General features: G+C 46.2%; 1 protein-coding gene across 7 annotated transcripts; it reads right to left on the minus strand.

Moving 5' to 3' along the window:
- Positions 1-21,167: 21,167 nt before the first annotated feature.
- On the minus strand, positions 21,168-54,465 carry WT1 (WT1 transcription factor). Of its 7 annotated transcripts, none has more exons than XM_050975218.1 (9): positions 54,075-54,465; positions 50,075-50,197; positions 49,797-49,899; positions 43,827-43,904; positions 35,035-35,137; positions 33,478-33,628; positions 26,621-26,710; positions 25,757-25,840; positions 21,168-21,193 (listed from the first exon to the last, which is right to left on the minus strand). In XM_050975218.1, the coding sequence occupies exons 1-9, from the start codon at positions 54,463-54,465 to the stop codon at positions 21,168-21,170; spliced, it is 1,149 nt and encodes a 382-aa protein (XP_050831175.1). The 7 variants fall into 7 exon arrangements, with proteins under 7 accessions (XP_050831175.1, XP_050831174.1, XP_009095301.1 ...); XM_050975217.1 differs by having other exon boundaries at positions 25,748-25,840; XM_009097053.4 differs by lacking the exon at positions 21,168-21,193 and adding an exon at positions 22,486-22,653.
- Positions 54,466-71,432: the final 16,967 nt, after the last annotated feature.

A 71,432-nucleotide genomic window follows, 5' to 3' on the forward strand; every position in this document is an offset into this window, starting at 1 on the left:
TTCTTACTTCTGTAGGTTACATGAAGATTTTCATCTGGAAGAAGAAGTTTAATTATTCAAATTCTCATTCTCCTCTTTGTTTTTGACTTACTGCATGCTGTTGTTAAGCAAAGGAAAGATTTAAGGGTTTTTAACCAAAGTATCTGCTGGAAGTTCCAAGTAAAGCCTTGACAGGGTCCAGCTTGCCAAGAGCTGTGCTTTTACCAGTAAGCAAGGAAATCCAGCCAGCTTTCTTTTTTCTTTTTTTCTTTTATTTTTTTGAGAAAAAAAAACGACATTTCCCTTGGAATTCATTTTCTCTCCTGAGGATTCTGCGTGCTCACTGCCCAAGGCAAACACACACCTTTCCCCAAGGACAGGGAGATCCCTGAGCCCCTGGGGGCTCCCGTGGCAGAGATGTCCCCACCCAGGGCAGGGGCTGGCAGCTGTGTCCCCACCCAGGACACAGCCCAGGCCAGCCAGTGTCACCCACTGCTGGAGCCCTGGGTGCTGAGAATTTCAAACATTCTCTGCTGGCAGGCACTGACCCCCAAGGGAACGCTGCATTTCACCTGGAGAAGGCTTCCAAAATGGAATGGCAGAACTGGGATTGAGGGTGTGCAGTTTGTAATGTAACAGGGGTGAAAACTAAGAGTTTGGGGTTTTAGAACACAGTAATAGATATAAAGCAAGATGGAGGTTTTAGGGTGGAGGCTGGTCCTTCTTCTTCACCTTCTTCTCCATGGGTTTGGGTGGGTTTGTGTAACTGGATAAAAAAAGTCCACATTGCATGGTTGGTTATTGGGTTAAAAGTTAAAATAATTTAGGTGTCATTTCTTAATTGGACAGTTTATCCTTAAAAGGCCTTGAGAGAGGGAGATACAGCTCCATTTTTACCTTGTTCAAGTGAAGTGCTGTAGAAAACTCAGGGTTTGTGAGACTGTAACACAGATAAGAACTAACAAACATCTGAGTCCCTACAAGAAATACATCTCACACATTAAATCCCGACCCTAACAAAAAGAAGTTCAGACTCCACAGCCCCCTGCTTGTTCCATGGCATTTTTTTGTGAGGAAGAGTCCAGGTTTGGCTCAGAAATACCACGGCCTCCCATGGGTATGGCCCCGGTGCTGGGGCGGGAGGGGAGCGCAGACCCCGCTGCCAGAGAGGGCTGAGAAATGGCTGGGGGTAGGGAAAAGGTCCTGACCTGTGTGTGTGTGTTTTGAGGAAAGGGGCAGTCTCTTCAGGCCTTGCATTTGACCTCCTTACCTCGGGAAAAGGCTGCACTCTGAAGGACTGCCCCAGTATTTTCAAGGATAATTTGTTCTCAAGATGAATATCATTAATACAATGGAGAAATAAAATGAGTGTGTTCCAAACCACCCATGATACAACTCTGAGCACTCAGTGAATCCTAATCTGGCATCCCTAACGTGCCCATGAAGGAAAAAGAGCCCTGTTTTATGCAGATTAGATGGCATGGAGGTGAATACCATGCTGTCACCTCACCCAAGAGTCCAGCCCAAGGCAGATCTGTGGTACATGGTCACCTGGGGTTTGCTTCTCCATGGACCCTCTTGTGTCACACTGAAGGGTTTGCACTACCTCATGAGAAAGGGGTGGGTGAACCAGAGCAAGACTGGCTCTCCTGGAAGTATTCTTAGTCCTGGGCAGGTTATGAAAAGGGCCTTTGGATTGCAGTCATAAAAAGAGGGCTGAATTTCAAAGGTAACTCAGCACAACAGAGCTGAGCAGGAACAACTTTGCATAACTGCCAAGCAGAATATGGCTGACACTCAACAATTCAAAAAAAAAAAAAAAAAGCAGAAACATGATAAGAATAGAAAGGATGTTCATTTTCAAGCAGAAGATAAGATATGGAATAAAGTTCATTCTCAGAATAGTGCAGAGAAAGATTTTATGGCTGCATTATCCTCAAGCCAGAAGATTCCTCACCGAGTTATTTAAGTAATAGGGTAAACTGAGTCCCAGTGCTTGCTGTACACAAGGTGTGCTGCTGTGGGGTGCCAGTCCTGGCACACTCACACCTCTGGCAGCCTTTATTCTGGAGCTCTGGTAGAATTTTTTATATTCATTTTTCATATTCTTTACACGTCCACCTGATTTTATGTACATGGACATCACACTTATTCATTCCTTTATGCTCTTTGCCTCAGACATTCTGGTTTCAGCTCTCCCTCAAGGAGAGGCAATAACCACAGAGAGGATGGCCACTCTATAACCTTTCATGTGCCAGGGATGTTGACTTTCCTTCCTTTTTTCCATCACCCATCTACACCTTGGCCTTGTTAACGCATTAATTAATGCCTGGGAGAAGGAGAGCTTGGGAAGGGAGAGGGGCTGGACAGCAGGGCTCAGCTCAGAGAAAGGATTCCTCACTGCCTCCTAAGCATGGCACACCCTGCAAAGTTAAAATTTACTGGAGAAGCAGAAAACAAATGGATTGCCAGGGCTTGTGAGACCTGCAAGACCAGGCAGGGAAAAGTTGCTTGGGAAGGTAAAGGCAAAACTGCACGTGGTTTTTAAGCCAAGGAAAAGAAAGTTAAAATAGAATAAAAGTCTACTAAGAAATTAGTAAAATTACATGCGTTTCCTGTAGACCTATCTGCAAGTGTACATTTAAACTTCCAAAGTGATGCAGGACACTCCTGATGTGTGGAGTGTGAGTGTAGGGAGTCTGTTACCAAACCAGGAGTGGCTGTGGATGATTTTTAGCTCTTAGGAAGCTGCAATTGAAACCTGATGGAAGCGCTGCAGGTTTGCATGCTGAGTCTCAGCTTCATCATCATTCCAGATTCCTTCATGTCCTTGGGCAAATCCCCTGATTCTGGCAGGTCTCTTCCTTCTTCTGCAATAGAAATCTGTTGGTAATATTTCCCTTTGTCCAAGCAGACAATAAACTCTTCCAAACAAGAACAGGCTCTTGCATAAAAGTGCTACAGTATTAAAACTACTGATTCCTGAGATTTTTTTATTTAGATTTCAGTAAATTCGTGGCTAATTAGGAGGATAATAAAAAGGAGGTATATCCAGGTTTGAAAGATTTGCTGATATTTGGAAATGTTACTAATTGTTGTCTAAGGGGATACACCAGAATTCACCAGAAGTTCCTTAGTCACCTTTCCAGGTCCTGAAGATGTATTTTGATTAGTTATATATGGAAAGGAACAGCAGTCTTTTCCAGTGCCCTTCTGTCCTGCTGTTCCTTTCATAATTTTCTCCCACTCCCAGCTTCACTTCTTTTTCCATGCTGCCTCTTATAGTTTGAATAACTTCCCATCTGCCACATGCCAAATCTCCTTTAGATCCTTCCTTAAAACCACTTCCTTCTCACAGCCTACTTAGGCTGATATTTTCACCAAGACATCTCCATTCATTCCCCATCTGAACTGTTGTGCCATAAATCATATTTGCCTTGCTCAGTTTGTCAGCACTAAACATAAAACATGTCCTGGACGTTCTAGCAGTCATTCCCAGTCTGCTGCCACATGAATGATAGCGGGGTCTTCTATCAATTTCTGTGCATTTCCCAGCAGGACAGAGGAGAAAAAAAATAATTCAAAGAACTTCCCCACAGCCCTCAAGGCTTGTCTGTATTACACAGCTGGGAACAAACATTTTTTTGCTCCTGTGAACTACAACTCACAGCATTATTAGTTAGCCAAAGGTTAAATGGAAGGAACAAATGTTTGCTCCTATTGCATCCGACAGTTCCTTACACATACACCAACATCTCAGATCAAATGTTCAAGGAAGGAATGTTCAAGTATCTGCTTGATACTTGAACATTTCTTCCTCCTTGGTTCTGGTAGCCAATTTCAAATGACATGGCAACTGGAACTGAACAGAAAAAAATATTAATAGAATAATAGAATTAAATAATGGAAATAATAATTGAAAAAAAATAAGTACTAGTCCTATTATTACTACTAATAATAGAAAAAATTACTAGAAATAGAATTAATGATAATAGAAAAAAAACTTATTAGTCCTTAAAAGTCAATAGCAAATAGGAACAATTTAAAATTTGATGAGAAAGATCTGTTAACAGCTTTCAAAATTAATTTTGTCAGGACATGTTTAGTCAACCAGCTCTCTATTTCAATGGTGAAGATTAATGCTTTTTCCATGAAACTAATGCCAAAACTTTGACTCACTGGAAATAAAACATTAGTTTAAAGAGCTACTCATTATCATTTGTTTTACAGTAAAAAACTAAATTTCTTGCAGTGAGATATAAACCATTTTGTCACATAACAGCATGCTGGAGAAGACCTGGAAGGTGACCTGTGCACAAACAGCTCAGCCACTGGTGCCAAGTTCCCAACTGCTGAAACACTTGCTCAGTTCAATGGAAAGTGAAGATTCATTTGCTCAAACTGTGGAATTAGGTTAACTTCCCTGTGTAAAACAGAAATTACAATGCTTAGCTGGCAGGAGCCTGGGGATTAATGTCATTTTCCTAATCCACAGGATGGGGGATGCTCCCTTAACATCAGCAAATAAAATCCTGGCATAGGGCAAAGAGTTTAAACAGATTGTGACTGCAAAGTGATGACTGGAAAAGGAAAATACCTTTACACCTTCAGTAAGTATTGCTGCTCTGTGAAAGACACCAACAATAGATCCTGAGATCACCTTCAGGCCTGCCAAGGCTTTATTCCCACAAGAAAGCAGCAAAATTTGGGAAAGGGTGAATGGAAATGGATGGAGTCCAGCACCTTTTGGGATAATTTCATGTTTGAAATCAAAATAAAGACCTTACTTGAGCACTGAAATCCTACAGCTAATATCTAAATGAGAGAAGAAAAAGGTAATATAGCAATGATTATTTGTTAATACATGATTATATTAACTGTCAGAGTTGGAGTGTGGTAAAATCATACCAGGGATTCCTGCAAATTGTGCAAAAATCTTTCAAATTCTGCCAAATTTCCCAGAAAGTACAGTGGGCAGCAGTTGTCATTCTGACATAAGTTCAGATGGGTGTATTTCATTTTATACTGTATTCAAAGTTTTGTCCTGTTGTTGTTGTTTAGTTGGTTTTTTTTTTTTCTTCAGGGCACATATTTTTATCAATTTTGCTCTCAAACCAAATTACTTTTTCAGACATTTTTCCTCTACAAAATATTTAGACTCATTCTTAACCTACCCTGATCTGAAACTGGTATTTTTGGCTTTAGGAATGCTCTAAAATGACCAAGTTGAGAAAGCACTGGCAGATAATGCCTTTGCAAGTGGGCACAGAGGTATTGCAAAGGCAGGGAAGCTGAGGAATCTGCAGAGTTCCTTCACCCAAATGGGTCCAACCCTCCTTGCTTTCTCTAAAATGTCAGTGATTTGATGTGTGTCACATTTCTTGGAATTGCCATCATTGTGAATCTGGGGATTTTGCAGGCTGTTTAAGCTTTTGCTTCTGAATGTGTGTACTAAATATTTGGAAACTCTGAATTATCTGAAGAAAGTCCTGGTGAGAGCCCTGTTAAAGTAAAGGCAACTCAGAGCACACATGAGCAGCATGGGCTGTCCTGATGCTGGTGCTGCCAAAGCTCCTGGTGCTGCTCATGATTTTGGTTCCACAGCATGAAATGAAGGTTGGGATTTTTCAGAGGACAGATGAGCAGTTGCTTTTGTGGAAAGATTACTTTCTTTTTGAACACAATATATCTTTGGTGTGTCTCCACTTGGCTGCTTCAAAATGGGAGCATTCCAGGCTTCTAGCTGCCACTAATGGGTTGTGCATGTCCAAACCCAGTGTGGATTCTTCTGCTAACAGCTGCTTCTTCCACATCCAGAAGGGCTCAGGCTGGAAATGAGAACCTGATCTTTTCCCACATTAAACTTTCCAAGTTCATTTGGATCTTCGTGTTTGAAGAGGAGACTTTTCCCCCTTTTCACATCAGTGCAGCCAGGGATTGTTCAGGTACATTTGAGAGAGCTCACCACCTTCATTCCCACCTCTCTGCTTCCAGTTCAGGAATGCACTTCAGCAAATCCATCACTCTGAACTCTGGGTGGACTACAGACTTATGCAGCAATTTTGTGAATGGGAATGTTTTCTTACAAACCATGCAGCTGGAACCTACTAAATACTCACTGCCACAGAGCACAAGAAAGAATCACATCCTGGAATTACAAGGGTTAACTGGTCTAGGAGGAGCACACACACACACACAAAACAAAAAAATATAAAAAACAAAACCCTGGAGGAAAGATATTGTTCAGCAATAAATAATAAATAATATGTTGCCAGGTGCAACTGAAGGAAAGGTCTCCTTGAAGGAGCAATTTTACATTGCCATTTTGAATTTTACATTGCCATTTTGAATTTTACATTGCCATTTGCAGGTCAGGTGGAACTCAGCTGAGTGAAAAACAGTAGCTGTCACTCATTCAGTTGCCTGCAAGCAGACTTTACAAAACTGGGAGCTAAGAAGGAAGCTTGGAGAGGCTGCCTCAAGGAGACTGCAAGGTTCTGTAAATCACACGTGGTGTTCTGGTGGCCTGAGCAGCAGCAGGGGTGGCACTGCTGTTAGGAAGCCAACCCTGCTGGACACAGGGCAGGGTTAAATCCATCTCTGCTGTGTGGGGGAGAGGTTCAGTGAACCTCCTGACTGCAGCAAAGTTTTTGAGGGTCCATGCTGCCATCCCTTCAAAGAGCACCAGCCCTCAGAGCTCAGGGAATCCCAAGGATTTTGTGTCCACGGGATGTTGCACAGACCACGTTGTTTATTTCTTGATCCAACCAAACCTCTTTGCTGCAGTCCCTCAGCCCTGCCACAGGATTTCCAGCCTGCTGGTGAGGTTCAGAGCTGTTACCCCTGCTCTGCTTGCTGCATGACACAGAAAATATTCCTGCTCACAGATGAGCTGCAGGTTGTTTTTATAGCGGTGTGTTTCTGTACACATGCCCTCCTCCAGCATCCCTTCCCCATTCTCAGGACAGAGACACCAACTCAGTAGTCACAGACTGCTATTTTACATCAGAGAGCCTCATTAAATCACTGCAGACACAATTATCTGTTGTATCCATCAAAGCATGAAAGGTTACCTGAGTTACTAAAAAATTCCAGGCGTGTCTTCCTAATAAACAACAGCATGGTGATTAATTGCTGAAAGAATCTGCTGCTTTAAGAGTAGCTTTTATTTGGAAAGTTGAACACACTCATTCACCAGACAACTGAACTCTCCACTTCTCACTTTCTCAGGTCACCTGCAAGCACTAGAGATTTATGGGAGCAAGAAATATTGTTACTTTTTAACGTGGCCGTGTTTTTTTAAGCAACATATTTCAGATAGAGATTTAGCCCCGTGATGCACAGAAAGAGAGAGACTTTGCCTTGAGAGGATTTGGTATGAACTGGGTCACAGAGGCAATTAAAAGTCGTAAAGCAGATGTATTCTGTCTGTTCTATCCTTTCCCTTTGTGTCAACGGGGGAAATCGTAGCATGGTACGCCCTGGTTCATTTTGTCATTCTAAAGCTGGAAATGATGGGAATTAAAAAGCAGCTCTTTCTTTTTTTTCTCTTTACTATTGTGAAAGACAGTCATTTTATTCCACTTACAGCTGAAAACACGTGTATTTTTAAAGATTCTGATTTTATGGAGTACATTCCACAGTCTCACTTTGTGATTAATTTGTTTTCTTCTATATCCCCCCCCCCACCCCAGTATAGAGGATATAGAAGAAAACAAATTAATCTCCATAAAAATCCCCAGCATAGGATGAAACGTGTGTAAATAAACCACACCATTACAACTGTGTTTTCATTCACCTGTGGAATCCTTCAAAGGAATTTCTGGCTCATCTAAAGGACACACTTTAAATTTCAAGAGACTGAGCTGCACTTCCAGTGTGCTCTCTGCTTCCACGGAGGGTCAGCTAAACTCAGGGAAATTGGTAAATGATGTATGTTGCTGCTCAGCACGGAGTTACTCCAGTTAATTACACTGCTGTTGGTTTTGGCTAAAAACTAATGCTACAATGTTTACTTTAATAATTCTCAGTAAGCGCCGAGCCTCTTTAAAATCACACTCTGTGGAGTGCAAAAACTGTAAACACTGCGGAGCCTGGATTCCACTTGGGAACAGATTCATGGCTGCTTGGCCAAACCTCCCGCAGCTGGGGGAGGACTGCTGCTCTCAGGCAGGTATCTTCATCCTCACTGCTGGGAAAACTGCTTCCAAACCCCCTTTTCTTTTCTCCCAGAGAAATCCTATCATGTGCCACCCAACAGAGTGGAGATCAGTACCTGGGAAGTTCATAAACCTCACATGTCCCCTTCTCTGCTCCTGTCCCCAAGTGCCACCGTGCCTGGCTGCTCCAGAAGCTCAGGATGCTGTGGCATAGAGGTGTTGCCTTCATTCCTTCAGTTTTCCCATATTTTCTGTCACCCTGAGGCAGGGACCAGCAAAATGGGTGGAGATTTCCATGGCTGCACCCCAAAAAGTTCCCCTTCACCGTCTGGTTCCCCCTTCAGCCTGCCCTGCCCGGGTCCCAGCTGTGCTCTGATCCCACCTGAGGGACTCCCAGGCTCAGGCTGGACACTGCCATCTGCATTTGGTGGTGGATGGGGAGGAAATGCCACGTGCTGTCCCTAAATAGCTGACTTTCCACAGCCAGACAGAAATGTGCCTGCGATCTGCTTTGTACTGCCAATACTTTTTGTAAGAGGAAATTGTTGGGGCACTGGAAGTTATTTATTTTCCACTATATTTTATTAGGTTATTTCCTGTTTTTCTTCCTGTTCCTTTGCTCTGTCTAATTTGGCAGATTGATTTTCTTCTTGCACTTTCCTTCCTTTTAGCTTGCTCTCTGAGTCCTACTGAGTCCATCCAAATTTTATGGTCATCAGTTGAATCTTAGAAAGCAGAGCTGGCCAAGGATTTCAAGTTCAAAATACGGATAAAGATTTTCAGCTCCTTTAAACCTCCAGGCTTGCCATTAGACTGATGTGCAAATCCACAAAACAGTAACTTCCTCTGTTAATTTTTTTTTTCCTTATTCATTTTTCCTTTTAATTTATCTCTCCCAAACTTATGTTAACCCCTGTTTTACCTTGCTCCTGTTCCCACTAAAGTCAGTTGGACTCAATTCTCCTGATTTCTATTTTAGGTACTAGCCTGTTCCCAAAGACTCAGGCACCTCAGTAGTTTTCTGATATTTAAACTGGGGCTGGTAGAGGGCAAAAGAGCTGGAATATAAAAAACATTGCCCACCTGGTGGATATTGGGTCAAAAAGAACATTTTTGGGCTCAGGAAAGCAAGTTTATCTGGCCTAAGACTTTTATTGCTGAACACTTTCACCTTCCTTCTCTGTTGATATTCAAGTTTGGCCTCCAGCTCCATCTCTGTTCCACACTGCCTATTTTATTGCCATGTCAAGTGAAAATTGCTCATTGCTTGATGAAAATTAAGCATATTTCTGTGAAGGTGATTTTTCCAACCTACCAGCTCACAAATTTCTAGTGAAGTGCTCCAGGAAACGAGCCCCTCTAAACTTATGTGTCCCTCTAGACTGAGATAAGTTGAGCAATAGTAGATGCATCTGTACCTTGGGAATAGAGATCACTAAGTTCAACTCACAGAGATATAGCCCCAAGGGACCCTGGGCTTATTCAGGCTAGCCAAAGGCCACAGCCAGCACTGCAAAAATTCCAAAATTTGACATATTTAAGCTATTAATTTGAATTGCCAAATAGTCTTTAGGCATACTGTTACAGAGCCCTGAAGTGGAATTGCTCATGGGTTAATTTTACCCATCAGCTGCATCAACAGATGGTCAAGGAAGGCAGGAATGTTGTGCTATTGCTGCAGATAATTTTATTATTTCTTCCCTCAGAAAAAAAAAAAAAACAATTGGATTTGTATTTCTTTTAACAGGAGCACTACTTTTGTCACAAACTTTTGAAAATAAACAGAGCTCTCAGAGCACTATTGATTCACATGTCAATGGCACACAAAACAATGGAGGGGCTTACCAGAACGTTATCATTACAAAACCCAACCGAGGGGAACTCATTTATTTTAATTACATTTTTAGCAGGAACTTTGCACAAGCCATGGAAAGCAGAGAGGGAAACTCCTAACTTTGCTTTCCTAATCCCTTTCTGAAATGTTATCTGAGTTTCAGCATTTGTTAACTAAGCACAAATTCGATAGTGAGGGTAAGCAATACACTCAGAAGAGATTACAGAGACAAGAATATGCTGATACTAAAGGCAGTGAAAAAATAATTTTTATGCCAAGAAAGGAAAAAAACTTGGGCTATGACCTGGAAATTTGAACACTTGAAGATCAAGGGTCCAGCAGTTTTTTGTTTCTCGTTTTTGGCACAATCCATTCCCTCCAATTTACTGCTGGTGTGTTTGGACACGGATCCAACTGTCTCCTGCATGCAAGGATAATGACCTGGGGCTGCAGTGATTTAGCAAACCTCAACTCTGAGCAGCCACTCAATCAGTGATGGGCTAATCCCTTAATGGCCATTTGTGCCTTTGCAGTGCATCCTCAGGAGTCCTTCAGCACCCTGACTGTGCTGCACAGAATTATGTGCACTTCTTCCCCCCTCCTTATCTTATCAAGGAGCTAATTCCCACAAATGATCACGCAGCTTCAAGTTGAAAATGAAGTTGCAATTGAATCATAAATTTGTCACTCTCCTGACAGCTGCTAAGTCAGGAAAATCTTGATCAAGAGGGGATTAGTCACTGGATTGGACAATTAAGACCTGTGAGTGCATCTGGCCCTCTGTCAGAGACATGTTTATTGATAAAAAAAAATAGTTTATGTTGAGGTTTAAAATGTTATTAATTCTTAAGTGGGGTATAATCCTTTATCTAGTATATTATGACACATAGCTAACTATCCCACTAACATCTTGTTCTGCTCAATTGATTATTTAAACAGAATTAATCTTTTGAAATAATAATGACTGTGAGCCTTAAATTAACAAACAGAGCAGAGTGCAATGAGAGATGCCATTTACAAAAATTGTTTGCTTCCATGACTTTTTTTTTTTTTTTAATTGTAAAGAGAAAGAACCTTTCAGGTCATCCCCTAGTTTTTATTAAAATGCTGAGATACACTGAGATATTTCCAAAAGAAGGAAATTCTTTTTGCTGCAGAGAACTGTCCTAGAGCCTTATTTTGGAAAATAATTGAGATGCTGGAGTGCTGTTTTGACTGCTCATTACACAATGGAAACAAATAAAGGAGATAAGCACTTCCCTCAAGTTGGTGACCCCAAAGTTTTCTGTAGCAGACACTTCTCCCACTGTGTCACCCATCCCTGTTCTACCAGGACCTGCTTTTGTTAGTTTGTGTTAGGAAAGAGTGGAGGTCTCAGGAATATGAGATGTGACTGTTCCATGGCTGCAAATTCTGCACCTCTTACATTTTTGAACTTCAGGGCAGTTCTTAAACAGCAGCACCTGTGGGCTGAGGTTCTGGTGGTTCTGCACTTCAGCTGTGGAGTTTTCATGGTGCTGTCAGCCAGAGCTCAGCTTGCAGAGCAGAGCACAGAGTGGAAGCCTCGTGCCAGGCAGCCTGCAGAGAGCAGCAGGTTTTGTTCATCTTTGTGCTCAACCAGTAAATCAGAATTGAAGTGATTTAAGGTATGATTCACTGATGATGCCATGAGTGTCTGCAGCCTTGTTACCTGACAGATTCAGTGCCTGCTAGGTCTGTAGTAGGTGGCCACTTACCAAGCTCTCCCACCACCAGCAGGATCAGTTTTTCTGATTTATCTGGTGTAAAAATAAAAAATTAAAAAAAAACCAACCAGCATTCCTGTATCTGTAGATAAAAATGTGATTTGCTTGCCTGGTGGAAATCTCCATGCTGTACTTGCTTGTTAGGAGAATGATTCACTGGAATTGCACCAGAGAAAAGGAGAAAATTGAACTTGCACTTTCTGCAGCCTAAATGCTCTCATTCCATATTTCTGAACACAAGACTTCTTTGTTAAGCAGATCTGTACCCTTCAATCCCTTTGCTTTTTTTCTCAAGATACTGAAACAAAACATTTAGTTTGGGGTTTGAGAGAAACACATTGTTCAACTTGACGTAACTGTTTCCAGTATTTTAGTTCTAAAAAATAAAAAAAGGCCCCAAAAGATTAAATGCAAATTTGGCCCAATTAATTTGAAACTTGGGATAGATATCAAGAATTGGATGCCCATCTGAAAAATTAATTCATAACCCTAATTAACGAAGAAAAGTGCAATGTTTCAGAGTTCATAGCCACATCAATACCACAACAATGCATTTATTCCACACCAGAAGCCAAGAGGAATTCATGTTATGGAGGAAATTAATCCCTCCTTATGGAAACAGAGTGGTGATACTTTTCCCTTGGATTTTTACTGAGCAGAACCAAATGCAGGATCACATGCAAAAAAACAATCATCATAACTTTGAGCTACATGAAGCATTCACAGAGCTGGAAATAAAGGTTAAATAACAAAATACATGATTTTGTCAGGGCACAGTTACATTCTGTGACTTTAAAACACTCTCTATGCTCCACTGGTTACTTCTTGGCTGGGGCAGACCCTAAGCAAGGTGTAGAAATGAAGCTGGGTGTGGTTGGAAAAGTTCTCCAGGAGCAGCTCAGGCAGGCAGGCACTTACACCTGCAGGGTAAATATGGGCTGGATTTATCACCTGGAGGGAAACCTCCTGTCTAGATCAACTCAAGGGTCCCAGCCATCTCACAGACAGCATTTCTGCAGCCCATCTCCCTCTAAAATCCCACCTTTATGGGTCACAGTCTTTTCATTTTGCCCTTAAAATTAAATTTTGCCCTTAAAATTGAATTTTATGCCAGCCAGCTCAAGCCATCCATGCAGTAGGCAGAGGAGTCTCCAAAAGAAGGCAAAATTGTTTTCACCAGTTATTACCATTTTAAGAGCAGGTCAGAATTCCAAATACACTGATATAAAACAGATTTAAAAATTCAATCACAATAATTTCTTTATTTAGATGTATAATTGATAAATACTGTTGGGTTACTTAAATTTCTGAGGGTTTTTTTTTAGTTTTGTATATGTCTTAATAAAAACATTTAAAATCTAAACCAACAACCCTGCAGCTAAAGATGATGCCAAAAAGAGCCAGGAATGCACTAAGTTATTTCCAGCAAATGGCCAAGTTAAACAATACAAATTGACAAAATATCCTCCGACTAAGAACAATGTTATATTTTTCATGATTATTCACAAGTGACTTCATGGTTTGGGACAGGATGGGTCTGAAGATTAGCTCTCCCCTACCTTCTAAAATTTAATAGTCCTTCCTGGCAGAGAGGGGAGGTTAAAATAAAAAACAAAAACCAAAACACTAAACTAACAAAAGCAACCAAAAAAAACTGCCCTAGGTTTCTCTTTTCACCTGAAATTTTATTCTACTTATATATCATTTACAAATGTTACCATGTCAGAGGCAGAAACTCACACCAGAGGGGCTGGAATGCAGCTGAACTGTGAAATACACAGAATAGAATCCAGCACACAGACCCTCCCCTGGTCTTGCCTTCCATGTGGCAGCACAGCCACTGGCTGTCACCCATCTGCAGTAGCTGGGGCACTAAATTTGGAATAACCACCAAATTTGGAATCCAACCCTGCAATTTGTTTTCCTCAGGTGAAAGTCTCATGTGTGTTAATTCATGAGGATGGGGCATTTCCAAGTAGGAGTCTGAGGCTGCAGTTCCAGCAGAGGCTCATACTGTTACAAGTGCATTACATTATATTGCATTTACTAACTAAGGAGATGAATGTTTTAACTAGCTATCTCGAAATTCATGGTTAAATCAGGGTCTTCAGCATTTTTTGTTCCCTACAGGACCCAATTTCCATAAATACTCCAGTGCCATTAGTAATTACATTGCACAAGAGCCTACTGAGTAAAATGTTTCAAGATGTAAACCCTTAAAAAGAGCAGTATCTGCTTTACTGAGGCTAGCCCTCAAAAATTGATTTCAGTTACTCCATTTTTTATATGATTTTGGATCTCTAGTCCATGCAAATCTTTCCATGATCTAATCAGACAAAACAAAATAGCACACCAGTGGAAGGAAGGTGAAGGCTAGAGACTCTCCACTATGAAAAATTCACTTTTTTTATTTCTTTGAGATGATTTCATGCAGAGTTTTAGTTCTGCCTGAAATGTAGAAGAGAATATTTGTTCCCCAGGCAAAATTCACCTGTGTATCTGTGAGGTTTGAAACGTTCTGGCTCTACAGCAATCACATCCCTGAACAGCTGGATAACACTGCCAAGGTATCAGCTGCTCCATGTTTGTCACTGTGCAGCTGGAATCTCCTCCTTTCAGCTGAATGCCTTTAATTTAGACCCAGCTCCTGATAAAATATTTGGCTGGAGGGCCAGTGGTTGATGTGGAGGGAGCCTGGGACTGTGCCTCAGCTTCCAGTGGCTGTGCTCTCCACATGTGCAGCCACGGAGCACAAAAGCCAAAGGAAAAGCTCCACAACTGGGAGGGCAGGGAAAGAAATCTGTTACCTGCCCACAGGATGCAAGTCTGGAACCCTCCAAAGTGGGTCTGAAGTGCAGTGAAATTCAGTAAATGCCTGAAGTGGAAAAATACCTGGCTGTTGGCTGTTCTCTGTGTTGTGGAGCTAAAGGAAGGCTCTGGCACTTGGGGCAGGAATATCTCCCCATCTGTGCAAACTCATTCATTTTTTACCTTTAATTGTTAATGACTTGTTGAGGAGGCAGTGGGAATTTCTTCAGTGTTTGATTCAGTTCTAGGAAAAACAGGGAAGTTCTGAAAGGCTTGAGTGTTATACCTGTGTGTGGTAGATGGAAACCAAAGGGTTAAAAAGCAGCAGAGAGTGGCAAACACTGGAAACAAACAGGTGATAAAAGGAGATAAGAGAGATGAAAAAAATTAAGAAAATAAAGAACACTGTTATAAAGATTTATAGATCAGCTAAAGCAGAGCAAAATAAACGATAACAAACACAGATAAAAAAATAAATGGGGCACCAGCCACATAAACACTTAGGGAACTTCAATGCTTCTGTACAGTACTATGACACTGCTTTGTTTACAGCAGCATTGACCTTTTGCTCCCAAAGAAGTTTATTAACCATCTTGGTCTTTCTTTGTGTTGCTTTACTCATCAAGAGAAAGTTGTGCGGGGTTGATTCTGATGAATGACTTTTTCAGAAAGTCAAGTTATCCTTGACTAGATGCAGATGGCCTAGTAAAAAATGAATGCTGCCAGCAGACATTGTCTTTATCAGTAGTAAAAGTTCAGCAGGGACTAGACTTCCTCATCCCTGGCCAGAGAAACCCAGCCTTCTGTTTCAGCACCATATCACATATTGTCCTAATGAATTCTTGTAACACACTGCAGCCCAGATAAATATGCTTATATTAATGTTTTTTGGCAGTCTGGGGCATGGTACAGAATTGACACAAGTGTTTGGATTCTGCCTGCAGCAGACACCAGGAATTTATGCAGCTCAGAAACATTGGACTGTTGTTAGGCTGTTTGTGCCATGACCTTCAGTGTTGCAAACTGCAGCTCGCCCTTCCCAGGCTGGCTGCACAGGAGGGGAGCCTGGAGCAGGGCAGGCTGAGGTCCTGCAGCCCAGGGAGCAGCTCACCCAGGGCTTCATCCAGCCCACAGCCACACCAGTGCCCTGTGACCTTTCCTTTCCTCCATCCTCAGCTGTTTTTCCTCCTAAGAGCAGGAGCAGCCATCCCCACAGCTCTGAGGTACAAGCAGTGAGTGCTTTGGAGCACACACCCTGCAGAGCTTGAAGCACCACCCCAGGTAGCCTCAAGGACAGCAGAGGATTTGGCCTCTGAAGAACATCCCAGACAACCAGATCTGAGCTTTTTAAATTGTCAGTCTGTGGCTGGAGCAGGAGCACAGCAGCACCCGTGGTGTCCCATCACACGAGAGCCTCCAGCTCTGCCTGCTGCTTTCTGTTGCAGGTTTGGAAACTCCTCCAGCTGCAGCAGGGGCTTGTGGGCCCCACATTCCTGAGAAGGCAGCTGTCCCAAGGGCCAGCTATCCCACTGGGCCAGGCCATGTGGTGGCTGGGAGCAAAAGCCACCATCCCTGGATGTGCTGTCACCATCCCTGCGTGTGTTTAACAAAGCCTGGATGTGGCACTGGGTGCCAGGGTTTGGTTGAAGTGCTGGGGATGGGTTGGACTCAGTAATCTTTAAGGTCTCTTCCAACCTGGATATTCTGGGAATTCTGTGAATAGCCCCCTCCTGCTCTGAGCAGGGCTCTGCTGGGCAGTGCTGGTGGCCACAGAGCTGATAAAAACCCCTTAATTTGCCTTTACAGTGCACCTTTGCTGTGCAGCCACATCACAACTTAACCTCGAGGCTTCAGTGATAGAGTTAAAAATGTCAGAGACCTTCCTGGGAGGAAACATGAGGCAGATGTGACTCTTGAACCAAGAGAGCACGTGAAGGAGGACACGCCATTTCCCAAGAAATTCTGGGGGAGGGTTTTTCCAGGCAGTGCAGTTACTTTTTTGGTGGGTTTTTTTGTTTTGTTTTTTTGTTTGTTTGTTTGTTTGTTTGTTTGTTTTGTGGTTATGTTTTTCAACATTTCATTTAAATGAATGGGAGTTCTGGGGCATGACTCAGATGAGAATGAGCCATAAAAAGAAACAGCTTGAGAACAACTACAGTTGTATTTCTCTCCTGCACCTCCATACTAAGGTGCCTGAGTGCCCTGTGTTTTCTTACAATTCCTTTGCATTAAAAGAGGTTTTTTTTTTGATGCTGGGGAAGAACAGTTAGTTTCATTTATCTAGCCATTCAAGTCAGGATGGTCAGCCAGGTTTTTCTGTTACTACTCAGCCTATTTTTGCAGATTAGGATCTCAGTTCTGCCAGAGTTCATCAGAACATAACAAGTCTATTCATCGTTGAAAAAAACTGTGATGCAATTAAATTATATTTATACCTATGGGGTAGTTATTTAGTTATCAGGAACAGGAAAGTCCTGCCTGCAACAAGACTTTCTCATTCAAGATTTTCCATTTCTTTAAACATTTGTCTTTTAAAGCCTTATCTGTGGCCTGCAGCCTCTTTGGGGCAGAGTCCTCCTGCTGCTCCATTCCTACAGCAGCCAGCAAAGCTCTGTCCATGTTACATGTGTCTTTAGGAGAGCAGCATCTTCCAGACCATCCTCACCACTCAAAGCCCTTTGGGCTACCAGAACTTCTTTTAGCCCAAGAAGCTGGCATTTGTGTTTGGGCTGCAATCTGTGTAGAAAACTGCACTTTGTTCACCTGATTCTCTGCCTCACTTCCACTGCTCTTGGTCCTCCCCCCACCCTCATTTAATCACCTTGCTGTGCTGGTGGATCCAGCACCTGCTTGTCAGTGCAGGGATGGCCAAGCCAAGCACTTCAAACCAGGCTTCCTCATGCTGCTGTGTCAAGCCAGGGAAGTTCTGCCAGCTTTTCTTTGTGGGATCCACCCAAGCTGTGCTGGCAATGTGAAATTATGCAAAGCTCTGTACAAGCAGAGAACACAACCTCTGTATATTTTGGTTTTGCCTCCTTTAAATCATATTCCACTCAACCCTTTTCTTTCCTATGTTATAAGTAGACTTTCATGAAAAACAAAAAAGAAAAAAAAAAAAAGGGGAGTTTTCTTCCTGGGATATTTTTTTTAAATTTTTTATTTAATTTGTTTTTTCACCCCTCACAGGACACTGCCAGAGCCCTGGTAAGTCTCCCTTGAACACCAAGAGCTGCTCCACATCTCTGCAGAGCAGCTGGGGCTCTGAGCACTCTCTGAGGCTGTTGGCCCACCACTGTCCTCTGGGTTTATCTCAACTCTACCCCCAGTTTTGTCACTGTATCCTTCAATCCCCTCTCTCCCCATAAAAGTGTCTAGCTGTCTCTTAAACTCACTTTACCATTTGCTTCTTTGACCTCGCTTGGCAACTTATCCTTGTGTTTATTATTTGAGGTGGAATAGTTCTGGCTACATTCCTGGTTTTCCTCTTAATTGTCTAATTTTTAGAATGGTGTCAGTGGGGTTGGGATTTGGGTTTGGGCTTTTTTTAGCTCATCACTCTTGTGACCAGGTCTTCTGTTTCATTAGGCTCCCTTGTGTCATCAGGACTTCCAATAACTCAAAGAATCCTAATGAATCTTTTATTGGATCTTCCCAAATATTGCAGCTGGACTTTCTTGTCCATTAGTGCCATTCTGAACTGCATGCAGTGCCTTTCATGACTTTTTTGATAATTGGAGGGCAGGGAAAGGAATGAGGGTCTTCCCCAAACAAGGGAAATCTCAGGGATTTTTCCTGCTTGTCCCAGGGGGAAATTACAAGCAGGGCTCAAGCAGGACTGAGCAGCAGAACCTTCCCAGGTCCTCTGGCACCTGGTGCCACCTGTGCCAGCTGGTGGCCTTTGGGTGGCACCTGGGGACTTGAGGACCTGCTCCAGAGTTTTTTTCCTTGGGCTTTTGGACAAAGTGCAGGGAGCAGCTTGCTTACCATGCTGGATTTGCTGTCAGGTCCTATGGATGACCAAACCAGGCTGCACACAGCAGGCTTCTCTCAGAAAACTGCCTTTTCTGGGGAGCAGGGAAGAGGAAAAAACACTGGTGGAAGGCACCTACCTGCACCTCCAGGAACTGTCCCCAGCTGCTGTAAGGTGGGTTGTTGGAGCAGTGAAATGAATCCTACTGACACCCTGAAACAGATAGGCCTGGTTGGAGTGGCTGCTGAAATGGGCAACTTGCTTAACCCACCAGAGAAAGAGGAGGAAAAACATGGAAAGAGAAGAGAAGGGGAGGGGAGGGGAGGGGAGAAAGAGAGAAAGAGAGAAAGAGAAAGAAAGAAAGAAAGAAGAAAGAAAGAAAGAAAGAAAGAAAGAAAGAAAGAAAGAAGAAAGAAAGAAAGAAAGAAAGAAGACGCAAAGAAAGAAAGAAAGAAGAAAGACAGAACGAAAGAGAACTAAAGCAAGAAAGAAAGCAAGAAAGCAAAGAAAGAAAGAAAGCAAGCAAGAAAGAAGAAAGAAGAAAGAAGGAAGGAAGGAAAGAGTTACTGCTTTATACACCTCCCTCTTCCCTTCAGGAACCATCACCTGGCTGAAGGATGGGTTAGCTCCAGGTGGGTTCCCTAACTAAGCAGCCTCCTGCTTGGCCAGCACAGTCCATAGCCATGAAGACATGCACCAGAAGCAGATCCTGTGGCTACAACCCAGGCAGGTTCACTCTGGTGCTTTCCTAATGCAGACAGACACTTTGCTGGATTCACCTACCTCAAAAATACTGGCCCAAGTCAGCTCTTGGATTCCAGCTGACAGCATCAGGGAGAGAGGAAATCACATTCCCTTTCCTACTCCACATATTGTGTCTTGTGAGGTGGCAAGAAAAAGGAGAAATGTTTTCTATATAATGAACCTTCTCCATTTTGTGGGGCTACAGAAGCCATGGGACAGGAAGAGGGTGCCAATCCCACTGAGACATTAACCATCAGCCAAAACAACACCAGTCACCATTTTCAGTTTAAGAACACAGGGCAGAGGCATAAAAGATTTGCTCAATTAATTGTGGGATTGAAAATTTTCCAGAGAGCTGAGGATACTTGTAAGATATAATGGAGTGCAGCCCCCTCATCTCTCCTGGGGAGGTCAAGCTCACAGAAACTCAGCCTGCTGATCAATCTCTATGTGCCCCAAAAAGGGGAATTGCATCTGGGGGCTGCTTCTGAGAAATTCATGCAGTAAAGCACTTCCATAAAGGTGGCTTACCTTGCTGATAGAATCCCAAAAGCAGGGAAATGAAAGGCAGAGACGTGAAATGCCTCTCTTAACAAACACCGTAAAATAACCGGGAATAAAAGTTTTAAAAGTCTTGTAAACATTTACCATTGTCCTCTGTGTGCTTGGCAGGTTGGGGGGTGTAAAGACCATCAAACAGCAGAGTAGCAGTAAGTCTTTCACTGAGAAAGTGGTGACAGCACAAGCAAAAGGACATGCTCTGTCACTCATCAACCCACGCTTCATTTTTTGTAGCCATCTACTGTTATTATTTGGCATGTGATTCCCCAGGCAGCAAACCATGGCTGTAGCTATTTACAGGTCACTGGAAGTCTGGCCTGTGCTGCAGTGCAGTTTTGGTTGTATTTCACAGAAGATAGTTTTATTTATGTTTGACTGATGCAGGCAAAAACTGGAGGCTGTTTTCTTTTTTTGGCTTTTAGTACAAACACTCATGGCAGCTCTCTATTTTGGGTGCAGGCTGAAAAACAGATTGTTTTGTAGTTGCCGAGAACTGCTGGGTAAATCAGAGGACATTGTTATTGCAGCTGAGCTTTTCTTTCAAGAGAGCAGGAGGAGTTGCTTTATTTTTTAATTCTGTGCAGTTTTACGTACACCGTTGGCTCCGAATATTTGATGTTTGCCACACTTGTTATGAGTTTCTCCAGAGAGATGCTGTCTTTTGGCAGCAAAAGATAAAGCTGACTGATACAAATGAGTCACAGTACCCCAACAGTAATTAACAGTGATGCAATACCCAGGCGAAAAAGAGGACTTGAAGAATTAACTGTTGAGTTTTCTTGACGATGCAGCTGCACTTTCAGAGAGAAAGCTCAACCCATCATAGAACTCCATTGTGTACATTAGAGGAAAAAAGCTTGGCAAGATACATTAAAGATTTTTTGCTAAAGAGATACAAATATTTTGCAAGGGCAAAGGGCGCTGAGGCAGGCTGTACTTACTTCCAGAGAAAAGTAGGCAGTATGACAAAGAAACAGTAATATTTCTTTATCTTCCTTTTCACACTTCATCATCTATGAAAGACTGTCTTTTCCAACCTGCTGAACTGATTTAAGCCACCCCAACTCTAAATTAACTTTTACTTAAAAGTCACTCTACGACATGCTAATCTAAGAAGTTATCTGTGCTTATGGTTTCAGCCCAGTTCTACAGAAGGCCAGTCCTGCTATTTATAAATGGGATTTTGCTTGTTCTCTAAAGTTCTTACACAAATCTCACGGCTCGAAAGAGAAGGAGTGGTTGGGTAAGAAGACGAAGGATTGAAGCAACTGCTTTATAGCACAATATGAAACTTGACACTGTTTTCTGCTGCCAGTATGATTCCCAAGTGAGATGGATAAATTGTGGTCAAGACCTGGACAGGTTAACTAGTGGTCATCAGTGCTGGTGGTACCTTTATATACAAAAAAAAAAAAAAAAAAAAAGGATACTATTGGACAGGGCATTTGAAATTTAATACCAGACATGAAACAAGACATCTGTTGGACTCTCATTTGTTTCTCTTTGAATGGGCTTTAATTGAAAGCTCAGTGAAAAATGCAGGTTACATTCTTAGTGTTATCAATAGTTTGTAACAGCGACAACATCAGAACAGTGATGCTTCTAATATTTATACATTTTCTAGTTGGAGATGTCTAAGAGCAATACATTATCAGATATATATATACACACAATTTCAAGCAATTAAAAGTAAATAATAAACCCCTCCTCCCAAAACCCTGAAATAATATATTTCCTTACACTAATAATGTCTTTTTCACATATACTTGACAAAGAGTCTTTTTTAAGTTACTTATCTTAAGAGAAATCTGTTAATGGAGATCCTGGACCAGCCCCATTAGAAGTTCAGTTTTAAGTTTATACAGCTTGCTAGCCACATAACCAGTGTGGCTTTACATTGTAAACAAATCCCAAATGTCTACAATGGTTGAAATTAGTTTTGTGTAAAAGAGATCTATGCATCTCATGATAGATTAAATTTAAACCAATACATTAAAAATAGAGAGAGAGAGAAGGAGAGAGCTAATTGACAAACAAAACAGTTTTAAGGGTTCAGTTATGCAATTCTTTAAAAACCAAGTTAACTTAACAGTAAGATTCTTATTTTTTTGTACAGAGAGGCTCTGGTTCATCTGGCTTTAGCTGCTCTAGAAAGACAACCTTTAAAAAAAGGTTTGACTCGTGAAATTTCAAAAGCAGAGCTCCCGACTCTAAAAGGCTGCCCTTGGGCAGGACAAAGGTTACCAGAAGTGTCTCAGGTGACTGTTCCTTCATCTTGTGAGAAAAGCTGTACTAGCATTCAGAAGCCTCAGCATAGGCAGGGGTGATGTAAGTGTAGAGCTGACCTTCAACAGGGAGGAATCATCCTACCCACTGCAGGAATTAAAAAGGTACAGCAATTTGTACCTGGAAAAGTTCAAGTGAAAATAACACAAAGAAGCTGGAGACGGACATGAAAGCTGAGCACAGTTTAGAGCAATCTTCAAACTGTGCAGGTCTTGCCTACTTTTGTACAAAACCACAAGTAAAAATCTCTTGAACTTATTGACTAGGAACCTGTGCAGCTCCAAATGGAAGGGCAGGCTGAGCAGAATCCTACGTTTTAGTTAACTTGTGTCAGATAGGATGCGAAGGCAGCTGCAGCTCTCTGACAGAGGTGATCGAGGATGGCTGAGAAAGTTTGCAGTAGCTTATAATGTCCCATCTGGTTTTTTTCACTTGTTTGAACTGTCTAAAGGGCCAACTGCAGTTTAGTCATGTTCCTCTGGTGCATGTTGTGATGACGAACTAATTCATCAGACCTGGCAAATTTTTTTTGACAGCTGGGCCACCGGCAACTGAAAGGCTTTTCACCTGTCAACAAAACACCCTGTTATTAGCTGAGCACACAGCTCATCTGAGACACTGCTATTTGTTTTCTTCCTGGGGGACTGTGAGGAGCTGGCAGAGCCCTTGTCAGAAGGAAAGGCACCCTGGGCTGTCCTGAGAGGGCGTGGGAGTGCCCCCAGCTCCTGCTCACACCAGCTCTCGGTGCCTTCCTACCTCTGCCTCAGCTGATGTTTACCAACAGCCTTTCCAGGTGATGCAGAGCACTTTGCAGTGGTTCATTCCTGAGGACAGGCCCTTGCTGAGCACCGTGCTGCCATGATTGTGCTGCTCTTAGCTCTCAAATGACCAAGGTTCAAAGTCAGCCTGGCATCCGCACAGGCTTCAGTCACACCTCGGGCGGTGGTGCAGACACACTGTTAGTCACCGTGGAAACTGCCAGGGACTTTCTAGAGCTTGACCTCCAGTCAAAGGGAGTTTTTCCCAGCTAATTCAACGAGTTTTGGCTGAAGTTCTTTGAAACTGGTGAGTGTAAGTGAATATGGTAGAAGCAACAGGGTTCAGCGTGGAGTCTGCTGAGCCAGACTCAAAGTTTTCCACCCCTAGCTAAATAAAGTGGATTCACATCTGTGAGAGATGTCAAATGCTCAAAATAGCACTTTTCTAACATTTTCATGATATTCACTACAAATAACTCCAAGCAAAGCACATTCAAATTTAACAAGAAATGCCACCACTTTTGAACTGTTTCACCTGGTCTCTTGATTTCCTACAATGTGTAAGAGGAATTTCAGGCTGTGTTTGTGATGCTGCAGGAATGCTGATGGAATTCTTTCATTAGCTCAGAGCAGAGCCAAGTGACTCAAGCTTTTTCTTTATTTTTTTTTCCCTCAAAATAAATGCAATATTTTAAAGTATGTTGAGCTCTGGGGCTGGGCTCCTCAGTGCTGCCTACACACCTCATGCTCTCTAACACACTCCAGACACGCTGGGGTGGTACAATCTCACCCAGGCATCTTCTCTTCTTATTTACCTCACACTCTGGGCATTTCACAGACCTGATCCAAATTCAGACAAAAGGAGATTTACATAAATGTGTATTTCTGTTTGCAAACTCCCACATGAGGTATTTAAGTTGAAAGGGAATTCCTAAAATCTACTTTATCTGCTTAGCATAGATGCTGGCAAAAGCATCAACTGTCTCCCACAAGTGCATAAAACAGTGGGGGAAATGGTGCAGATATCAGGGATCACATTTCCATTGCTAAACCTGTCTGTGGATGGATAAAACTTCCTTTGATTATTATTTTCTTTTTGCTTTCAACAGCAAAGATTGCTGTCACAGTGAAATTGCTTGTGAAGAAAAAAATCCCTGCATCCTAACAAATGGTTTGGTAGCTGACTAAAATTAGGATAGAATTGCATGGAAGCCACCTTTGCTTTGCTTTCCTTCCTCAGTGTGGAGCAAGTTAACTTGAGCTGGGTGCTTTGTCACATCATTCAGAGGCTATGAGGAAGAAATAGGAGTGAAGCTGCAGGGCAAGGTGGGGATGAAAAATCCCCACCCGCCACTGGTGCTCATCCCCCTCAGGAGCTGACACATCCAAAATTCTTGTCAGGAGTGGCTCCATAACACCAGGCCAGATGCTGTGCCAGTGGCAGGCAGCAAAGCCACGGCAAGGATTGTGGGGCTCAGATCCCACAGGGAGCTGGGACAGGGACAGGAGTTCCACTAGCACCCAAGAGAGCAAGTTCTTCACTGTAGCTAATCTGGGCTATAAAAAATGTCTGGAGTCATGCAAGTCCTGAATTAGCAGATCAGTTAGCAGTGAAATGTGATGGGGAATGCAGTTCATCCCAGCTTGCCAGCGTGTTACCACCACTTGCCATTTTGTCTCTCCCAGAACATTACCTCTTGCTGGTTAAGAAAACATCTCTCTTCATGGAAATGCACAGAGACCCAGGCCCTGCAGCTCAACAGGACCATGGGGACACCCCAGGAGCACAGCCTTTGCCATTTGCAGATTGCAAGTGTAGACATGGCCATTGGGTGAAGCATTTATTTGGCCAGAGCCACAGAAAATGCCACTGTTCTCAGGTGAATCATTTCCTTTATTAAAATTTCTCTTTTATTTTTGGAAGTCTGAAATGTGTGTTTTTTATGGTCCAGAAGAGAAAAAAGAATTCTTAGCAGGGAGAAAAAGATTTTCAGGCTCCTTGTCCATCTGTACAGAGACTGAATTTAAAAGGTTAACACCAGTATGGAAAACGCCGTGACATCCAACAACATGCCAAAGTGCTTGCTAAACAATTACTTGGTAAAAACACTGCATACATAGCAGAAGGAACAGCAGATGTCAGAACACAGGACTAATTCTAAAACTTTAAACTGAAATACAGAGCTTGCTGCTGTTGCTCCTTAATGGTGTTTACATTTATGTGAGGGCAGAGCAGACTGAAATGGCCTCCCTGTTTTCCCCCCTGTATTTAGATGAAATACTCTGGTTTCTACCCCCCCAAAAAAAAAAAAAAAAAAAAAAAAAATTAAAAGGTCCTTGAAAATTTGAGTAAGCTTTTACTTTAGTGTCTGTCAGTGTGAGTTTGCAAAAGGCACTGCTTTTATCTGCTGGAGAGATTAGAGCACAAGCAGCCACAGCAAGAGCTTTGCTGTGCTATCCTGCATTAGGCTCAGCTGACTCTGGGAGAAGCATGAGCAGCACGAATGCTTTAGATTACAGACCTTTGGCTAAAGCTAGAATTAAAATTTCTATCTTGTAGGGCTCTTTCAGTAAAGGCAGTAGATCAACTTGACATTTGTGGGCTGAGACCATGATGCTCATTTCATAATAGCTGACAAAATTTATTTTGCCGAGCTGAGATTTTTTTAAACAGGAAGGAAGAAAGCATAGTTTCTAAAATCACCTAAATCCCTTTGTGAAAAGTGACTATCACACTTGGGGAAAGCAGCCACACTGAAAAATCAGCCCACTGAAATTCTTTCTGCTGTTTGGAATATTTAAATCTTGGTTAAGACACTTTCTAACCGAGTAATTCACAACAACATTGATTTAAAATTTAAAAACAAAAAAAGAAATATAAATGTGAAGAAAAGTTTACGCACTTGTTTTACCTGTATGAGTCCTGGTATGAGTCTTCAGATGATCAGATCTGGAGAACTTTCTCTGACAGGTTTTACACTGAAAGGGCTTCACACCTAAGAGACAAAAAAAAAAATCTATTCTTATGTCCTAATATTTCTGGACGGGTGAATGAAATCAGATATTTCTGGAGTTTCAAAAGCCTGGATATTTTTTGGTCTCCTTTGGTTTGGTTTTTTTGCTTTTCTTTTTTTTTTTTTTTTTTGTTCTAGTTCCTGTAACTGCTCCTCCCATCCCTGTGCCTACACATCACAGCAAGTTAGTCATTAATGAGGCCACCACCCTTTGTAACCTCCTCTCCCAGTGCCTGGGTCTGAAGCATCTGAACAGCTCCACCATAAACAAACCCCCACTTCAATCATCTGCAAACATTGTTAATCCAGACCCTAAAGTTTGGCACGAGGGCATCCTGCAGGAACAAAGAGGACATAAGAAAAACCAAGGTGCAGAAATCTATTTTCATGTGCTCCCAATAGGTTTAACTTACTTCACACTACTCATTGACAGCTGGCATATATGTGTTGGGCAAAGTTTACACATTGGCAAATTTTTCTTGCAGAACTGTTTAGTTTTAAGCACAATATTTTCTTAAATTTGGCATAGAGTACAGAGCAAACAGTTTCATAATGAAAGTTGTTCCAAAAGATGCTGTCAGGATGTAAAAGTCACCTGAACAACCACAGTAGTGCAAAAAGGCCAGTTAAAAAATTAACTTCAAGAATTTGGTGTGATGAGCAGACAACACCAGAAAAGCAGAAATTTGAGGAGTATAATTTCAGGATGACAACTCCTGTCTACAGATGAGCCCTAATTGCAGGCAGGTCTTGTCCACAAACCTGTGTGTCGTCTTTGGTGCCTTTTGAGTTGGTCTGAACGAGAAAATCTTCGTTCACAGTCTTTAAAATCACACTGGTAAGGCTTCTCACCTGGAGAGGAAAAACAGTGTGTTGGAAAATGTGGCAAAGTGGGGGAGCACCTCAAGCTGAACCAGAAGATGAAATGTGCTGCTCTGAAAGACTTCTCTGCAGTCTGAAGCAGTCTAGTGACACACCAGGACTGATTTGTCATAAAGCCATTCAGCTCTGTTGGAAAGGCTGGCAAAATTCTACTGCATTGACACTGGTACTGAATCTGCTCACTCTAAGGAAATTAGAGGTTAAAGCTGCAAAAAATTTCCAGTTGAGTGAATTTTTAATTTTTTTTTCTGCTGGAAAAAAATAGGAATGTCTTGGTTTATATTTCCCTAAAATCCCCATTAAACCCTTTCAGTAACACCTGTCTCAGCAGTACATAATTCATACAGAGGAACAACTCACAGTTGAACTAAATTTGGTTTAAAGCAAAAACTAAATAATTTCTATCCACACAGGTGACAGTTTTCAACACATTACTTGGAACAAAACTGAGCAAAAAAATCAGCTTCAGAAAAAAGACACATTCTTCCCCAAAACACAAATTTCTTCCATAAAGTGCCATTAAATAGAATTTCTCACGTGGCTGCACAGCTCCCACAGGCAAAGCCATGAATTCTTGCAAAACCTCATGTAAATATAAACTCTTCCCCTCCTGCCATGCAGTACAGCAGAGATCCTCAGGGTGGGATTTCTCTGGGATTGAAAGTAAGATCCTGAGTTTTTTAGGAAAAGAAATCCCCATAAGCCAGCGTCTCAAATGGACTCAATGGATATTGAAATGGATTTCAATGCAAAGGAATGCACATAAACATGCAAAAAGAAATGCAGCAACTGAGGAGTCTGAGGAAAGAGGGAAATACTGCCAGCAGAGTACAGGGGTGGTGAAATTTGGGCAAGTTCAGCCAAAACAATCCTTATACTGTCACAGGAGGAGCTCCATGATCTTCCAGGTCTGACTTACTCCTAACCTAAGGTCCCTTTGCACAACCCTGGAATCCTGCTGAAGCCTCAGCCATTTATTACATTTAATAAATGTCTTAATAAATCTAAATTCCATTGAATGGCATTCCTGCCCACAGAAATTCTGGTTCCAGAGGCACAGCACAGAGCCTCAGCAGGAGCAGGAGCTGCAGAGCTGGGAGGATGCTGGGCTCTGTCTGGGAGCTCTGCAAGATTAAAAGAGTAAAAAAGAGTAAAAGCCTGGTGCTAGCAAGAACAGATGAGAAAAGGAGGCTGATTCTGAAACCAGAGCCTGCAAGAGGGAATGACAATCCAAAGGCTGGTCTCTACATCCTTCACCAATTTAAACCCCTGTTCTTAAATAAGAGGCAGCAGCTCTGCCTGCTGTGGGAAGCTGAGATGCAAACCAAAGGTCCTGTGGGACCTTTTCCAACAGGAAAACACCACCTGGAGTGGGCAGAGGGGCTGGTTTCTCTCTGTTCCATTTTAACCTCCATTGCAGGTGTCTGCATGTCTGATTCTATGGTGAGGACATTAATTCTGCTTGCACTGATATTTTGAGACACCAGAGCAAAGCAGTTCAGTTTAAAGCAGATGCCTTTTGACCCAGGTGACAGAGAACAAGCAGCATATTAAGGAGAGAGTTCCAGATTCATCCTTGTGCAGCTAAAATAAAAATTTTACAAAAGCAACTAAATCTGCAAGAACAAGCTGACTTCCTGTGGCAGTCACCCCAAGGAGTTTGCTGATTCTCCAACCTAGGTGTGGACAATTTCTGTGTCTGCTGGCCTTAATTTATTAGCATAGGAGATTAAAGCTGCCACAGGTGTTTGAAATAGTTCCACACACTTTGACCACAAGGACTCCCAGGGGCGTGCCTGCTTTTCAGAAAGCACTTACTTCCAAGGAATTCAGCCCTTTGGCAGATTTAAGAGGGGGAATGTCAGCAGAGCAGAATGCAGTGACAGGATGATTGTCTGCTAATTGCAATATAAACTTAGAAGATGGCTAAGGAGGCATTGGAATAAAGCAGCATGGAGGGTCTGATGGCATGCACATGAAAGTATTTCTTTAAATACTTTGGAAAATAATCTTGCTTAAATTAAAGTCAGATTTAACCCATGCAGATATTAAAGGAAGCAATCTAAAATGTTTACATAGGGATATGATGACACTGGGAAGAAAACAAAAAGCAAATAAACAAAAAGAGGCACAACATTAGACAGAAACCCTAATTTCCCTTTCCTTCTACATCTTCTGTGTCAGCTGCCAAAGCTGACTGCCACATAAATTTCCTCAGACAGAACAACAGAGACATCCCAGATGAGAAAAAGTCTGTGAGTCCCCCTTGAAATTCCCACAGTGAGAGTGTCTCATTTCCCCAGCCCTACCAAAGCCTCTCCAGTAAAAGGCTAAAGTCTCTTTGTGCATGAAAATGTCCAGTGATGCTGTCACCTGCTCTGTGAACACACACAGACCCAAAACAAAGCAGGAGATGCAGATGGAGCTTCACCAGCCCTTCTGCCTGAGACATGATTGCTTACACCACTGACAGAGGCATGCAAAAGAAAGGGCAAAATGAAATAATAAAGATGAGATAGGATAGAGGGAATGGCATGTCTTGAATATTTAGGAAAACCATTTTTAAAAGAAAAGATCAAGAATTGTAAAACAAGAGTGAATCTGCCTTTGAATATTGCAATAAATGTTTCTAATAAAACAGATTTTTGTCAAAAGCACTTAACTTAAACTGAGGGAAGTGTGCATGTTTTCTCTGGAGCAAATTCATTTGCTCAGGTGCATGGGAAAGCAGAAAATTCTACTGCTGTGGCTGTTGCACAAAATATTCACAGTCACTGCTTTAATTAAGGACTTCTGCAAGAGTAAAAGCCTGGTGCTAACAAGAACAGATGAGAAAAGGAGACTGATTCTGAAACCAGAGCCTGCAAGTGGGAATGACAATCCAAAGGCTGGTCTATACATCCTTCACCAATTTAAACCCCTGTTCTTAAATGACTGTACCCACTTAATCAAACTAGTCCCATGATCACAACTTTGCCTTGCTAATGCTACATTTTTATTTAATGTCATTTCATTTGCTTTAGCAAATTATCACACCAAATGCATGTTGATTTATTTACTAGGGAGCCTTTACAGTTTACATTTTCTGTCATCTTCACACCATTGCTCAGCTGGGACGTGTCAGTACTATTCTGAAATTAGTCTTGTATTTTAGATTCCCTAAGCACTTTTTATTTTATGCTGCAGAAATATCAGCCTGAAAGGATACAGCTTGACACCCAACCATAAAGGACAACCTTCCTGATCTACAGATCCTCACACTCCATTGCAGACCATACCTGCAGCTGACAGCATTACCTATTTAGGCTAAAGAACATCCCTGGCAAACAGGCAGAGGATTTTCTCTGTGCAAACCTGCTCAGCTTTGTGTTGGGATAAATCCAGTTTTCCCAAAGAGTGGCACTGAACCCAAAGGGTCTCTGGCAAGAATGCTGATGCTTCCACCAGAAGTGAAATTTATGGAGGTCTAGACATCAATTTGTTTCTGCAAGGAAGTGCCTGAAGCCTGCCATGGAATGACAACTCACATTATTTGCTGCAAAGTTGAAAAGTTAGATGTATTTCTGCATTTCCTTCCAGAGGCCTATCTGCTGCAGCAAAATACACCAAGATAAGAAAAAAGCTTTTTTGGCTGTACATGTTTCAATGAAGGCATTGTTAAGAAGAGATAAGCAGCCTCAGAGGGTACAAAGTGTTAACATATTTTCAACTGAGGCTATTTGAAACATTGGTAAAAACTGATTACAGAATCCAACTTTGTGTTTCAGGGCCTTGCTGGGTTTTGCAATACAGCAACTGGGAAAGAAGGATGGAAGATCTGATGAGCCAGTGCTTTGTATGTATCTATTATAGAAATAAAAAATATCATCTAGAGCCAAGAGTATCCTGCAAAGATACAATCTGGTTTAATATCATATATATGTAACAGCTTGTTTTCAAATCATGTGTTCATCATTTAAAAATTACCAAAATCTTTGACCTAGCACTACACTCCAAACCCATAAGTGAGTCCAGAACACCTTTACAGGAAGATTCATATTTTTGTTTGATTGATTAGGAGAGGTGTGACAAACACAACCACATTATTTTTGGAGGAAACTGGTTCCCAATTTTGCTTGTGACATGCAGGAGAAAGAAGTCAGGGTTAAACAAACACATGAAGTTGGAAAGGAAATGGATCTGCATCACAGCAGTGGGTTTGGCTGCCCAGGACTCCTGAAGAGCATGGCACTGGAAAACCTTGATGGCCACCAAGTCCAGACCATCCACCCATCCAGCAGCCAGGAAAATATGGTAACTGGGAAGTTACCCCCTCCAGATGCTCCCACACTTCCCCAAATACTCCCAAAATCAGGACTGGCCACAGGAGGAGACAGGAATGAACATCATTTTCTATGCCTCTACAGCAGCTTGGAGTTTGGTAAGTAGAATTCCCAGACCATAATAATATATATGTACTCTATATATACTATATATATTCGACTATATATAAGTAGAATTACCAGCCCATAATAATAGGAAATGTCCAGTACCCATTCAACAGGCTGAGGACAAAACCCTGCCAGATGATAAAGGGAAAAACTCTTTTCTGATCCTAAATCTGAACTCCTCAGCCAGGCAAGCAGCCCCAGAAATTTTCATTCCAGCAGTGCAGCATCCCTTGCTTCCTCTCTCCAGCTGCAACCAGCCTGGAAACTTCACACAGCAATGCTGGCAGCAGCAAACACAAGCTTTGGGAAACAAGCTGGCCTCTCATGGAAAGAAACTTCCAGAGGTTTGAGAAATAAATAATTTTTGCTGTCAGCATATCAAAATGTGTGTGCAGAAGGATCTGTGCCCACCTGTACAGAAAAGGTGTTGGAAGGAAAAAAAGTGGTTTTCCTCTACCCAGTTCCACTGCAGCATGAAGCAGAAGAGAGGCCCCAAAGACAATGGGACCCCTCTAACCCTCCTCTGGGGGGTTAGACAGACACAGGCCTATCCCCCATGTCTTTTGGGGGTTTCCTGACTTTACAGGCCTAAATTATATATGATACAATATTAAAAATCTTCTCCAGCTAAGGAAAATCATATGTAAGCTGAAGCCCTTGTGATTGACCCAGAAATAACACTGGGAAAGCCAAGCAACTAAATGGAATAAAATACAGGACCAGAGCAAACAAATAATGAGTGCTAAAGCACAGAGTAAATCAATTTAGGAACTAGGGAAATTGTGATAATGAGAAAAAATTCAGAACTGTTTAGGCTTAATAGAGAAAAATACTGAATTTAATGGCCTTCAAAAGATTTCCAAATGTTCTTGCTTCCAATTTATTTATAGAAAATAGAATAGCATTTCTGTAGACCTTCCCTTCTAAAGAGGAGTTTGCATTTACAGTCTAAAGTATCTTAAATTTTTGATTTCAGCAGCTCTGAAGACAGCTGTCTCAATATTTTCTGACTTGCCCATTCATTAATTAAAAGTGCTTCGTGTGCATTTCTCACAGTTGACACAATGAACTGACTGAATGGTCTCCAAAAGGAGAAGATTGCAACTGTCCTGAGATGTTAGGCAGTCTGCTAGGTCACCCAGCATGGGCTGCCCTCCTGCTCTCCTTCATCCCTTTGCTCTTCCATCACACCAATGGTTAACTCAACATCCACATTTATAGATTACATCCACAGACTTCCAGGTAAGCACAGAAAGAACTTTCTAAATAAAAATATGACAGGCAATCAAAAAAAATTAAAACTCATAAGGAACATATCTAAAGATATATCATAATTTTACACATCCAACACCATCAATCTCCCAAAAGGGGAAATAACTCTGCCTACTCTTTGGCAAAGGTACAGCAGAGTATTTGATTTCTACATTTTGAGGTCTTATTTCCTGAACTCAGAGAGAATCCAGACATTATCCTACAAATGACTGGCTTCAGGCTCAATCCTTCATGGAAAGATCCCATAGCAGGGAACCTGCTTGCCAATCCCTGCCTACACCTCCAACCAGAAAAGGTTTCCACAGGAGAGCCAGAGGATGCTGAATGTACAGGCTCCCCTTGCAGAGGGAAATTCTTCATAATTAACATTAGATGAGATTTGGAGTGAGATTCAATGGTCCCAAGTGAGGGGGGAAAGAAGAAAAAAAAAATTAAAAGAGAAAACAACTCACAGCCTTGTAACAGTAGGAGAGGGAGGGAGGTGATCTGCTTGCTGTGTGTTTTTCTTAGCTAGATCCAGAGAGCCTTCAGCTCCAAGAGAGGGATGGCCAGGTGACAAAAAGTTGTGGCCAGGTGACAAAGAGGGATGGCCAGGTGACAAAGAGGGATGGCCAGGTGACAAAGAGGGGTTGCCCAGCTGACAGAGCACACGCTCACTGACCACAGTCTCAAGGACACAGTCTCAAGCTACAGCAAGGAAGGTACAGGTTGGATATTAAGAAGAAATTTTTCACCGAAAGAATAATAAAGTACTGGAGTGCTCTTCCCAGAGAGGTGGTAGAGTCACCATCTCTGGATGTGTTTAAAAAAATACTGGACATGGCACTTGGTGCTATAGTCTAGCTGAGGTGTTAGGGCACAGCTTGGACTTGATCCTAGAGGTCTCTTCCAACCTCATCATTCTGGGATTCTGGGATTCTGGGATTCTGCAATCTGACAGATTCTCGCGCTCCCTGACCTGGCAGCACATTCCTTGCCCCTTGTGCCATCTCAAACTCCCCCTGTCCCCTCTGCTGTGCAGTGATTTATACCTACCAGTGTGCTTTCTGCTGTGCATCTGCAAGTGGGACAGCTTGAAGTATCTCTTGTTGCAGCCAGGGTAGGCACACATGAAGGGACGCTTCTCGTTGGTCTCGCTGGCCGACCGCACGATGGTGGGAGCCACGCCGGGCACACGCCGGACATCCTGCAGAGACAGAGACCTGCTGAGGCCACCTGGGTGTCCTCAGCTCTGACTTCACACACTCAGGTCACTCCCCAGCACCTCCCCAGGACAAAGAGATGCTTGGATGGATTGTGCTGTAAACGGGAAATTTTGCTTCATTCTATGTCAGCGACTTTAGTGCCCCTTAGTTGGTTCTTTGCAGAGCGTTAAAATTATCTGAAGGTGAAGCACAGTGAGCTCTGCTCAGTGAATTCTCTCACCAGTGTTTGTATGAGACATTGAATGGCCCACACTGACCTCATGTATAACCACACAGTCCTGGCAGAACTCCCATTGCCACAGAAAATAGATTTAAGTTTATACCAGGGTGAGAGGAAAGAGCATGAGCCAAACGAGTATTGTCCTTTTTATTTGAAATACTCATATCAAGCTAAAGGACAAGGAAATGGATGTCTTAGATTAACACAAACTGATTAACAACAAAACAAAAACAACTGTCTAGGTGGAGCTGGTGAATAGTTCAGCCTTAATGCATTTTGGCCACTGTCACAATGTTCCATCAAAGATGATCTCCTCCTTCTGGGATAATTAACTTCCTTAAACAATGTCGACCATTTACTTTTATTCACCCAACAAAAGCCTGTTTCTGAGAGCTTGCCACTGAATAATGACTTGCTAAACTACACAGAAAAGGATAAGGAGAAAAGATGCTATCTAAAAACACCGATGTACCTTGACAACCCAGAGCAACACAGAAGAGACAGATACTCTGTAATGACTTTGCCATCAGTTTTAACAAGGTATATCTTTTACAGGGGTATTTAATAATGATATGACTGTCTCAGAAAGGGAGGAAATGAACTCCCATGAATGGTAAGTTCCTCCCAAATATTCACTAATTACTTAGTTATTAGGAAACAATCACATATTTAGTTTTAAGGAAATCCATTTGAATTAGTGAAGTTTGAGAAACACGTAGAAGCAAAATGTCATCTGACACTTTCATATATGTAGTTATCAGAGATAGTCCTATAGATATAGATTAGATATGTGTTCATATTAGCTATAACCACAGAGGTTATATCACTCATGGCCAGAGTGGTTGGAGCTGGAAGCTGGAAACTGGATCACTCATTTTGGACCATCCTGAGAAGCTGGAAAGGTGAGTAAGCACAGAAAGGAATACTGCCTTGCAGACATATTTCAGAATAAAAGATGAGCAATTTTAAATGACTGTGTCAGGAAGAAGTCTTATGTTAGAGTGCAATGGCTTCAGTGAGGTGGGGACACTTACAGAAAGCATCTCTTGACAAGGTGGGGAAGCCACAAACCAAGGATGGGTTCACAAACACCAGTGAAGCAGTGAGTGAACACTATAAACAGGCTGCAGTTTTGCTTCCCTGTGAAGAATGCCCCACAATACTCACTTGTATGCCTCTGAAGACCCCATGGGTGTGTATTCTGTACTGGGCCCCACAGCTGTACAACATGGGAGCACTGTGGTTCTCATTTTCATAGCCTGCTGTGTGTCTGTAAGTAAAGAGGGGAATAACAAAAAAGATCACATATTTTCCAGTACACAGCTCCATGTGAGAGGTTTCCATCCTTAAGTCAGTATGGAACATATGCAGAGTTTGCTTTTGCAGCCGTGATATCCAAGTTCAAGTGAAATTCACCAAAGGAAACCTGCTCTGCCTTCATTCCCATGGATCTGCTCCCACTGGCACAGTGCACTGACTCCATACATACATCTATTAGCATCCATGAAGGAATCCAGGGGAAAAAGAAAAAACCAAAAAAAGAAATTGTCATGGTTTCAACTCTGATGTATTTCCACAAAGATCTTAGGTAAGAGGGAAAAATTCACATAGCAGCACAACGGTGTCATGTGCACATGTTCACGTTATTTATCAGTCAAACGTGGGGCTGCCTATTGCTAATATCTTTTGGAATGAGCAAAATGCCTCAAGTTTCACATTAAGTGCAGTGGATTTTTGTCAGCACCTCATGACTCAGATATTACCTGATACTACCAAGCAAGTGATGACATTTATAAGAATAGCAGTCATGTACTCATAAACAGAGATTACAAATCAGTGTCTAAACTATTTATCCTACGTATCAGCTTGCAGGATATGCTACAAATTAACCCTTTATAAAAATAAAATTATAAAATAAAAAAAAAAACAGCCTATCCGCACTAGGTATAAATTTTCAGAACAAATTTAAGAATTTGCAAATTTTGGTGTGTTTTGGGGCTGTCACAACTATACGTTTTGTCTAATTATTTTCTTTAAAATCCTGAATGTTGGAGCACATGCTGTGTCTCCTGTTTGCAGCCTTCCTAATGTCAGAACCACATAAATAAATTTTAGGTTCAATTTTTGAAGGAGCATGTTACATTATCACTTGTGGAAGTACACATTGGCAATGGCAAGTGTACATGTTTTGCACAGCACCAGAAATTAGAAAGCCCAGAACAAAACCCCAGGGCACACAGCTAGGGACAGAGATGGATATGTAGGATGTTATCCCAGCCTTTGCCAAATGCTTGCAATAGCAATTTGAAGGGGTCCCTCAGGTCCAGACTCTCATTTCACTGGTCCTTCCTTTCCCTTCACTCAAAGTTCATGTGCAGAGTAGAATTACAAGGAAGTTTTAAACCTCTTAAGTGATTTGCAGAGCAGGCAGTGGAGCTGGAATGCAGGAGGTGTCCAAAGGGTTCGTGAGCCTGGCCAGAGGAGGGGAGCAGTGTCTGAGAGCAGCTCTGCCTGCCCAGGGTGGGCTGCCCTCCTCACCCCTGGCACGACTGCCAGGCTGCTCCCTGCCAGAGGTATTCTCTGAGGTCAGATCTTCCACTGCTCTGCAGAGCTCATTTCAAACCCTGGTTCCACCTGCCCCTTCAAATCAAAGGCCACACCTTTTGGGAAGGTATGCTCTGCTTAATGCAATTTTAATTCAGTTTTAAGGTGATTATAATGAAATAAGTTATGGGGGGTGACAAGAAAGGATCTCTGTTCTGTAGTAATATCTGTAATTAATCCTGTAATAATAGATAAAGAAGATACCATCAGCTGATTTAAATGGATTAAACTATGCTGTAGATATGCACCATGTCCAAATAAATGGGGTCTCCTCTCTGCCTAGAGCCCACAAGTGGCCTTTTGCAGCCTAATTCAAGTAATAAATTACCATTTGCTGTCACCATTTGATCAGCACAGATTCCCCACCAACATCAAATTTTCCTCTCTGTTTAAAGGCAGCAAGTCTGTACAAGTAAAAAAAAAAAATAAATGAATAAAATAAAATTAAAAAAAAAAAAAAGCTGGGGAGAGGGGTGTTGAAATCCCCCAAGCCATGGTGGTACCCACAATGATCACAAATCACACAGTGCATTTTGAAACTGGAATGGAATGGAATGGAATGGAATGGAATGGAATGGAATGGAATGGAATGGAATGGAATGGAATGGAATGGAATGGGAGCCACCATTGATAAGGAGGAAGCTCTGCAGCAGAAGCTGTTGCTGACCTGCAGCACAGCAGTAAATCAAGGGTAAATGTGAACTTCAGCACTGGTCACCCTGAGTGTAACCTCCCCTTCACGCCTGTCCTGACAACCTTAAACACCACAATAAACAACAGACACAAAGGCTGATAAGAATTCCCAGGACAGAAACTCTGTAAGAAGAAGCAGGAATATGTAGTAAAACCTTGTACCATAAAACACAGCCCCACTTTCCCTCCAAATTCCCATGGTTTTCATCTTTCAGTGATAGCATTTTTTGTAAGGACCAGCCAGTTCTGAAATAATTCCTCCCAGGAAGAAGAGGCAGAACAAAGGCCCTGTCTGTGCCCTAAGGAATGGCTCCATGAATGAGAGGTATCCTCCAGGTGATCTCCATCTCAGTTTTTACTGCACAGTTGGGAGCCTTCCTCCACAACTAGCCTTTTACACATTTCCTCCCCTTATTTCTAGTTATACCTCACTAAAACTGCACATACAAGAATTCATGAAGATTAAAACCTGCTTTCTGAGCCCCTTGACCTGTAATACACTAAGTCCTTAACCAGCTCCTTAGGAGAGATGCTTTAATAACGAGGAGCCCTATTTCCCATTTTACTTTGGGCACATTTCCATCAGCATTGGCTGGTACTCAGCATGGCCATATGGCTGCTGACAGCAAAATGGATCATGAGAGATTTCTTGGTTAAAACACTGTTTATTCATTATGGAGTGCTGTGGAATAATCTGACCTTTGGGGAGATAGAAATTAACAGGTGGATATTCCTTCCAGTCAGTGAAGGAGGAGTTTTCACAAACTGCCCCTGCTCTGATGCTCTCTTGAAGTTCAGCCCTCACTCTGCATCCTCATGGGGAAATAGAATTCTTTCCCTTCCAGCCTCTTTACTCCATGCTTTAGGCATGATTTATGCCACAAAGTGTACATCACAGTTGGCACAGTTGGCTTGTTTCATATGGCTGCAGTTTATATCCTACAATAAAGGCAGGGATGGAAGAACAGATACAAATCTAGATCCATTATTAAACTCAAACCCCTGCTTTATTGCATGCAGGAGACAATGCAATGCCACATACAAGTGACTGGTGAATTTATACCTGCAGTACATTAATTAAATGGAAATCTCCAGAGGGTAGCACAGTCCTTAACTTTCATCTTTTCTAGTCAGGCACTCTGTTTTAAAGCAGGCAAAGAGACAATGCCTTATCTGCTCAGCTGAGTTGACCAAAGAAGAAAAAAAAGCCAGAAAATGTCCCCAGAAAGGCCCAGAGCCACACTTAGGAGAGACACTGGGCTGATCCCTCTGCAGGTCCTAAAAGGACTCAAAACTAAGCAGGACCAGATGCAGCCAAACTGCCCTGCCAGGATACAACACAAATTTTTGTTTGAGCAAGGACTGAAGGATTTGGCCTCACAGTCCAGCTCTGCCATTATTTGTAAACATACAACTCCCTTTAACTTCAGTCAGAACTGTTCAAAGCCAGAAATGGACTGTAAATATTTAGAGTTTGGGTTAGCTGGTGAAAAAAGGACTCCGTGTATTTTGTTCTTTGGATCTAGACAGCCAGAGCTGGAAACACAGCCATGAAATGTAATTCTAGATAACTGGGAAACAAAGGCTGATACTTGCAAAGGAAGAGCTCTGTGCTGTGGAGTACTTAGAAGCACTTGCATTTACCATTAGCCCAGCAAATCCTTAACACTCGCAGAGTAGCTCTTTTAAAATGATTAATCTCAGAGCTGTACAGATTGTACAGAGATTTATAAAAATGAAGGGTTTACAGATGAGAATGTGTGATGAAAAACAGAGCAGCTTTAGAGAGTTGTATCAATCTAAGTGGTTATAAAAAAAAAACTCATAAAAGATGACATTCTAATCTGAATATTTCAGAAAAATAATCAAGCTGCAATTTCTCTCTCACACCATTTTTACTTTGTAAAACTGAAATTGCTTGTCTAATGTATAAAGCAGCTACAACTTAATCTGAAGAGTTAAGCTTTTTATTATTATTTCATAAACCAAAAAAGGGAAGCTTTAGGACACACTGAGGAGAGCTAGAAAATTTCAGATGAAACGTGAATACACATTGATTCATGAGATTCAGACTTGGAAGAATTAAAAAAAAGCCAGAAAGCAAGATTACATAAAACAGGCACCACATTAAGCTTCAATTTAATTGTGTTTCCCTGCAGGAACAGGAATTTTAGGGTTTAGAAACAGAGCCAAAAATGAGGCAAAGTGAGGGTGTGGGCTAGTCCCGTTGATAACAGAACATAAGGGAAGAGAAGTAGAGTTAATTCCCTCTGCTAAAATATTTACCATCCTAGCACCCTGGGAAAAACATGTATGGAGAGAGAAAAAGATCCTGATTAGTTATATAGAAGATCCTGTTTCGGCCTGGTTTTTGTCTGATGCTATTATGGAGGGTGGAGTATAAAGCTGTATTTTTATCTGCCCTTTCCAAGGCAAAGGAATATTAAAAAATGGAGTTTCACAGATTTGAGCCCTTCTGCCATCCTCAGTGGGAGAATCAGCTGGCTAATGAAAGGAAGGCTCTAAATTTTCAGGGGATCTTTGTGTTTCTGACCTGACTAGTCTTTCTTTGCTTTGGGATTTTTTTACCATAGACCCTTCCCTTCAGAACAAGACTGGTGGGAAAGGATAAATTCCATAGTAGAGACTGGAGGTTATTGCTCATTTTCAGCTTGATTGCAGAACTGAACCCAAGTTTCACATCTCCAAATATTACTAATAATACCACCAAAGCTAAACAGAAAAGCCTTTACAAACCACTACTAAACAAGAAAGGTTTTCCTTGCCTTGCTTAAGATATGGTTTTAACAGTGTTCTACAGAGATCATATCCAATATTCCTTACAGTGAGCTTGAGAAAACAGCAATAAATACCAATTTCCATGAAACATGCTGAGCATTTAACATCCAAGCAAAACCAAAAGAGGAAAACCAAAATGATGTCTGGTTCTATGCCTGATTTCAGATGGCTGTTAGAAATATGGATCAAAGCTTTTTACAGAGAAAATTACACGGAGTCTTGCTGTTGGGAACAAAGCCACACTTCTTGTCTACCACGCTGTATCTCTTCCTGCTTGGTTTCAGATATTTCCATGTCACTTTTACACTTAACTCATCAAAATATAAAGGAGGGGTTTATAGCCCTGAGTTCTTCCTCTAGAACTGCAATGGAAGTAAGCAGTGCTTTTCATATTGGACAAATTAAAAAGCAACACAAAACTATGAAGGAGAAACCAACGACAAAAGTGTCCACTAATGTGGAACATTAATTTTGAGATGTCTGGGACCCACTGGCTTCCCTGCAACAGAATAAATCTGGTCCCAGCTGCTCCAAACAAAATACCACAAAGGAGGAACAAATCATCAGCAAACAGCCTGGGGAGATAAAATCCAGTCCCACAGTGAGGTTCACTGCCTTAACAGTGAAGCTTTCCTTTCAGATTCTAGAAGCTGCCAGTCTGTGAGGCAGCTTGCAGACAAGCCAGCCCTCCCTCTGGTCCACCCAAGGTTCAGAAGGTGACAGAGGGATGCCTGGACAAACAAGAAACACAGTTAACACACACAAGCTCACAAAGCACTCCTCCTCCCTCACATGAGTTGTGAGAACGACTTGAGCTCAATCAGAGAGCAATCAATTTGGGATTCATGACCCAAGTGGAAATCTAAAATGCAGATTCAGGTCACTTGGACTGTATGGTTGCAGTAGTGGGTTGTCTTCTTCTCAAGGGGCAGCTCTTGGCAGAGGGAAGGTCATCTTGGGCCATCAGACATCCTTTTGGTTTCTCAGTGAGTAGGAACCCCCAGAACCCATGGCTGCAGCCTTTTCTATCTGCTTCCCTTTTGGCACCACTCTCCCCTTCCCCTGCCAGTCCATCACAGTGCTGTACTCTGGCAGAAAACATCTCAGCTCACTTCAGATGTCTCTCTTCACCATCCAGCAATGGCTGGCCAGGATCTCTGTTCCACACCTTTCACTGCCCACCTCTGCCTTTCTCTCAGGCTGTGCCTTCCACAAGTTCCTGATGCTTACCCCTACTGAAAGCACTCAGACCAAACTCCACTGACACAGAGAAACTTCTTGCTTTCACTTCCAATATCCAACATTAAAACATCCATGAATGAAAAAGCATTCAGGAAAAATAGTCTCCCATGGCCTTAAAGCAGGCTCTGAGCAGATGAAATCATTCAAGAGTTCAGATGCCAGGCTCTTGCTGCTGCTGCTGACACACAAGTTCATAAGCTTGCAGCTCAACAGGAATGATTTTCACAATCAGCTTTGGCCACCTGACAGCATTCTGTGCCCAGTTTCAAACTCTTCCTCTGGGCTGAGGGGATTCTGGAGCTGATCACTCAAATACTGGCTCTTTACAAGAGCTAGAACCAGGATGCTCTCAGATAAACTGCTGGACAACTTCAGCACAGGAACTGCCAGCTAACTCCACCTAACCTGCCCTGCAAAAGCTTCATTTCAGTCTGTTCAACTTATGCTGAACAGGAACCCAGAAAAGCAAGCTACTGACCTGGTCTGCTGTCAAGTATAAAGTGTGTGACCCATAAGCTTTATATAACTGTAGAGCTCTCTAACTATTTGCAGAACTTACTGGCAACATTTTCTTCCTTCTTAGAATGTGCAAAAGCCTCACTGAAGCCAGGAAGAAGTGCTGGGGAGAACTGAAGGCAAGGAGCTAAACAGGACTGTCATCGTTGGACAGAATCTAGAAGCTCCATATTTCAGCAGGAAGATTGACTCCAAAATTCTTAAATTACAACTAGGAGATTGAGAAAAGCATCTGAAACACAAAACGCCTGGGAATCACTTATGAACAGTTCATATATTTTAAAGATGTAAATCATGGGAAGAATACCTTATGTTCATGGCAACTGAGATTGGAGGTACTGTGTATTGTAACTCTCAGCCAGAAAAGACAGATAACTATTTTGGCTCATATTACCAGTGATGAGGCTATGTCTAGCACTGATTTTCCACAGATTCTACAATCTTGGCCTATACCAAAACTTTCAGCTTTGTTTTACCATAGATCATTCATCTTGATTCTTTCCCCCTTTTCATGCATCCTAGGTCACATACTTTACACTGCTAACAGTCTGACTCCTGGACAAGTAAGAAGCCATTTATTTTGTTCAGTACTCCTTTAATATTTCTATTGTGACTTTTTTTTTTTTTCACTGAGTTCCCCAAAGAATAACCTCTTCCTTGCTTTAATAACTTGGACCTCGGTCAAGGTTGATGTGTTTCTCCATTTTGCAGGATATTTTCTTCAGAAGAGACAAAACAGTGTCTAATATTGCAATGACTGATCTTTAAAGGGTACAGTTTCAAGAGGAAATCAAAAAGACTTATGAAAGAAAAGTAGGAAATAGCCTTTAAAAAGAGGGGATAGGCAGCAAAGACAGTGAACTGTGCACAACTGTAGGATTTTGGGATCTTCTCTAACCAGAAAAAAAAACCTCCTTGATGGATTTCTTCAGGCTCAGCTCCCTTGCTCACTTCAATACATATAGTTTACTACACTACTCCCTCTAACCTTCAAACACCATTGGTTTATGAGCTACAAGGAGACCCATCATATTTTTTTTCCTTTATCGCAGTACAGCAGCGTACACAAAGTCCATCTTGGACAAGACTTTCACATCCATGGACAACTGCATGAAAGCACAGATCTGTGCAGGCTTTTATCAGCCTCTCCTGCTGCTCCCTTGAGACTGCACACGCTTGGACATGGAGAACATCCCAATACCTGCCTTCAGCGGGGGAGTTTGCAGAGCCGGTTATCTCCTCAGAGCAGTGAATTATCTGCTCTGAGCAGAGTGGCTTTCCTTTGGCTAACATCAAAAGGTTCTTCTGCCGCTCACTGCAGCCACCGCGGACGCCCCGAGGTGAGGATGCGGCAGCGCTCCAGCCCCGCTGCTCCCTCTCCTGCCCCCGGCTTAATCGGGGATCCCCGGCCCCGGCAGACCCGGAGGAGGCAGCGGGCACGCTGGGTGTGGGGATGGAGGCAGCGGCCCCGGAGCGCTGCCCGCCACCCCGGCGGGGCCCCGCGGCGCCTCGGAGCCTTCCTGGCCGGCCGGCCGCAGGAAGCGCCGCGGGGGAGGCGGGCCGGAGCCTCTTCCCGGCAGGTGGGAGGGCGACAATGGCCGGGAGGAAGGAAGCCGGGAGGCGGCCGGGCCGGGACACAGGACGCAGGGCCTGGCGAAGGCAGGGAAGGGGAAAAGGGATGGTAGGAAGGGCGACAGCTCGAGGAGCAGAGCGCGAAGTGGTCACGGCTGCCCCTGCGGGAGGGGCCCGGGCACCGGGAGTGGGCACTGCCCAGCCCTGCCCTGCCCCGCCCGGTGCCACCGGAGCCCGACACACCCAGAGCTGGACTCCGCGGGCACTGCCCAGCCCTGCCCTGCCCCGCCCGGTGCCACCGGAGCCCGACACACCCAGAGCTGCGGGCACTGCCAGCCAACAGCCCGAGCCTCTGCTCAGGCTGGGGCGAGGATCATCAGAAATACGACAAGCTACAGCCAGGAGATGAGCTGCTCTCAGGACCGGACAGTATTTTTTTCGCACAATTTTTCGAATTCAAAATTCAAGATAAAGTTAGCTCAGCAATGCAGCTTCACTAGGGCAGCAGGTTAGAAGAGAACAAAGCTCCTTACCCTTTCAGTGTGGATCCCAGGTTCATTTGATTCCATGTCATGCATTCAAGCTGTGAGGTCATCTGATATAAATTGTCACTGTTGTGAAAAGATGTAGAGTTAGGACTAAAATTGCAGCTATCAAATAAAAACAAAAAATCAGAATGTGAACAATTTCTTTGTTATTTGTTTTAAATATATAACAGTATAAAGTGAGTTTATTTTATATAATCCCTTTTTTCGATGCATTACGAATTAAAAAAAAAAAAAAAAAGAAAAGAAAAGAAAAGGAAGTGTGTTGCTCGAAAGGACACTGAATCTGCAAGCCTGACGATTTGTAAAGAGCTCGAAATAGAAACATAAAACTTTTTCCTTCTCGAAAAATAATATCCGATATTGATACGTTGAAATGAATGAAACGAATATAAGCAGCCCGGAGGGGTAACGCAAAGGATTATTTGTTTTAAAAAGTCAAATCTGTTAACTGTTTTAACCAGGAGTGTGAGAGACCACGTGGGTAATGGAGTGAAACAGCTATCGTGACTGGTGATGGATGTTGCTACACAGAGGGGCTTGACAAGCGGGAGAAAAATGGAGTGGCTGAGCGATAAACGGAGCTCAGCGCTGGAGCAGGCTCTTTCCCCGCCGGTACACACCGCGGGCAGCCCGGCTGCGCCCGAGCCTTCCCCCGCTCCGCTCTCCGCCCGGAGCGGCGAGAGGGAGCAGCGCTGAGGGGCGGCGGGAGCGGGCACCGAGCCCCGCCGAGCCCCGGCAGCGCTCTCCCGGCGGGACAGGTCCCAGCGGGGCCCAGGAGGTGCCGCGGCCCGGGCAGGCTCCCCCGGGCCGGGCTCTGCCCGCAGCGCTGCTCCCGGCGAGCCCCCGGTGCCTCCGGCGGGCGCGGTGATTGATGCCGGGGACCGCCGCTCACAATAAACGCAAGGCTCCCCGCTGATTAATTACACCTAAATTCGCTGGATTTACGCGGTGAATTCATATCATTTTGTTATTAGGAGACGGCATGGTTTTTTTCTTTCCTTTTTTTAATTTTTTTTTAACTTCGTGGCAGGTAGAAGCGACCTAAAAAAGCGAGAATCCAGTGGGAAGCTTTTGCATATAAAAACAAATTAAGTGACTTCAATCTCGAAGTATGCGTAATATCATTTGTCAGTATCACTGGACACTATTATTCATCAGTGTGTCTGAAGTGCTATTATGCTACTACAATGTCCTGCATATCAGCTCAGGAATTGTTAAACTCTCCTGCAGTTTCCCCATTTGCAATAGCAGTCCGTGCTGGTCTGTGCCAACTACGTTTTGCAATTCCACGAATTCTTCCTGTAATGCTGCTGTAATTAATTCCTCCAGGACCCTGATTTTTATTAGAAGTGCCCGCCCGATGCATTTACAGCAGGAGATTTCCCTTTAACTTTCTTTCGCTTGACAGTTCATTTATAAGAACCTCCCCCACAATATCCACTTTTTTCCCCCCTCCTTTGCTTTTTCATAAAGCAATACACTTATTCATCTTGTCACAGCTCGCGGCCACTGTGCTCCGTGCCGCCCTTGGGTGACGGTGTCCGAGACGAGGCGCCCCGGGAGCCGCACGGTGCCCGCGCCCCGGCGCCGCCGCAGCTCTCCCGGTGCCCGCCCGGCCAAAGGCGCTCCCCGCGCCCCGCTCCCGGCTCTGCAGTTCTGGCCGCGGCTCCCCAGCGGAGCCCGAGCCGGCTTCAGCCTCCGAAGGGAGCCCGGAGCGTCTGTCAGGCAGGCTGGACGTGGTGGAAAGCGCTGGGAGCAGAGCTCCGCTATCCGCGCTAAACCACTCTCTGTCTGCCCCGTTTGGCGTCTCCTGAGCGGTGAGAGACCCTCGGCCCTCGCCCCTCCTTGTCCTCCCACCGCCGGGGGCTGGAGCCGGGGACTGAGTGAGGGGGGAGCAGGTGCCCGGCTCGGCCCGGACCCCGCACCAGCCCAGGCGGGTTCTGCTGTGGGGTCCCCAAATTCATTGCACCGCTCCGGACTCGGCACGCCCCGGGTGAGCCGCACCGGGCACCGGTGTGCCCACGGAGCAGCACCCGCACCCCCTCCCACGGGCTGCGGGTGGGGGCTGAGCCATCTCTGCTGCCGGCAGCGAACGAGGGGAGACATTTCTGCGCTGAGCCGCGGAGCTGCGAGGCTCTCATCTCGAAAAAGCCGGAATTGCCGGAGCTTTGGCTAAATCGGCCCTGGGCACCGCGGGGCTTCGCGCCCCTTAAACCCGGAGATAAGAACGACCGGTCCGGTCGCTGCTTGCCCGGGGGCCACAGGGCAGTGGTTCGGATTAAACATCTCACACCTAACATGTGAGAGAGAACAGGACGTCCCTAACGCCATTTACTCCTCGCCATGGTTTATTATCGACGGTACCGTGAGATGATCTCATGGAACCAACAGCTCCGCTCAAAATCTCGGCTTTGGATGGGGTTTGAATGAGGAGGAGGAAAGCGAGGTCTCCAGGGATTTGCCTGCACTGATTCCAATCTGAATCCTTGGCCCTTCGAACGGCCACAAAGAAGACACTAAAAATAACTTATTTTCATTACAAAGATGCTTTTAAAGAGAAACGAGAGGAAGGGGGGGAAACATTTCTACAGCGGGGATTAATGTAAGTTGGAGTGGAATAAAAGGAAGTCAACGCTGAGCAAAAAGGGAACTTAAAAGGAAACCAGTAGTAGATCATATAGAGTTTGTTTTGGCCTGCACTGCAGTATTACCGAGTTCTTGACCTCTGCACAGAAAGAGCTATAATCTGAACCGAGACTCCTCCACTTTTAAAGTCTTTGCAAGTGTGACTCACAGTAAATTTTCAACATCGAGCATGTTTACTACATTAAACAGCGCGAGGTAGAAAAGTTCACATCACCGTTTTAATGGACCCGCAAACCCCTGCCTGAGATTTGCGCGGGTTTGTCACCCGTGTCCAGCCACAGGCGCGGGGCTCCTTGGCAGCGCAGCGGGCCGGGCCATAAACAGAGAGCAAGTAGTGGCTGGGGCGAGACATTTCGCTGATCGTTTTGCTTCCAGCCCAAGAATTACGATCGGTCAACCATTTCTTTCTTCCCGACTTTGCCGCGGTTCGGGAGAGAGGGCGCGGCGCTTGAGCCCCAAGTGTCCCCGCGCTGCAGACGGGCTGGACCCTCCTGCCCACGGCCACTCGCGACCCGTCCCTGCTTCCCGCGGGTCGGGCTGGGGCCGCGCTCCGCGGAGAGCGGGGGAGCCGGGAGGGTCCCTCGCACCCAGATGGAGAGATGGCGATGAGGCGGAAGCGAGAGAGAGCATCAGGTGGAGGTGACTCCCTCTGCATCCTGTCCCTCTGCTCCCTCCCTCCCCCTCCGCCCGCCGAAGCATCACCCCTCGGGTCCTGCTGGAGGCTGCGGATCCAAAATTAGGATGGCCGTCCCTGCGAGGCGCTGCAAGGCGACACGGACCCGCAGCCCTGGCTGGGGTGAGAGGGCGAGGGATCCCAAACCAACGCTGTCCGGGTGCCCCGAAAGAGGCAGAGAGGAGGCGGTGCAGGGAAGCAGGGCCGCCGCACCCCGCCGGGGGCAGAGGCAACACCACCTCCCGTTCCCCACCTCGCCTTTTCCGCCACATGCCCCCCTCTCCACTGCTAAAGGCGAGCGGGAGCGCCAGTTGTCCCCAGGCGGTGTGGGGACAGACAAACGCCCCATGCCGGGGCTGAGCACCGGAGCGCTCTCGGAGCGCTCCCGGGGCGCGCAGCGGGCGTGGGCAGGGTCGCCAGCCCCGGCGCTCGGATTCGGCCACCGAGCAATCACTTGACAAAGCAGAGCTGTCGAGCTTGACCTGAACTGCGAAAAGCAAAAGGAATCTTCAAGAAGGAGGTGCGGGATAAATACGGTCATGAAAAAAAACCCAAAAATATCACTATTATGCCAAATCAAGATAAACGTTTAAGGAGAGTGCGGTCTTTTTCAGGGCGTTGGCGATGTGGGAAAGGAGTCGCACCCGTTTCTGTACCGCAAAGACTCATTTGCCTTCCTGACCACCTTTTCCAAGCGGTTTTGAATGTGTTCAATAAGGGATAAGGAGAGGCCGCGCCGAGCTCAGCCACCTGTGCGGGCCTCGCTGCGGGAGCAGCCTGGGGCTGCCCTCGACGCGGAGCAAGCGCTGCCTCTCTTACACCCCCACACACCAGTATTGGCTCCTGAGAGGTTTAAAGGCTTAAATCCTTATCTTACTGGAGTAAGCCGTAAACCTCCCAGCGAGCAGGGCAGGATCAAGGCTGAGGTCGGGAGGAAATCGATCCCCGTGGCGCAGCGCTGCCCTCCCGCGCCGGGCGCTGGTCCCCAAGCCCTGGGAGGGAGGGAGGTGGCCGCCTTAGGGAGGCGACCTCTGCGCTCACCCCTGCCTCAGGGCAGGCACATGGAAGAGAGAACTCTCGACGCTATCAGCATTCTCCTATCGCGTTCACACCTGCAGGCCCTGCCGCTTCCAGGAGCGGGGCGAGGGCGAGCCCCGGGGCTCGGGGGGACTGGGGAAGGCGGCGGCTGCCCGCGACCGCTCGGAGCTGCCCTCTCCAAGCCTCCTCCAAACCATATTTATAGATTTCCCTGCGCGGCGAGCAATCTCTGTCACTTCAGCGCAGGAGTTCGCCCCGCCAATTATTCTGCAAGCTAATCTCTCTGGATAGGCTTCTTTCCTTCCTTCATTACCTCATTCCCTCCTTCCCTTGACGTCAACTCACGTTCATTAGCGAAGTGGCTTCTGGAAGTGACAGAATTTTGTTGTCTCACGTCCAGTGCCGGTTAATCTGAGATGATATAATTGGCCTACAAGAGGAGCCGCTCGCGGCTTCCTTCGCAGAGGCACATTGTTTTGTGTGCGAGAGTTACTTAGCAACTCCAAGATACGGGATTGGCTCCAAGTTCACAAAAAGTTGAGGAATAAATTTTGGGGAACTTCTTTCACTCTCTAAACACGTTGTAAAACTCCAACGCCCAGCCCCCATGTCGGACAGAGAAAAATAAAAACCAACCGGGAAGCCGCGCTTGCCACGGGCCCGTCTGTTGGCAAAGATATCTCGTTGCTTGCACCAAAGTTCCAGACGCACCTTTCTCCTAGCAAGGAAATCCGATAGGTTTATTGCCTCGATTTCAATAAATAACCTCCCTGCAGGCCAGCTCCCATCACTCCTGGCAGCCATCGGAACGACTCTTGGCCTGCAAGACGAAGCCCTTGGACGGAGCTGAGTTTTAGTCGCCTGAACCACGCTGTGCCCGTGGCTGCTGCTGGCCAGCCAGCGCTCCCACACCTTCCCGGCCTGGGGAAGAGCTCCGGGGCTGCGGGGACTCCTAGAGCCAGGGACGGAGAGGAGGCGTGTGGCTCAGCCGGGCTGCCCCAAGCGCTTTCCCCCGCTGCGGTTAAGGGCAAACCCCAAATTCATCAGGCCCAGGGAGTGCGGGGAGCCCGGCTCCCGCACCTGCTGAGGGAGCGCAGCTCCGCCGGGATCCTCTGCCGGAGTCGAGCGGCGCCAAGCCCGGCTCGGGAGGGCGAGCCGGCCGGGAAACCTGCGAGACACAGCGGGGCCCGCCACGGAAGGCGCGGCATCCTTTTTTTCGTTTTGTGGGGGTTTAGGGATTTCGTTTGGTTTGGGTTTTTTTTTGTTGGTTTCTTTGGTTTTATTGACTTTTTTGCTTGTTTGTTTGGGGCAGTTTTGCCTTGGTATGGTTTGGTTTTTACGTGTGAATCTTCTTTTTTGGGGTTTGGTTTTTAGTGGTTTTTTTTTTTTTTTTTTGGTTGGTTGGTTGGTTGGTTAGCTTTGGTGTCTTTTTTTGTTGGGTTTTTTGTTTTTGTTTTTGTTTTTTGAGAAGGGAAAGAATAAATCTGTTTCCTCGCATAAAGGAAAAACTGTTCTAACGGCATGCGGGGGAGAGATCGCGTCCCAGCAACAACCCGCGCCCAAGGAGGGCAAGCCAAGCTCCCTGCCGGCCGAGGTACCTGTTGTAGGGCGTCCGGAGGAGCAGCGCCTGGCTGCCCGTGCAGCTGTCCGTCGGCGTGTGACAGCCGTACACCGGGGGAGGCACAGAGTACTGCTGGTCCCCTGCGGAGAGAGCAGCACAGAGTTAACCCTTGGGGCCAGCGGCCAGCCCTCCGCTTGCCCTGAGCTGAACGGGGGTCTCCAGGGTCCCGTCCTCCAGCACCGGGCAGCTCCGGCTCCGCGCCGGGCCTGCGGCTCGCCAGCAGCCCGACAGAGCCCCGCGGGAGGCAGAAATTACCTAGGGAGGGCTGCTGGCTGATGGGGTCCTCGTGTTTGAAGGAGTGGTTGGTGAACTGAGCGGCGGGGTGGGACGGCGTGTGGCCGTAGCTGGGGGTCCCGTCAAAGGCCACGGTGCTGTAACCTGGCGGAGAGAGCACAGCGGGTTAGCGGGAGCATCCGCCGCCTCCCTGCTGGGGACCCACGGCCACGCACCGCGGGCTGCAAACGCCTCGCAGCTGGGGCAGCTCGCCGATCCCCCCGCGGGGAGGATGGGGACAAGGACAGGGCCAGGCTCCCTGAGCCCCTCCGTCCCCTGTGCCACCGCCCCTCGGCGCTCGTATATCTCTCTCTGCGGAGAGAGCCGTGCCGAGCCCGCGCCCAGGAGCGGAAAGTCGGAAGTCTCGTTCGTCTTTAAAGAGAACAGATCGGTTTCGGTAATAAAAAGGATGTTTTCATTAATTGTTGCTCATATTAAAAGTGGAAGATTTCCATCTGCTCGGTGTAGTCATCTGGCGCTTCCAATTTAGAAGTTACCCTTTAATCTTGCGCTTTTTTTATTTTGTTAAGAGCGGCTTTCTGAAGAGTCTGCAATAAAGAGGAGGAATATTACGTGCAAAAATAAAACTCCTCCTTTCAGCGAAAATTGCTCTCCAAAATAATAAACAGCCTATTTTGTTTCCTACACCGAGCAGATTCAGATGGAAAGAGACCACCTCTGCTGACCCCGGGCCGGCACAGAATCGTAAATCAGGTGCTTGGACACCAACTTTCATTAATGACTTGGAGCTGGCTAAACAACTTCAGCTAAAAAAGTAATTACAAAGTAATATTATCTCAGAGGCTTCTCGGCTCATCAGCATTTACTCCGAGAACTCTCCTCCGAGAGTCACTCTTAAAAAAAAAAAAAAAAAACCCGAACAAAACCAAGCAAAACAAAAAACCCCAACCAAAACAAAACAAAAAGTCCGACGCGGGTGAGTGAAAGAAACCAAAGGGTCTACGAGCGCTTTCTCCCTCACACTACCCTCCCTTAACCCGCTTATTCCAGCACGGGCATCCCTCACGGACCCGTCTGGATGTGGCTGGAGAGGGATTTTGTCACTCGAGACGGAGCACTCGGGGCTGTTTTCAGGCACCCGTCTCAGCTCCCTTTCGGCGCTGGTCAGGTCTCTGCTTCTCCAACGATCAGCAATCACAGCGGGTTTCAGAGAGAATGAAATGGAGAGGCAGCAAAGGCATTCGAATGTTGCTTCTCTGTTTTGTTCTCTCTGCTGGCAGACTAGGTCCAGAGGCATTACAGGACTTCATTAACTCGCGCGGCTGAGCGGGAGAAACGGAGGGAGCTACAGGAGGAATGAAAATATTCCAGAAAGCTGTAAAACCTTCACCTTCGCGGCGATTTTAAGTCGGCCCGGAGGCTGCGGGGCTGGCATAGGAGTGGGACTGGCCGAATGTCCCTCACATCGCCCTGACCCCGGGAGCAGAGCTCCTTTCGCCGGGATGTGGGCAGCGTTGACAGGCCGGTACCTAACGGGCTCCCATCCCGCAGCTGCTTCTCGCTCCTTATCTCCTCCCTCAGACCCCAGGGTAGAGGCTCAACCTTCAACTCCCTTTTCCCCGTTTCCCTCTGTCTCTTTTTTAGCTTTCAGAAAACACTGACACTTTCTACGTTACTTTTGGCCCGCCACAGAGTTTCGGTGACCTTCAAAACTCAGCTCGGAGCAGGACGAGGTTTTGGCCGCATTTTCCGGTGTTGCCTGACCCAAAGCTTCAGGAATGTGATAAGAAAGTTGAGTTCTGAACCGAGCTGCCGATAGTGAGGTCTCTTTAATTAGGGCGTTATCAGAACTAGGCCTGATTAAAATGTGCTGAAAATAATTGAAAGTTGTACATCTGGTGGAGAACGGGGCCCGCTGGAGGCATCCAGTTGTTGGAGGAGCCCAGCTGGATGAAAGAGGCAGGCAAACCAGAAGAGGGAAATTGGGCAGAGGTTTCAAAGCCTTAGCTTCCTACCCCCCCACCCCATCCCATCCCAGACTTGGCAGAAATGTCATCACAGAGCCAAGGTAGCGTCTTTCCCACGGTCGGAGGAACCTCTCAAAAAAAAAAAAAAAAAAAAAGGAGTTCAACCTTGAGGAGAGCCAAAGCAAGAACAGTTTATCCATACACGAAAAAAAACCACCCTTTGCCGAATTTCTCTTTGCCGTAGGAGCCCTCTCTCTGCGTGTCACCGAAAACAGCTCTGGGCCCGCACAGGTACGGGTGCCTGCGGTGCTGCAGACGGAGCGCCGGCCCGAGGAGAGCCCAGCGTGGGCTCCGTGGGTTGGGGCATTAAAGGTTCGGTTTCTCCTCGGGCTGGGTAAACCCGGACGTTAGGATGGAGCTGGCTTGCAGCTATTTTGTCCCTCGCTAACTCGAATTTATCACCCTCGCCCTTTTCTCCGCTTTCTCGTCCCTATTTCTGCCCAGCGACTATGAATCCCTTGCAAGGTCTAAAATCTTTTCAGATTTCAAAATACATCTTTCCCCGTCAGAGTCCCTGTCCCGGCGGGCTCCGGGCCGTTCCCCTCCCGTCCCGCAGCCGGAGCTGGGACCCCGCGGGGCACGCAGCAGCTCCGGGGCCTCGGCAGGGCCGAGCCTCTCTCCAGCTCCAGGGATGCCGCCCATTTTCCCAGCCGGGATCGGCGGCATGGCCCAGGAGCCCCGCTCTGCAGTTTCCTCCGTCGGAGCCCAGCGCCGGGCGAGCCCCTGGGGCAGGGCCCGGGGGTCGAAGGCACCGGGGACCGCGACCCGGTACTGCCCGGGGAAGGTCTGTGCTGAACAACCCTGCCACTCGCTGCAAACCTCGCCCGGCGGCCGGCACCGAGCGCGTCCGCCGGCCTCGGCCCCTGCTCTGCCTCTCGCCCTGCAGCCCGAACCGCCCGGACCCTCCCGGGACGGTGCGTCCCAGCCCCTCTGTGGGTGCGCGATTGCTCCCCCGGAGCACAGCAATCCCGAACTGCGGGCCGGGTGCGGGGAACCCCATCCTAAAAGCAGAGAGACCCCGGCCACCCATCCTGCTCTGGCAGGGCCACTCTGGCACTCTCTGCCGATCCCCGGTTCCCCGAGCAGCGGCACCTCGGCCGCCCGGCTCCCCTCGGTCAAACTCCCCCGGCGCCTCGCCCGGGGCCGGGCAGTGCGGGGCAAACCCCGGCGCGCCGCCACTCGCTCCGGGGCCAGCTGAACGAGGGCGAACGAGACCCGAAAGGTCTCATCAACCTCTTCCCACCCTGGCCCCTTTTCCTTTCTTCCCCGCGTTCGCACCCGCAAATGTTTATACTGCAGGCGCTGGAAGAAGAAGGATGAGAGGCTGACCCCGGTGCCACACGCGGATGACACTTTGCCCGGCCGTTCAACCCTCGGGAGCCCCTCAGGGCGGTGCGAACACCGGGGTCCGCGGGGAGTTACGGCCGCGGAGATGCGGACAAGAAACGACGAGACACCCCCGCTTGTGCATTCCAGCCCGGGAATACTCAGCCCTCCCCAGGTTAATTCGACAAGTGGCTTGAAAACACAGCGCTTTTCGGATTCAGGAGGAAGTTTGGAGGTTTACCCCCGCCACCGCCCCATCATCCCCGAGATATGCAGAGGGAATTCTCTCGGGCCACGGGCCCCAGCTCCATTCCAGGACTTGTGCCGTCTCCGGCCCGAACAAACCTTTGCGAAGGCGAGAGGCTGCTCCAACCCAGGGAGGGGGCCGGGGGGCTCCAGCCCGCCTGGCAGAGCCGCCCGCTGCATCTGCTGCCCCGCAGGAGGGGTGGGGGCCGAGCAACTCGCGGCTCCTAAAGCTCCCGGGAGCGACGTGGCTGCCGCACAGGGAGGGAAGGGAGGCACGGCAGGGCTGGCTCGCCTAAACCCGGCTCGGCTGCCGCGGAGAATGACCGGGCTTGGTGTTTACATCAGGAGCGGCCCTGCGGGGCTGAGCGTGCGCCTCCGGGGGCCGACCCCGCGCCCGGGGCTCCCGGCAGCGCGGCCCTTACCCTGGTTGCGGATGGCTTGTTGGCTCTCCAAGCAGTTGGGCAGGTAGGGCCCGTTGGGGAACATCCGAGCCTGGCCCGAGGGCGGCTGGCTGGGCGGCGGGGCACCGAAGGGCCCGTAGCGGCAAGCCCCGGCCGTGCCCGTGAACTGGCCGGAGAAGTGGACGGTGAAGGCGCTCAGGTACTGCTCCTCGTGCGGGTCCGATCCGTTCCAGCTCGGCTCCTGCTTGATGAAGGAGTGCGGCCCCAGCGAGCCGTAGGAGGCCCCCGGGGGAAAGTCCAGGACCGGCGCCCACTGCGCCGCGCTGCTCACCGGCATGGTGCAGTTGCTGTTGCCCGGCAGGGAGGGCACGGAGGGCAGCAGCGCGTTGAGGTCTCGGACGTCGGAGCCCATCTGCTCGCAGACCTTCTGCCTGCCGCCGGGCAGCCAGTCTCCCCCCGGGCCGCACTTGTTCCAGGACACCTGGCCCCTGCCCGCCAAGCCGGAGGCCGGCTCCGGCTGCAGGCACCAGGCCGGCGAGCTCAGCCCTTTGGGGGAAGTTTGCTCCGCGACGCAGCTCCCCGGGTCCAGCCCTGCGGGAGCCGGCAGCAGCGACAGGGAAAGGTTGTTCTCCAGGATCGCCTCCGGGCTTGCACCCGCTCGCAGCGCGGTGTGCGTGTGTCTGTGTGTCCGCGTGTGCGCGTGTGTTTGTCTATCTGTACGAATGTCCGCCTGTCCGAGCTAGGGGGGCACAGCCGCCGCGCACGCCTCACCTCGGATGCCTGCTCACCCTCAACTTTGCAAAGCTCAAATAGAGGCGCTTGCAGGGGAGGAGGAGTCAGCCACGCCGATCCTCCATTCACACAACCTCCGCCGAGGGGCTGCCCACAGCCCGCTCTGCTGAACCCAGCCGGACCAGACGCGCGGGGGGAGGGGAGACACAGGAGGGTCTGGGATGGAGGGGGAGAGGTGACTATGGGAGAATATATCTCCCCTACACATCACTCCCACCCTTCTTCTGGTGCAAGCGCCACTAAATCTCACCCTAACGTCCCTCTGCTTTAGGCGAGACTGGCGGGACTGTTAGAGGGATCCAGGTGGCCAATAAGTACGTGCTGGCTGACTTCCCCCGCCAGCTCCGTGCACGTCCGTGGGGATTCCCGAGGGCGGCGAGCTCGCAGGCCCCGGGGACCGCGCGGAGAAGCCTCCGCCCTTGCAGGAACCTGGGGAAATGACACGACCCGGGCCGGGCGGACCCCGTTCCTGAGAGGGGAAAGTGTCTTTCCAGGTGCCTCTCCCGCTACGGGAGGAACCAGCGTCTCCAGGAGCTCCTGCGGGCTGCGAGCCGCCTGCCCGGCCCTCCGCACCCCGGGCGCTCCCTGTCCCGGGGCCGCGCACGCCGCCCGGGGCTGGCCGGGCCGGGGCACCGAGGGCTCCGCGGGCCGGGGAGGGCTGGGCGCCTTTGCAAGGGCCCCGGGGCCGGCGGGCGCCCGGCCCTAGCCCTGTCCCTCGGACCTGCCTGTGTGCGAGGGGAAGGAAGCAGATGGGCGGGCGGGGGAGGACGGCAGCGCTGTGAGTAACCTGCTATTGAGAGATTCACCTGGCACAGCTCCCGGGAAGGCCCGGAGCCTCTCCTTCCTCTCCAGCCTCCTGGACAGCGGCTCCTCAGCGTTCATCCCGGGGGCGGCGGCCGGAGGCCCCCCGAGGGCACCCAACACGTTATCCCCGGACGGTCCTTACTGCCTGGAGGGTTCGGGTGGGCCCCGGCAGGGAGGGGTACCGCGATTCTGGCGGTGCGGGAGCGCACCCAGACTGACGGCCCAGGCAGGAAGCGGCGGGGTGGGCGGCAGAGCCCCGCGGGGCGCGGCGGTACCTGCCGCGGGCAGTACACGCTCTCTCCGAGGGCGAGGAGGGGAATCCTGCCGCCCTCCTGCAGAACTACCGATGAATAATCAATCACCCGGGGCTGTGGGCTTCTCGCGGGGTCGCACCGGCCCCGCCGCCCCGTCCCTTGCGCGTTGTCACCGGCCGCTGTCAGAACCGTGGCACCGCAAAGCGGGGTCACCCCCGCGACGCTCAGCCCGCACCCTCACCTTCTCCTTTGCGGCGACAGCAGCGACAGAAGCGCCGTGAAGGCTCACCTGCCACAGGACACGCCGAGCCCCTTGTCTTCCCCGTGACAGCGCGCACCTCGGGATTTCCTGTCCCTCGCGGCATCCAAGGTTATCGCAGGCATCGTCAACGTCGGAGAGGTGTTTTAAGATTCAAAGGGTAAATGCTACAACAAAAGAAATTAAAATAGGTCGTTATTGGAGCAGCCAAGTATAATTTCATTTTCTCTTAAAACTAATTAGTCATAACAGTCGGTTTTTTGTTATTAGTGAAATTATTTTTTACAAACTATTTCAGGTAATTCCCTTTAAAAACCTCTCTTTTGGCTCACACATCTATTTATTACAAAGCTCCACGTGTAACATAAGGGCGAAATATTTGTTCATTATTTTTGCTGATATCAAATATCCTCTAAGTTTACAGGACGTGCTACCTCAGAGCCCACGGCAAACTAAGATACCCTGGACGGCACTTGTGAATTCAGCCCGTGCGGGGAAATCGCGCTGACCTTGCTGCCCGCCGGCTCCCGCTCTGCCTCCCGCTCTGGCCGCACCGGGGCTCCCGCACACCGCGGTCACCCCCTGCCCGGTACCTGCGGGGAGCTGCGGGACCGGGACAGGGGCTGCTGCTGGCTTGGCTCGTTTCTGTGACGGACCGACGCACGAGGTTGGTTGAACTCGGTACCTTCAAGGTCTTTCACAACCTAAACGATTTTGTGATTGATTCTATTATCTCCGGCTCTGCGATGGACACCTTACATATAGGAATTGAAGTCTTTGGCCAGCCTAAGCAGGGAATTTAATTTCCAATAGAAACTAGAGCTCTCTAGGAGCAAACAGAAAATGCGTTGCCCTTAGAGGGCTGTTTTTCGAGCTAGCAGAGGAGTTTTCTCTTTTCTTGAAATAACCTAGCCTGATAAATCATCTTGAAAGGGAAAAATGTTTTCTTGATCTCTTAGCTCTGCATTACACCACCTGGGAGGAAGAACCGCCGAAGTCCTTCCAAACCTTCTCCTCTCTCACTTTCCAGCAGTGAAACAATACGACCCCTTGGCCATTAGCGCATCCTTCCTCCCCGCGGCTGCCGGCGAGGCTGGGTGGACTCCGGAGCTGCCAGCCCAGCTCAGCTCAGCCCAGCCAAGCCCAGCCCAGCCCAGCCCAGCCCTGTGCCGCCGAAGTGCCGAGCGCCGGCACCTGCGCCCTCCCGGGCCGCCTCAGCCGTGCTGGGCACGGAGGGCTCCCGCCGCCAACGGGAGGGTCCCGGCGCAGGAAAACCCCGACCCTTCTATCTCGGGATGGGCTGAGGACTTTTGGGAGACGGCCAGAGCCACTTTCCCCAGCTGTTCCCGTCTAGCCCGCGCCAGGGAGAGAGAGAAATCTCCCGCCTGGCTGCACTCCTGCAGCACAGGCCGGGAGCGCTGGCAGCAGCTCCCCCCGGGGCCGCCCGCTGTCCCGAGAGGAGCTGCTCCCTCTCGGCCGGAGGCATTTGCCTGTCTCTTCCCCAGAGATTCCAACCCCGATTCCAGACAAAATCCGGCTTAAATCACTCCGAGTCTCGCACACCGGGCGCCCGCGTCCGGGTTTGGGTGCCCAGTTGAAAGAGATGGCCGAGATGGCAGCTCAGGGACAGCACCTCCTTTGTCGCTTTCCAGAGCCAGGCGGTCCGGAACATTTTGCCCTGTTCCCTTCTAGACGCAGCCCGATCCAAAACTCTGACAGGCTTCATTGCCCGCTGTTCCGCAGCTACGGTAATTCCTGATAACGCTCAGTCTTCGATTGTGCTCGAAGGCATGCTCTACAAGGTTAAACAATGGTCGGAGGAGGATTATTCTAGTGAGTCCCACTCGATCCCGAGAAAAACGGGCTCGGGAACCTGCTTCAACCTGAGCACCGCTGCCGCACCTCCCCGGCCGGCGCTTTCCCTCCCCTATGCTAACCAGTTAAGGGACCGGTAATTCTTACTAAACTCCTGAACGATCCCCCTGCGGTTCGGAGGTGGGCGAGACTGACTGAAACAGAGATAAATCCCCAACCCTTCCCCTCCTGCTCACGGCGCTCACAGCACGCAGGGGGATCTGTCTCCTTTCACTCAGGGAGCTGATCAGAGTTTGATTATTTAAGCGCCAAGAGCAGCAGAAACAAAGCTGCGAAGCATCTCCAGGAGCGCAGAGGGCACAGGGGCAGGAACTCATCAAGGCGGGCCCAATCTCTCATTTCTCGCTGCCGAGAGCTGCGAGCCGGCAAGGCGGGACCAGCCTTCCCCGTGCGGGCTGACATGGGCACTGGAACGCTTTCCAGCTGCCTAGAAGACATTTTGTTTATCCCCTGAGGTAAAAGAGTTGTTTTGTTTTTTTTTTTTTTTTGATGCACGGAGAAGCAAAGATGCGCGACCTCTCCCCGAAGCCGACGCGAGCGGGGCGCTGCGGTGCCCCCGAGGCGGCGACCCCTCCGGTGGCTGCGGGGATGGCGAACATCCCCCCGGGGTGCTGGACATCTCCCAGCACGGCCCCGGCTCTTCCCCCGCTCCGCCGGGGCAGCCTCCCCAGCGCCGAGCCCGCCGTACAGCGGCGGCGAGCGGCGGGCTGGGCCCGGCCAGCGGGGCTCGGGCTATTATTGTACCGTAAATCTTGGAAACGCTGGAACTAATTACGGAGAGGATATGTCTCAATTTGTTCCGCATTAGTGCCGCGCCGGGACGCAGGCACCGAGCACGGGAAATTGATGGGCCCGGCCCGGGACGGCGGCCCTGACCCCGCGTTCAACCCGGGGGCGGCCCCGCTCCGCCTCTCCCGCACCTGCGGGGCCCAGCCCGCCCCGGGCGGTGCCCGCGGCCGAGGCTGCGGCCGGGAGCGAGGCACCACGCGGGCTCCGGGAAATTTATTAGCGTGCTGCTAGGACGAGGCTCGGTATAAATCAGAGAGCTGTATAGGGCCATAAAGCATCCCTGAGCGTCCCGCCCTCGTCGGGGTTCTGGTGAATGGGAGTTCATGGAAAGCTGGGTATCGGTAACATCTTTCAGATCTGGAGTATGTGAGGTTTTAAAAGTCTTAGATATCAATATATAATCAATATATCGATATACAATTAGATATACAATCAGGGATATTCTTGCGGAGCATCTAAAACTATTCCATAGAAATTTTGTAGGTTTTTTTGTACTTACATACAAAAGTAATTTCTGGGGAAAAAAAAGGTTTTAGATAATATACTCAGTTCTTGGCATTACCACTAATGGCTTTGAAAGTAATAAAATTATTATTTCAGCAGGAGAAAATAAAAATATTCTAAAATGCAGTGTATTATAAATGGGTGTCTTGTAATTGAGACTTAAGGAATTAATTACTCCCAGGTTGTAGCATGCAGATCCCACTGTTAAGGCACACTGAATTCTAAATGTAATAATATACAAACACATCAGTAACAATACCTGGCATGGACACCAGTTCAAAGAATTCTTTGAGCCACTTGGGACACCATCTTCAAGTACAGGTACATCCTGGAAATGTAACCCAAACATTTACATATTCAGAAGAATTAGAAAGGCTCCAGCTGCAGTGGACAAACACTCAGGACCTCACAGGTAAGGAAAGGCACCACAGCCTCAGGTCTCACTAACTGTAGAGTGTTACAGGACAGGGACAGAAGATAAATTGTCCTTTCCCAGTTTCTTCACAGACTGGCCATGAACATGTTTTTCTAAACACTAACCACCCATGCCTTTTATCCATCAACTTAATTCTTTACCAAGCACACTTTAACAACGCAAAGCCCAAATCTCCCCTTGTTCTGGCAAAGCCCTTTTGCAGCCCTGTGCAGAGATCAGTTCTTCCTCAGTGGGAAACAAGAAGGCTCCAGCAGCTGGTCTGTCTTAGCTGAGGGTCTAAACCCCTTTTCACTGGGTTTTTTTCACTGTACACACCTCAGAGGAATCCAGCCATGTAAGCCCCTGACTGAAAGTGCTGTGGGGCAAGTGTTCCCACTGAAACCAGTGCCTCAGGATGTCAGCTCACCAGGACTTGCACCACACAGAGGGGAAGGCCAAGCATGTCCCCTGCCTGAGGATGCTTGGTGAGTGTAGAAGACAAGCAGTGGGGACAATGTGCCTAATGCCTAAAGCAGAAGAGAACCAAAAGCCCCTGTGTTCTGTTCAATACTTTCTGTACACCCCCGAGAAGTGGAAGAGGTGCCAGCAGTTTTGCCAGAACAATGGGGGACTCCAGCAGTATTTGTGGAGTGCTTGGAGACCTTGTGTAAGCAAAGAAAGGCAGATGGTTGCATTTTGCAGCACAGCTCTGTGTGATGTGTCAGTGATGTGACCTGTGAGGGGGTGGCAGGGCTGGAGAGCTGTTGCAACACGGCAAGTCCCTCCTTCCAGCCCAGCAGCACAGCACAGCCAACACCCACAGCTCCTTCACAGCCTGGGCAGACATTCCACTGCCCCCAGACCCCAGCACAGCCTTTGGCTTCCTTAGATACAGAGCAAACCCAGTCCTTTGTAACCACAGCTCCACGAAGGTGTGTGTGTGTGTGTGTCTCTCCTCTCCCTGGCCTGCACCTACTGATATGTGTGGATTGCAGCAACACACATGAGGTAGAGAAGCTCATTTTACTCATCTGCATGGCTGGGAGCAACAGGCAGCAAAAATGCACCACCAACTGAAACAAGAGTTTTTCCCCAGTTCAGAATTCCAAGACTTCCCACTCAATGTGGCTTTTGGTCAGACCTGAAGGTTTACAGGCAAACTCTCCCTTGTGTGGGTGGGGGATATCTGGTCTGGACATGAGTGTGAAAAGTCCATGGTTTCAGGGCATCAACCCAAGAGAGATCTGCTGCAAGCAGGGACAGAAGCCTCAGTACCTGACACAATTCAGATGGGCTGTAGCTGTCACTGTTTTCAGATTTGTGACTGTCACTGTCCAGCCTCTGCTGCCCCCGCTGTCCCACAAAGCTCATGCTGAGATGGGCTGTGCAGGGACAGCTACAGACAAAGCCGCAGGGAGAGGTGGGGGAAGAAAGGAGGGGAGGGAGGGAACCCACGTGTTGAACTTGCCTCAGAAGTCAAATTTCTTCTTCATGAGAAGGACATTCCTTTCCCTTCAGATTTTATGTCTGTTTGAGCGCACTAAATTCATCTGAGTACTGCTATGACACAGGAATTAAAAGCACTGAAGGTTTGCTGTAGCTGTTGAGTCAGGGGTGCAGACTGATCAAATCTACCTCTTGTTTTTCTTCCTTTTACATGAAAGCAGAGTTCAGTAAAGTTCACATCGGAACTAAGATCTGCTTTGTGATGCCTTGACAAACCTTTCCTGATATATTTATCACATATTAGTCAGAAAGAAAGAAGCACAAAGGAACCCTGTCAGCTGGTTATTTATGTTTTTTAAATGAAATAGTGAAAGGAATGAGCAAGTAAGTGTGATTCCTTTCTCTAGATTGCAGTATCATAGATTAATAGCTCTATGAACAGATTTGCAAGTAGCACCATCATGTTTGTCAAGATATTAAAAAGTTTATGAGCAGTTGCTTAGGAAAAACAAGATAAAGCCTATGGAAATCTGATACTGGTCAATGGTGCATTTATTCAAAACATAATACTCACTTCAAGTCCCCGTAAATCCTTTGCAAATGAAACTTCCATTGTGATCACTGTTCCAGATCTAAATGATTTATTTTTGTTCCTTTTGTAGACATTAGATAGATCTCAGAATGTACAAGTTATGTACCTACTGATATGGAGTTAATCATGCACCCATGAGATAACAAATATTAAATTCAAATAAGATATTTCAGAGAGGACTATCTTCACAATAAATTTAGTTTTATTTATTTGTGAATGAACTTGCATGAAAAATCTCACATATCTGTGTGATTTGTTTCAAAATTCAGGGCTTCCACAGCTCAAAACTCTGAAAGTTCCTGGGAGCAAAGTAGACATTGGATTGTGTGCAGTTTCAAAATTGAGTTCTTAGCAATATTTAGAATCATAGAATGCTTTGAGTTGGAAATGGCCACAGAGGTCATCTCATTCCAAACCTCCTGGTATGGGCAGGGACACCTTCCAGTCCACGAGGTTGCTCCAAGCCCCTGGCCTTGAACTCTTCCTGGAATGGGGCAGCCACAGTTTCTCTGGGCAATGTGTGCCAGGGCCTCACCACCCTCACAGCAAAGAATTTCTTTCTAATAACCAATCTAACCCTGCCCTCTGTCAGTGTGAAGCTGTTCCCCCGTGTCCTGCTCCTCCTGTCCTTGTGAAAAGTCCCTCTCCAGCTCTCTCCTAAGCCCTTTAGGAACTGGAAAGCTGCTGGAAGGTCCCCCCAGAGCCTTCTCCTGCCCAGGCTGAACAGCCCCAGTTCTCAGCCTGTCTTCACAGGAGAGGTGCTCCAGCCCTCTGAGCACTTCAGGGCCTCCCCTGGACTCAGTCCAGCAGTTCTGAGCCCTTTTATTGCTGGGGAGCCCAGAGCTGGATGCAGAGCTCCAGCTGGGATCTGCAGAGCAGAGCAGAGGGGCAGGATCCCCTGCCCTGCCCTGCTGCCCACGGGGCTCTGCCTGCAGCCCAGGGCACATTTGGCTTTCTGGGCTGTCCGTGCTCCCTGCCAGGTCCTGCTGAGCTTCCAACACCCCCATCCTTTCTCCTCAGGGCTGTTCTCCATCCATGCTCAGCCCAGGCTGTGTTTGTGCTGGAGATTGCCCCAGCCCAGGTGCAGGACCTTGCTCTTGGCCCTGATGAACTCCATGAGGTTCTCCTGAGCCTCTCCAGGCTGTCAGTGTCCCTCTGGATGGATCCCTGCCCTCCAGAGGCTGCACACAGAGCGTGCTGTTGGCAAACCTGCTGAGAGTGCCCTCCATCCCACTGTCCATGTCACTGATCCCAGTTTATCTCAGTGTCACCCTGAGCAGCAGCAGCCTGTGCAGTTTCTCTGTGCTTTTGAGGAAATGGGTCCTACTGCTCTGAGAAGCTGCCTGAAAACAAGGAATGTGCTGAAAGGCCAAGCAGAAGAGACCCACCAGAAAAGCAGCCTGCAAACCCATTTTTGTGACTTCATGATCTGCCTCTGGGTTTTTGAATGCTTCTTTCCTAAATGCTCAAACCCAAATGGACTCTCAATTATAAATCTACTCTCAGAACCTCTGGGCAGAAGTCAAAATAAGTTCAGCAAATTGGTTGGATATCAGCTAAAAGCACACTTAATTTTTCATCTGATAAACTTTCCTCTGAGGAACTCCTGGAGTCAGCTTTAGCCAGACACCAGATCTATAATGAAATAATTCTATGATTGGGTAACACGAACACCCCATAATAGCTACATCTGCTTTATCATGGAATGAAAGTTCTTGAATCAGTTGGGTAAGTTCTCTGGCCAAATACAGATTTCAGAGAATTTAACACTTGCAACATGCTCCACTCCAGCACTGTGTATCAGCAATATCAATGCAGACACAGGAAAGGCTTGGGCCCAGAGCTCTGAGGACATCCACAAAGACATTTGCAATTGTCACCTAATGCATCTTCAGAGCTCCTGTCACTTTGGACAGCTCAATCCAACCCTGCAGAGTCTCCTGCCCTTAGCATCAAAGAACCAGGATCAAGCCCACAACCTCAGAGGTAGATTTTCTTCAAGATCTGTAATATTATTTATCAAGCCTAACTAAAAGAGAAGCCAGAGGTCAGACAGAACTCAGGAGATGCTCTGGGCTGCCCAGCAAATCCCAGGAACCTCAAACACAGTTAAAAGAGGGGAGCATTATCCACTCCTGGATGCCACGTTATGAGGTGACTAAGATCTGTGCATTGTGAGGCTCTGAACAGCCTTGTACAATTTTTCCCAAATCACAGAAGTCCTCTGGGAAACCTCAGTAATCAAACAAGATCTCGTGGTCAGGAAGCTTTTCTTCATCCAGCCCATTTTATTTCCCCTTCATCATTCCATCTATTACTCATTACATCCTCCTGCCAAACTCCACATAATTCTTCTGTCTCTCTCTCATGCTTCCATGTTTCACTTACATAGACTACTAAATTCTTTCATCCAAGCTTTTCCTACCCCTTATTCAGGCAGCACATATTTAGTCCTTCCCATTTTTCCAGCACCTCTGCTGAATAGAAGAACTCCAAATTGAACAGATATTCTACAAACAATTATATTTGGCAGTCTTTAAACACAGAGACAACCCAATGATTAAATCACCTTGAACAACTGAGTGAGAGTTCAAAGCCATAAAATTGTCAAATCAGGACAGGGAACTTTGGATGACACTGAAAGATCAACTTCACAGGAAGCTCTCAAATAATGATATATTAAAAATAACCCCAAGTTTGCTTTACAGTCCTTGCCTCAAGGAACATGTTCTTAGGCACATATCTGCAGTGATTTTTATGTACAAAATATTTTAGAAGTGCTCTGCCACTGTGACATCAGGCAGATACTGGGAAGTGCATACTACCCTTACAGCCTTACAATATATTCTTGAGCTACAACATAATTATTGTTCCAAGATGTATACTGCAGTTCATGTAAAGGCAACTTTTTACACAATTAAATCACTTACTGTTGAGCAACTCGTGCTTCAGATGTTAGAACATCACTGTGTTACAGAGTTACAATCATTTTCTCCTATCATCATATCCTGCTCAAAGATGCAGCTTCCACAGCTTTTCCCTGCTAGAAACTGCTAGAATGTGGGTTTTAGCCATAAACAAGGCAAGATCATTCCACAAACCAGAGCATTTTGCAAATCATACTTCATCTACTGAAAATTTTATAACTTCATAACTTAATGACTTAAAATTTTAAACATAACTTCATAACTTAAAATTTTATCAGCTTAGTTTGAAAGACTTCAAGTTTAGTCATCTGAAGATGATGACTATAGTAATTTATCTCTTTGAAACCTGAGAGCACTATACATTTGGAATTGGGTTTATATCCAGTTAGCAAGTTTGATTACCTAGATAGATACCCCTTTGTGAGATTTCTGATGGGACATGGATCATGGGGTGTGCTTGTGGAAGGTCCATTTGGGATTACTGAAAGTTTCACCATGCCCAGGAAAAGGGAGATGGCTGCAGAAATAACACAGCTACCATGTGATCTTTGGGAGCTCCCAACATCTGAGCAAGAAACATCTGGGCATCTTTCAAAATGAGAAGGGCAACTGGCACATTTAAAGGATCAATGACACCCAGCAGGAGGAGACATCCCAGTGAAGCACCTGCATCTGCCTGCTAAGCCTGGACCTCTGTGGAGCACAAATGGCACAAAATGGGCACTTCCCAAGCCAAGCCTAAATATTTTTACTAGAATTCTTTTCTTGCAGGATGGTTTCTCTCTTTCCATAAAGCTCCTCTTCCCCTCTTTCCTCAGCTTCTGTGCTGGTTCTCCTCCCCACAAATGCATTCCAGTCATAAAAAAGAAGGATGCACACCATTCCAGTCTTTGCCAAGGAACTGGAAGGAGCTGCCCAGCACAGAACACATGCCAATCCTTTTTATTCCAAAGCAACAAGGTGGTCTGATTCCCTGGCATCTATTTATGAGGAAAAAAGGGGGTGAAGAGAGTCTTAGCCCTCCTGCCCTCACCATGGGCTGCTGTAGCACATGGCTCTGCCTCACCTCCTGCAGGACTCTTGGCTGTTCTCTGACTTCTCCCCCTGTGAACTGGGGTCACGTTCTCTCCTGACTGTGGCCAGAAAAAAAATAGATGGCACAAGGTATGCAAGGTATCAGGCCCATGACTGCTGACAAATCTCTGAGTACTTCTGTGGATTATGCTGGAAGCATATTCCTGGAGATACTGCTCGTGTTTATAAAGTCTTCTGGGGTGAACATTGCTCAATGGAAAAGCAGCACAGAAATTTAACAAAAGCTACGCTGCAAAAGGCAAAAAAGTAATTCTCCCACAGGAACTGAAAGGCATTTCATACATGTCCAATGAGACATTAAAAATAATTATGTGGAAGAGTAATAGCTCCCTTGGTTGTTTTAATATATTTTTGTCTACAAACAAGAAACGTTCTCTAAACTGCTGCCTTGGCTTGGCTTGAAAGGTCTCTCAAACAAAAGCCCTTCAAGTGACCCTTAGATTATTAAAGCTCAGTAACAATGAATGTGGATCTCAGTTCAAACAAAGACTGTAAAAATCAAAAGACAGCAGTTTTGGTCTTGGAAATGAGTGTGCCTCAGTAAAGTGCAAACACGTAGAATGTATTTTTGATCAATAGTTATCCCTCCGCTGAACAAATCCAAAACCTTTTGTTTAAAGATTTCAACACTGGCCTTCTCTTAAACAGTAACTACAAATAGGCTCACTTCTAGTGCAAATGGAAAGGTTGGATTCCATATCTGAATTTAAACTTCCCAGAACTCATTCAGAGAGAATTTCAGATCAACAAGGGATTTTTTTTTGTTGTTGTTCTACTCTTAATGATTTTTTTCCTCCCAAACTTGCTGAAATGTCATTAGGATCATCAGAAACATTTCTGGTGAACAAAAATGCCAGCAGCACCAAATTACAAAGCTTGAACACTCTGATCTGTGTCTCCCATGAGAAAGATCCAAAGGTTGAGATGTTCAGTGACAGACATTAATGTCAAATGCTAAAGCAGGAAAAGCAAACACAGCAGTGGGGAGAGATATATGGGCCCCATAGAATATTTTGTTTTGAAAGTCATATGTCATTTAAATGGCCTTCATAACTGAAGAAGTTAATTAAAAAGATATTTTGTGTCGTTTGCTGGCAGAACATGCACAGCTGCCACTTGATAGAGTCAGTTTTGCCCTCACCAGCTGGAGGCACAAGGTTTATGTATCCCATTCATTCTGTGAGCACCAATGGCTGTGCACAGCACTCCCTCCAAGCATAGGCCAAACAGGATCTTGTCAAAGCAAGTGGGGCAAAATGTCAAAATCATCTCTGCTTCATCTCCTTTGCATCTACCGAACTTGCTTTTGCAGTATTACAGGAGAAGTAGGGATTGCAGCTATAGCTGGGAGATGGGGATAATATCCCTGAAGGACAGTGGTCCCCTGTGCAGCCCACCAGGAGCTTCCCAGCCCCTCACCAACTGCTCTGGCCTTCCATGTGTGCCCTGCTCTTTATCACCTCAATACAGACCTTCATTCTGCTCTCAGTCTCTTTCCTCCAGAAGCAGCAGCCAAGTTCTCTCCTATCTCTGTGACTCACCCACTGTTATTGGGGGTTCCATTTGTTATTATCAACACAGGGACATCCAGCAAACACAAGTGTTTAGCCAGGACTTAGCTGGGGACACCAGGGGACACCAGGACATACCAAAACTCTCTGATTCCATTGTGGAAGTTCAGCACCACTGGGAGAAACTGTAGAGCTGAGCAGGTGGATAAAAATGCAACACATTTTCCCCAAGACAACACCCTCTATACATTAACAAGGGCACCTGATGGATGTGTAGAAATTATTTCATGGCCAAACTTTGTCTCTTCTTTGTCAAATCTCAGAACAGAAAATGCAAATGGCCTTGCTATTTGTAATAGAGAAAACCCAAACAGAACTGTGTAGTTTTTAACAGCTTGTAAGCCCCGAGATCACTTCTCTGCACAGGGATGCTTAATGACTGGAACTGGATTAGAAACCCTTGCTGACCACAGCTTTCTGTGCAGCCCATTTCTATTGAGAGCACTGAATTAGCTACCTTTGTGCTAGGGCTGATTCCTGCCCAGGGGGCTAGGGACGTGTTTGTTCTGCATAACCATGGCAACAAAGTTGGCAATTAGCACCAACTTTGCCTATTCCTCTGAGCAGGATCTACCCTGTGAACTTCATTTACCAAGCACCAAGCAGCCAGCAGGGTCACAATGATGCATTTATATAGTCAGGACTGGATTTGAATACAGTAATAATGAAAGACACTGTAACCTACTAATCTACATTTGCATTTCCTTTTTTAACTGCCTCACCAATCATCTCTTTGCTCTTGCATGGCAATGCTGATGCACTAAAACTCACCTGCTGAATGGAGCAATCACATCATTCTCTCAAAGTACAACTTCTTTTAGTAGATTTACATTATGTATAGAATTTAAAAATTAAATATATACACAGCAGAAAAATGTTTATGAATGAGATCTGGAAATTAATAGATGAAAAAATAGATTAATAGATGAAAAAAATTAAAAATAGATTAAAAAATAGATGAAAAGAAAAAAATACAGTTTACTGAATAGATTAATAGTTGATAGTGTCATGACTGATGGTTCTCAAAGCAGTGACTTATTTTAAGAGAATTCACAACCCTTAAATGCAAGAATCTTCACTCTGTTCTGTGTTTATATGGTGTTTAAAACAGTATGGCACTGGTCTGCCACCAGGGTTCCAATGGTGCTTCAGTGGCACAAATAAAAAACAGCAGCAGATGAAAAGTGATCATTAGAAAATATTAACAGCTTAGCTTAACTTCTGGTACTATGAAATTAGGGCCTGGATTTCAACACAATTCTGAGTTACTGATCAATTTTACCAGCTGCATCCTTTTTAAAGTTTGCACAACTCTTTTTATTCTAAAGTTGGATAGATTATGGTAGCACTGATGGCCCTCTGAAGTTATATTTTTATTATTGCTCTTTTTATATTACAGAAAAGAAAACCTAATTGTGTTGTGTCTCTGTACTTAATGCCCTGCAGTGCAGTACAAAGTGCTGGTCATAATTGTAGAACGAGTTAAGGAAAAGAAGATAAACATTTGATATGAAACGGGTCATGTGAATAAAATAGGAATTTACAAGCCTTTTTTTTAAATGAGGATGAGTCATCTGTTAATATTGATGGATGCTCTGCTCATAAGGAAGAGAACTAAATACCTTTATCATAAATATAATATGGTAATATGTGCAAAAAGATTATCCCACTATTCATCTGTGTCTGTCCAAACAGAGTGACTGGACACAATGACTGTTCAAGGAAATGGCAAACTAGGCCTTGTCATTTCTAAAGTTTATTAATACTTAAGGTGTACCTATTAACACTTAAGGTGTACTTAGCCATTTCCTTACAAGTTTTGATCTTCTGTATTAGGTAAAGCTGAAACTCTTGAAACCATGCTAAGGTGAGGAGAAAAATACCTTTGAACTAATAGCATAACCTTTGAAGAAGGCAGCAAGTGCTCAAAGACATGGAGTATTCCTCCCAAAAAGACAGAAATGTTTGGGTGATGCATCAAGGCCAGAGGAAGAGTGGAAGGATATAAAATAAATAGCATCATGACATCAAAAGTTGTGTGAAGCCAACATAAACTAGGCAGGGTTAGCTGTGCCATGCTTTGCTCATAAAATATGTAAAGAAATAAATCCACTGCTATTAAAAAAAAAAAGGCCTAAACCAGCAGAAGAGCACTCACATGCTTACAGTATCATTTAATACATATATTTAGTTTAATCCAAGCAGTTAACAAGTCTTGGAAAACAAAGCAAAACCACTTTATCTTGGTTCAAGCAAAGCACTTGAAGGCAGGTTCCCCTAGGAAATGAGGCTTGTGTGATTGCACTGCCAGTCCATCTGTCTCTCCAATAACTTCTCAACCTCGGGCCTGTTTTTGCCAAATTCTGCACAGACATGACATTCCCAGCAAAGCTGAGTGAGCACAAAGTTCAAGGAGCTGGCAGCTCAATGAAAGAGAGGGACTTACACCAGTGCCCCCACTAGAAAGCTCTGCTGAGTGAGCTCAGCAGTTCTGTGCTCCCCCTGGCCAGTTCCTCACCAGAGCCAGCTGCAATCCCTGCTACCACTGCCCAGCTGTTTTCTGGGGAGAAGGGAGGGAAGCAAAGGTAGCTGGAGGGGAGGGAGTCACAGGGGACACAGAGGGAGCAGGGGTTGAGGGGTGGGCAAAGAGCTGGGAGGCAAGGATTCAAATCCAGGCAGCCAGGATTCATTAGTTCCACTGTCACAGAACAACTTGTTTCTCAGCATTACAGTTCAGCCAAGAAACCACTAAAAGGAGTTATTTGCACAACTCTGTTGATACTGCATTTTCTAAACCTTTATTTGCTGGCATTTTGGATCCTGTCTCCACCCATGGAGGCTTGTGCAGGGAGAAGATTTGATCAATCCTCAGCAAGATGAACCAAACATTTGCATGGGTGAGGGAAGGAAAAGATGCATAATAACATCAATCAGGAGTTGCAAACAACAGGTTGCTTTAAATATGCCAGAGGAAAACTTGTCTCCTTCCAAAGGGGGATATTTTCTGTTTCTTTTCATCTGCACCATTGTCCCCTTACATTTTACTCTGCTTGGGAATAGTAGAATGTGTGAGTAAGGACAGAGTTTACTAAATGTTGAATTAGTTGGGATTGATTTAACCATTTAGGCTTTTACTTGTGCTTAGGGAAATGTGCTGGACTTTGAAGAAGTTGTTTGATGCCATTTTTTCTAAGGGGGATGTAAACTGATTCTCCTCCTTTTCCTATAAAGGACCCCATAAAAAGTTGTCCTGTGACAAACACAAAAGGACATCACAAAAGAAATAGCCCAGTTGACAGAAATCACCCCAGACATATGTATTTGTGAGCTATACATCAATTCCTACTCTGTCAAAAACTGACTAGATAATATAAAAGTAGCCAGGCCACTCTAGAATACAAAGTCTTACAAGGACAATCTCCCAATTTTTCCCATGTGACAAGACCTGTGACACCAGCTCCATTATTATGCTACCCTTCATTCCTGAATGCCATTAAGCATGAGTGATATCCAAAATCAGCTTCAGTTTTGCTCCAGGTAGGGCAGAGACCCAGCCATTAACAGGGTGCTTGACAAGGACAGAAACAGAATTATCAGAATTATGAGTTTAGTGTCCATCAGATCAGTAGCTGGCACTTAAAACTCCAACTTTTATTTCTTTAAAAAAAGAACCCCTGAAGGAGTGGTACAAACTCTCAGAAAGCCTTTTCTGCTTAATTTTTTTTTCTTAAGTGCAGAAATTTAACTCCCCCATGGTTTGTTCCCAATACCAGTAGTGGCTGAGGTGCACAAAGAGCAGACTCAATACCCATAGAAGGGAGAAGTTTGGACCATTCTTCAATGCCTTGCCAGCTACAGGGTGGGCCTAGAAAGTCCTGGGCCTAAATCTTCCTGATAAATTGTCCCATCCTAGTGCAGTGTCTGCCTAAACCATCTGAAGGTATCTCCTACAGCTTGTCCTGATACCTGACCCTGAGCTACCATGTGACTTCCAGAGGACCTCTGGTGGTTCCTTCTTAACTGCAACTGAGATGTGGGAATAGGAGAGAATGAAAA

This window comes from Serinus canaria, chromosome 5 (genome assembly GCF_022539315.1).
Source record: "Serinus canaria isolate serCan28SL12 chromosome 5, serCan2020, whole genome shotgun sequence".
In the NCBI taxonomy this organism is placed as follows: Eukaryota; Metazoa; Chordata; class Aves; order Passeriformes; family Fringillidae; genus Serinus; species Serinus canaria.

What these genes read in the sequence shown, in the direction of transcription:
- WT1 (XM_009097052.4), bottom strand. Translation starts at nt 54,465, where the DNA reads ATGGGCTCCGACGTCCGAGACCTCAACGCGCTGCTGCCCTCCGTGCCC. An exon ending in CTCCGGACGCCCTACAACAG is followed by an intron (nt 43,905 to 49,796) that starts GTACCTCGGCCG and finishes TTTTCACAACAG; the next exon opens with TGACAATTTATATCAGATGA. An exon ending in GACTCATACAGGTAAAACAA is followed by an intron (nt 22,654 to 25,747) that starts GTGCGTAAACTT and finishes TTTTGTTGACAG; the next exon opens with GTGAAAAGCCTTTCAGTTGC.